Below are 72,089 nucleotides of genomic sequence, written 5' to 3'. Positions count from 1 at the left end.
ACAAAATATCATTTAGGATAAAGGTACTTACCAAAAATCACTTGTTTAGGACGAAAGATTGTCGAGATACAGATCGATTAAAAGAACGTGTCGATCTCGGCCGTTGACTTCAAATAACTGACAATATTTGAAATGTCATACTGACCTTAAACAATGCTATTATACTGCCATCTTTGGATGGTGTGTGTGTATTTACATGTGTAATAGATACCCACAGATGTCACAACTTATATTTAAAACACTAAAAAGTTATTGACTATAGACGCTCTTACCCCGTAGACGCACTTACCCTAACTCACCTTATATTTAAAAAAAACATTGATTTTTATAAAAATATAAATGTGTATAACTTGAAATCCTTTTTATTTATATCAAATTTTATTTTAGGCATGGTCACAATATTGAAGCTCAAGTTGATATAAATAAAAAGGATTTCAAGTTATACACATTTATATTTTTTATAAAAATCAATGTTTTTAAAAATAAATATAAAAAATATTAAAACGATGAATTAGTCAAAAATCTAAACGACAGAAAATCTAAAACTTAATAAACTAAATTTTAATGATAATTATGACCATAAAATATAATGCAATAATAAGATTTGACCCTGCAACGAAGTCACATTTTATTACATTTTGTTACAATTATAAGTTTATCTTTAAGTTTAAAAAAAAATAAAAAATCTTTTTAATGTTTTCGGATACATATTTATTAATTAATACAGTTGAAATTGTAAATATCAAAAAAAAATCTCAAATTGCAAGCTTCATATATTTCCGCTAGGTTCTCTGCTGGCATGCGTCTCCCCCTTAAAGTACACACCTTATATTTATTTTTCAAGAATCCATCTGAAGCTAATTCCAACAATAATTATAGCTCTTCTTCCGCATGTGATAAACTTTCCAGCATAGATGTTGTATTGATGCTTGTTGCACCAGGCGTAGCCAAAGCCCGGTGCAGCACGTACCCTCACCAAACTCATCCCAGGGGTACGCGTTCCACACTTTGGGAAACACTGATCTACATCAGTGTTTTTCAACCGGTGTCGGTCCGCAAGAATATATTACCGGTCCGCAAAAGCCTTCACCATGCTATCAACCGACTATATCGCTTCACAATTAGGGGAATTCACACTAGATGAAATGCTGGGAGAATTTTTGAATGCTGCTGACATTAACCAGAAAGTCATATTCAACATCTTAAGTCAACATTTAAAAGCGTTTAATAAATATTTCACAAAAAATTAAGATCTACATAAAGGCGGACCACTAACCTCTGGATTAATAATCCCTTTTTGGAAGATATTAAATCATGCGCACTTACTCCTCGAGAGAAAGAAAAGCTGATCGAGTTATCTTCAGATGTCTGGCATAAAATGCAATCATTGTATCAATCTTGGATATCTTTTGATAAAGAATATTTACCTCTGAGTTATAAAGATCAGATTATTGGTAATTTTTCGACTTCCTATTTATGTGAAAAGACTTTTTCACCTGTCAGTAATAAAAACCAAACAGAAATCGAATGGATGTTAATGCAGCGCTTCATCTCTCAGAAACAATGCTGCAACCACATATATTAAATTTGCTTACAAGCAGCAGCAGATGTGGCACTATTCAAAAGTTGTAATTTTAAAACATAAGATTTAATAAATAAAATTCTATCTATAATGGTTATTATTTCTGGCTAATACTAATATAATATTACTCATATTATGTTGACCGGGCCGCGGGTGTTAAAAGGTTGAATGTTCTACATCACATGCCTATCATTTCTAAAATAAATGTTTAATTAAATAAATAGCCACAACTATAGTTTTTTTAAATGTGTCAACATTAGTAGTCTTTAATTTAAACACATCACATAGATTTTGTAATATGGTGTAGGTATGTCAGGTAGTTTGTATAATAAATGAATAGGTATGAAATAAAACCAAACAATTTTCTGTAAACGTGTGAATTTCATTTAATTGGAAATAAATAAAAAATACTATTGTGGTGCGGTCATAATTTAGTATTACAGTATTAATTACTTTTACTAAACTTTTATCAAAAAGAACAGAAGAATAATATTTTCATATTTTACAAAATTTATTTTAATCTTACTCTCGTCCGAATTATACTTAAAACTTTTAAAAGAAAGAATACTATAAAATAATCATGCTAAAAGAAGTGTGTACCCAGTATTCAAAATATTGTAATATGTAGTATAAAAGTTTATAATCAATTAAAATATAATGCAATTACAAAACATGATAAAAATGAGCTGAGACAAAAATATTCAACATCAAATTTACATTCAAATCATTTAGTGCTGACACCGCGACTGGCCATTAGATCTAATTAACATATTTAAATATGGTAATTAAATATTAATTAACAGGTCAGCAGTGATTGTGTTAATATTGTAATTACATGGAGTATTGGAATTTTTCATTTAGTTTTCATCATCTTCAATTTTAGGCGCTAAGTAGTATCTAAGATGGCCAATGTCTTGAATGCGGTACTCCACGACCAATGGAACGTCGGCTGACATTGAAAGCTGCACCTGAATAGGAAAAATTAAATATATCAGTAGAAATTCAACTCGGTAATTGAAGACAATTTAGAGAATCATGCAAAATTATATTTAGTCTGCAGTCACAAACCAATTGGCTGTAACGGTTCACGGATCCCAGATTCTGCGCTGCTCCAAGTGAAGACAACTGACAGCGAATATATAAAATTCTAACACACTTCAGGGGCTGCACCCAGACATTCAATATGACACCATCTTAATCCAAACTCAGAGAAGCCAATAACATAACGTTCCTAATCTTTCACACCGATCCGATTCAAAATGTCAAAATGTCAAAAACTCAATGGATAGACATTCAAACACCAACTAAACGTCATTGAATAAAAATATGTCATAACAAATCGGCAGAAATATTCGGTTCATCCACAAATTAAAGATAATATTTCGATCGATGCATGGCAGAAATGGTCTCTTCCAGAAAAGGATATTAATTACCTCATCAGACATTTCCGTAGGAGTTTGTTTCTCAGATGAAATAATTTTTAACGAACCATAGTGTCATATCTATTGACGCTAATGCATAAACAGTTTCACTGCCTATAAAACCTTAACCGCCAGTAATAATTAATATTACATACCTGGGAACTAAGTGATGTAGCTTTGATAAAATAGTTAAGGTATTTGCAGGCAAATGTGAGGGTCACCGGTTCTTCCATTTCAATGATAACCGCCTCCTCTTCTTTATCGGCAGAAGCAGTTTGGGCAAGCTTAACATTGGCTGAACCCGCATCACCAGCTGATGAGAATTTCACTCCTGAAGACAAAGATTAATACAAACTGTTAGTTGAAGTTGTTTTAAATTTTCAAATGACATTATAAAATTACCACATTTCAGGAGTAAAAGTAAGTGAGTTTTGGGCCCCTTTGTATGTAAACTTTTGGCATGAAATTTATGAATTATTCTACTTTTTTGATAATTTTATCTGTCTAAAATCACAACTTTTCAAAAGAGCCAAAAGAGTTTTCAACAATTTTGTTTTGGAACTCTCACATTTCTGTGTGGTATTCAGGCATTAAATTTAAATTCCTTTTCTCATTTATGCATTATGGTTATTTTGGTATATTCAAGGATTTTTCTAATTCTTATAACTTCAAAAAACTAGAACTTAGAACTTGGAAAAACATTTGACACTTTTTTTTACTTAATATGTACTAGATTAAAATCATTAAACAATATACATAGAAGAGTTTCCCAACAGTTGAAATAAAAATGGAAAAGGTAGATATACTTAGACAAACCTTCTTTGGTGCAGGCGATGACCATGGAGTCACCGAACTGAGAGAGATCTCGGCAAATTTTGGCGAACTCAGTGCTGGGCATGCGAATGTTGCAAGAATACTGAGTTTCTGGGATTCCCAAGTGCTCTTGGTCCAGGTTCATAAGTTTCATTTCATAATCGGCGACCCTCTCTTGACTTTGTGACTCGAACATAAACGTTACGGTATCAGCATTATCCTGGGCTTTCATGGTCATGTTATCTTTGTCTCCTGCGCATTTGAATATTTTCGCCATGCTGGAAATACACAATTCAGATTGATTACTTATGCACAATCCATCGGACAGTCAACTTTAAGCCGATGGAGAAATAGCCCGGGGATGAATGGAATCTACTCTAATATAAAAATATAAACTAAAATCTGCAATGTTTTTCCGTCATGCTGTAATTAATTTCTCCTACTTCCTACATGCCCAGATACTGAAAATTCGGTAAACAGGCGCTTATATGGTGGTAACACTTTCTGTTCAAATTCCGAAACAGTCCAGTACTCCAAATACGAGTTCTCCATACAATGTTCTTCAAACTTTTCTCACGCTACAGTTACCAGATACAAAACATGGGTGCTACAATCTACTTTTGAGATAGTGGTATTAAAACATTGCATTAGCGCACATTGTCACTTTGCATATATAGCGAAGGGAGGGTTAGGTGACGGAAGGTGGACCATTAACTTTATATAAAAAAATTATGCATGGCCTAATAATTTCAATTTCCTAATATCAAAAACAAAACAGCTAATGTTCCATAGCGGAAGACTGCATTTTCTACCTACACTAGTATTATAAATCAACATCTAAAACAATAGAAGCCCTGCATGGCACGGTTGCCCAATCACGCGCACATCCCTGTATAAGGTGCAGTGACTTTAGTTCCTGCAGACGCAATCACAAAGCTGGGCATATTACTATATAGTAGACCTCTAACCTTAAAATTTTTAAATCATACATAATAATAGCAGATCAAAGATAATTCAATCTCACATCTTCAATGATGACCCATTAGGCGCAGGACATGAACATATTTTTGAAAATTCCCAGAGGATATAGTTTTATCATCGAGTCATTCAATCAGAGACATACAGGCCAAACTAGAAGAGTTTGCCAGCTAAACTGTCATTATGACCAGTCAATAATTCACTCACATAGTAGTCTGGAGCCAGATCAGTTATCTCTCTTTATCACAAAATGTTTGGAAAGAACAAGTCGTCAGCTGAATGCAAAACTATTCTAACTCACATTTGAAATATTTTGCAGAAGAGATTTTTGAAACAGCCTGCTTCAGTTATTTATTATTTATATGGACAAGTCTTTGCACCATTTTTTTCATCAATAATCCTACTAAAATATGATGCATCCATTAATCCATAAAGATAATAAATAATTTCAGTAAGTTGTTTCAAAAAAACTCGCTCCTCAAAAATTTCAAATGGAAGTTGGAATAGTTCTGCATTCAGCTGACGAAGTGTGTAGGTTATGACTGTCACATTAACCACCATCAGACGGATGGTTCGCTTATGTTCATGTGAAACTTTTCACATTGTTTCAACTGTTGTATGAAGCACCAATTTCAAGATTCACAAACAACCACTGGATAACGGTCATTCGGTCAGTCTTAGTCATATGTAAAAATATATCAGAATACAGATATCACATGTAGATGAAAATAATGTTCAGTACAATACAAAAATTTAAATTATAATGTATAATAATGTCACTCACCTACTAAGATTCATACCCATTGATATATTTCTATCACATCGGTATTTATCGAAGCCGTCTGATCTGAGAGTCATTGAAACAAGAGAAACGTGAGAATTATCCATGGCCTGAAAATAAATACAGAACCTTAGTCAGTATCATTTGCTTTTTCCTTTTATGTATCTACAGGATATACACCATTCCATACAGTATCTGCACAAAAAAACTGAATACTTTTTCCAGAAAAAGTTATCAACATGTGACAAAACCTTATTAGGATCACCCTTATTGCGATGTAGGTAGAGTTCAGCTTTAAGTACATACATATTTACAAGATAAAACGTCTGGCGATACGATGCATTGGCGAATAAAAACCATAATGACATTAATACTCTTTGGAAATTGACTCAATTACAAAAAAGATTTTGGCATCTGTACATTTAATACATCATAGAATAATTGTGTAAAGTTTGCTCCAAATGAATCTACGATGTTAATGACTTGCATTTAATTTGACTAGTCTTTTTTCATGTTCATTTTCATAAAAGTTCAAGCTAACTTTTAAGAGGGTACACGAATGAAACACAAAAATTTAGTTTTTGAAACCGTTGTTTGCATAACAAACATCGACTGTAATGTACAAGAGCTTACCCGTCGCTTACCCAATAAAAACTATCAACCTACACTTTTGACCAGACAACTACGGCAAAATATAAACATCATTTACAATGAATAAAATTCACCATTTTGTATTATCAGTCACTGTAATGAGTGTAATGTAATCAGTGGCGGCTCGTGGATTAGATATTTGGGAGTGCTGCGGTTGATTAAAAATAAAAGTTTATTTGGATTATATTTTACTATTAACATCAAAATTAAATATAAATAATTAAAATAAAGAACTTTGCATAAATTGCTTGCAGAAATAAATTTTAACAATGTTAATAAATCATTATAGCTAATTTCTTTCTTCGGTCTGGCGCGCGTGCTCACGCACGACGCAGAAACGGAGAAATACTGAAAACGGACTACGTTAAAGTGCCCACCACCACCCGTCATATATGCACAACCGTGGATATGCACGGCCGCTTTCTATGACGCTTTAAACGTGTCTGAAAGAAGTGATTTTAAGTGCTCATTCCGTCCCGAGACGGAGCCGCACGGGACTGATGCTGCAACCATGCACCGTAGTGCTTAAAGAAGAAAGTTAAGAAAGAAAATGTTTGTTTTTGGACTGGCTCTGCTGTCCGCTGACGTTAAGCGCTTTGTGTACCCGCATACTGAGTGTCACGAATTGAAATGGATGAGTCTACGGAAGAGTCGGGACTATCCCGCTCCCCATACGACGCTGCAAATTTCTCAAATGCCGCAAAGTTGGCCTCGGTTGCAACCAGATCTCCATGACCAATTGGGCCCGTGTGAGGACGGACCCTGGCAAACAGCTCCGCTCGTTCGAATTCCATAAGCGGGCAATCCCAGAGGATGTGTTCAACATCTTGGTGGTCATGCCCGCAGGTACAACCCGGCCCATCTACTATCAAGCCAAACTCGTGGAGTCTGGCGGCGAAGTTGCCATGGCCGGTGAGGAACTGGCTAATCCAGTGCGAAGGTTGGAGTCTTCTAGTTTGGTGCCTGCAGAATACGTCTGGAAAAAAACGGTAAGTGTGCCGCCCCTTGGGGGAGGCGGTCCACCTCGCCTGCCATGCCGCAAATGCGATCTTGTACACAATGTCACTTACAGTCTTCCTGTAAGGAACGTCCTCGGATCTCTGCGGTGGTGTCAAGATGGACACCGGCGAGTATTGTGCTGATCCCCCTCAAGAGGAGGGTGATCGATCCTCTGACTTGGACGTGCAGATCGAGGGGTAGCACCCCCGCGAGTACGGCAAGCGCGTCAGTAGAAGTTGTGTGGTAGGCTTTGGTAAGCGAGATCAGCGCAAGTCGCTGCCCGCTTAATAGTGCGCGTCTCACGAGAGTTAAGGAGTTTACTCGGGAATGCCAAATGCTGGAGGCGTAACCGGCAATTCCCATGAAAATTGCGCCGTATGCAACCTTAAGGGCTCTAGGCTTAAGTCCCCAATTGCTGCCCGCCATTCGGGCCATTCTCTGATAGGCCGAATTGGCCTTAGAGACGGCCGTCTTGGCGTGGTGAACGAAAGACAGCTTGTCATCAAGAATTACTCCCAGATACGTAACCCTTTCGGAGAAACGCACTGAGGTCTGGCCAAAACGAACCGTGGGCGGCCGTCGAGTTATGTTGACCCGAGAACTACCCCTGAGGAGGACAGCTTCCGTCTTGCTCGGGGCAAAGGTCAGCTTGTTCAGCAACCCCCAATTAAGGATTCTGCCCAAGGCGTCCGTGGCTGCACGCTCAAGTGCCGGTCGGCTCGTCGCCCCAACAAGCAGGAGCAAGTCGTCGGCGTACGCAACGAGCGTGCAGCTCGGAGGCAGTGGCAGGGACAGAACGTCGTCAAACAGAATGTTCCACAGAAGGGGTCCCAGGACGGAGCCCTGGGGACACCCCATGGTGGTCCTCCTGTGAATCAGGCTGAGGCCGGAGTCGTAGGTTATCTCCCTATTGCTGAAGTAGCTTTGAACTAAGGCGAAGAGGTCCCCGGGGATCTGTTTCAGCCTAAGCTTTGCCAGAACCAAGGGCCACCACGCAGTATCAAACGCGCCCGCGATGTCGAGAAAAATCCCGGCAACGAGGTCCTTGCCAGAGCTCTCCACAGAATCGATCACAAAGCGAATCGCATCCTCGGTGGACTTTCCGGGTCTAAACCCAAATTGTCTTTGCGAGATTGGACAGTTTTCCGACAGGTGGGACTCAATCCTGCTATTTATCAATCTACTGAAAACGGACTGTCTGACCGGCAGTACGAAGCTGCGAGCACCCCTCCGTCGCCCACTCGAGAATATTCTATTGAAATCGGTACTATGCCAAATCGAGCACCCACCTCACTGTATGATATTGGATGTATGGATGGGCGGGCGAGCTGATTACACGCTTAATAATATTAATATTTTCATATAATATACATAAATTTATGTATATTATAATATTACACTTGTCTCAATTTGCTTGGGGGTGCTGCAGTACCGCAGTGCATATGGACGAGCCGCCACTGAATGTAATTATATAAACATATTATCTATCTTTATTTTTCAAAATTTCCTCACATTTGGCTAGGTACATAATATTCGATTCGCATGGTAGTAGTTACGTTATGTTACGAGTAGTCTGACAATACAAAGTTAACATTAAAATGAAATGTAGCTTTCTTTGACCATTAATAATTATAATTAGTTTGTGAATTCATGAATGTTTCATTTGGTGAACTCCCTAAGTCAGAAATGTACCCCATTGAAGACGTTATTACGAAGAAAATGGCAGACTTGCTTCCATGCAGTTCAGTTACTAAGCGGAATTACTGGCAATGCTAATTACTTGAACCTGATGATCTCTGTTATGTCACATATAAGTAGGTATTATGCAATTAATTTAATCATTAATAAAGTAAAATACTGTAATTGTGCCGCAGAGGTAGCCAAGAGCTTTTATATTTTTTTTTTACAAAAAACAGTTTATTTCATGTAGAAATACTGTTTTTTGTCGGCGCATCGGCTTTTTGATCCAAAAATCGTTGATTGAAAATTTGAAATTTTCATACATTTTGATACACCACTATACAAACTAAGATTATATGAGGTAATATTAGGTTGGGGTAGGTTAGATTATGTTAGGTTTGGTTTGGTCTAAAAAGAAAGTTGTAAAATCTCATGGCCACCTCTGCCGCACATTTACCTAAAGTACCTAAATTAATTGACTTGGTATTGCAAGGTCATTCGAAAGAATGACATGTTATAGGTATCTGAGGCAAATCTAGAAGTATTCAAATGACCTCGTAGTAGTGTCTTCTTACCATTGTTAGCTTAAATTAAGCAACAGAAGACTTTTTATTTGAAATTAGATGTTAATCACCGTTTTACCAACACAACAATAGATATGCCTGACAACATCTATGATGTCTTATCTCCTTAATAAGTTAATGACAGATACATTTGATGTAGGTACAATCATGACAATACAGAAATATGTAGTCTGGAGCTGTGTTAAGTAAATCGTGATATTTCTTACCTGTAGTTGAATTCCATTGTCTGAACAGTCAAACGTAGCTTCTGTCAGAAGATCCTTGATTGCATCGAGGACCTTTTTGAAGATGGAACCTTGGAGAAGTCGTGCTTCGAACATGATCTGAGTGACGGAAATCAATTATTAGAAATGGTACTTTACGGGATATAACTGTGTATGTTGAGTTTCTGGAGGGAACAAATCAACAGAGGCAAATTGCACCATGCAGTTTTCAGAAATATTGACGTACGAGTAAAGTATCGTGTCAATAGATTTGTAAACTTACCGGTTGAGATGTATAAACTTTTGAAAGAAATAAACCACTGTAGATATCTTCACAGGACCGGCCTTGAGAGATTGTACGACAAAGAAGAGAAGACACAAGACAAGAATCGAGGATACACGGAAGACGGAATGGACGCCGCAACAGCGTTGAGAATTTGGCGCCAACAGATTGACAATGGCGTCATATATAGTATTACATGTGCTAAAAAAACTTGTCTATGCAAATATTTTAAAAAACCTCTAATCCCAGAAAATTACCCAAAAGGTTGAACAGAAAAAAAATAAAAAGAACATTATTTTGATTTTTTCTCCAAGAACTCACATTTGTCTTGAATTAGTTATTTTCCATTTAAAGTATGACAGTTCAGTTTAATACTCTCTGCTCCTAAAATGAAAATGTCTTCTCATCAAGTTGCCTGAAGAATTGAAAACATAAACAGTGAGTGCCGCAATTACATATTGCAAAGTATTCCTATGTTTATGCTTGTAGGCCCGTTTTATCTTCTTAGAGAAATCCACTTTTTTATTCTGTGTTTGATAATATCTGCACTTTCAAGAATAATTTTCTTTTCGACACCTTTTTTTCAAATTTCTCCACTATTTTGTTAAGTATTTGAAAATATTGAACATATTATTATATTGTTCACTATATAAAAATCCTGTTTTGTGCTTGTACATAGCACTGATATTATGAGGATTTTTTATCTCATTGCAGCTCTAGCAAATAAATCTCAGATCACAGTGTGATAATTCCTCCAAATGAACCTACAATGCAAAATGATTTAACCATTAACTATTAAATTTATAGCCAGTAGGTATATTGAACAATGGTCTACAAACTATTGATCACAATCAAAAAGGTTTTCGTGGTCAATCAATAGGTTTGGGATAAAAGATATAATTTTTCTGAATTTATGTAGCAAACATAATTTAACTCATAGTGCCTGTTCACATGTGTGAATTTACTGGCACTAATAGTGTGCAAATTAAACTATCAGGATAATAACTGTTTACACGTTTGTCTGTCCCGCCAATCTCATTCTTCAAGCGTGAGTGAAATGCGTTGTAGTCATTGTATGGTGCTATTTGATAATATGTTGTGAAAATTCGTAAACGTCAAAATGCTCTGTGCGATGTAGTTGGTTTTTTTTTTCCGGCATGTTCGCCATTATTGTTCTAGGACAGTCCTAGAATCTAGGTGCTAGCGCAGGTCCAGTTCTAACTATCGCATGAAAATTCAGAAGCTGCTGAACTTTTTTTATCCATGCATGCAATCTTGCAACTTGCACATTATAACATGAATTTTCTTATTATGGCTGCGATAATACAAACCGTCAGCAGTAAATGTATGCACATGTAGACGGGGTATTATTAATTTTATAAAGTCATAATGGGTAGTACTTACTCCTCTATGGAAATGTTAGAGGTGTGTGTCTTCTTAAGACTCCCATCTCTTGCTCTCACATGATCGTTATTAATGTTATTGCAAAGTGCATTTTATTTGGTTTACCATTCCAATGTGGCATCACTCAAAATTGGGAATAAGACATTTGTTACAAATATGTTGAATTAATGTCATTTCGATACCAGACATCAAAATATATCTTTTTGTTCAACAGCAAATCAAGGAAGGGTACATCTGGATTCCACGTATAAAAATATAAACAATGTTGATTCACAAAAAGTGTTTATTTATAAAAATCTCAAAAAGTTACACTTACATACATAAATTTAACTTAATAACCATAGAAAATATTAATATATACACATGTGCTAATATGAATTATCAGTAAGCAGAAAATCTGTCCCAAGAGGGATAATTTTAGAAAAATTTAGATTTTATTTAGAGCACCAAATTAACTAAGCCATGACTATCATGAGTCTATGCCCTATGGTACAAATTTTTTAGCTCAGAAAGGTGCATCCCCACCCAGTCAACTGCTTGCGTAGACCAATTAGAGAACTATTTCTCTTTTGAATTTTGCTACTGGGGAGAGTGGAGGTACGCTCTGTGAGATAAACTAACCCTTATACATAATATTATATATACATAAATATCACAGAATATCAGTAGGTAGGTAACTAAATTTTGGAAAATCAAACTTATATACTTAGTATAATATGTATTATGCAGAAAATAATTACTTTTAGTACACCCTCGCATGGAAACATATTACTTTAACTCGTTGACTATGGAGCATTTAATTACCACATTTAAATAGGTAACATGCTAATTATAATGAATGGCCAATTAATGAGGGCACAACAGGTGTGCTATCCGCTTTGAAAGGATTAAGTAAAAAAATCAATTACTTTTTATAGCGTTTTTAGAATTCAAATTACTATATTCTGTACACTTCATTAATCCTAAGACTTATGTAATAATAAAAATAGTTGAATAAAGCGGTTTCTTCATTATGAAATTAATAATATGTAAGTATGTGTTTGTTAGAAAATGAGAACAAAATTCTTTGGATCAGTACTGTATACATTTACTCTATACTTATAGTTTCTATCAAACTTAAAAATCAATAAGACACCAGCTTATTCAAGATTCAATTATAAAAACTTGAGAAGTCAGAGATTTTTATGTTTGATAATTCAGACTTTATTTAAAATGAAATCTCAATATTATAGCTAAAAAACCAAATATTCGATCACAGTGGAGTAATATAAATTAAAGACAGTTTACGAACAATGAAACACAGGCAAAACAGTAAGTTATATTTTGATTTCAAGATTTTTTACCATTTCTCTGTTCACCAGTTACTGCATTATTCAGGAATGAATAAAAGAATAATCCACTTATGTAACTCAGGGAAAATCTACCAATTAAAATGCCAGTTTTAGTCGCTATTATACATGGCGTTGTAAGGACTCACTGACACATGACTATGTATGATTGAGGATCAAACTGTTAAACAGGTGTCCTGCTTGATGTCATAATATGTATTTATATAAATTAGTTTTATCTTGGGTGTAACTCATTCAAACTGCTGTAAACTTAAATTAAATAAATAATAATTGTTTGTGATTTTAAATTATTATCTTCAATATCTATGGTACACAAAGGCAGTTTTTTATAAATTTGTGAATCCGTTCATGTGCACAATTATCTGAATACAATAAAGGACAGTAACTATAATAATTATGTACCTAGTATTACGTCATGATGAATGAAATTCAGTCTCCAATATTTTTCTCGTAAATCATTTATTTAAATGCATATCTGAGTTGACAGTTTCGGGACCAACACATTGATTGTATTAGACAGTAAAACTGAAATAATTATATAATTAGAGGTAAAAAATTAAATTATCCAGTACATACTTTTATTCTAGAAAAAAAGGTGGGTGTACTATATTTATAATAGAACTACATTTATAATATACTCTGAGTCTGACCCATGCCTTTAGAAGGTTCAATATCTCAATTTTTCTCTTCTCGATTAAATATTTAAACAAAATCACATATATATATTTTTAATATGGGGAAACAGCCCCCAGAAAAAAGCAATAGTCATATTTAAAAAAAAAAAAACAGAAATATACACAATAGGCACCGTTATTTTAATAATCAAGAAAAAAATTATATTTGGTAATCATATTCACCGCAAAAAAATGTTGTTTAAGGAGATATGCTTCGTTCACATGGCGAGCTTTTTCTAGTAGAATAACAAGTGATAATAATCATGAATTACTACCAAGTTAACACTAAATCTCCTCAAAAGATTAAATTGATGAAGATTCAGGGTTTAAATTTTTATGGACGGCAATTGGCTGTAGAGATTAGAGATTGTGATCGAGATTTCTCGAGAAATAATAAGAAAAGATGATTCTCGAGAATTAATTTTCAGAAATTTTGAGATTCTCATTTCTCGAGAAATTGTTACCCGGAAAAAAATAAGTTTGTGGTGAAAAAAGTTGATTCGAAACAAACGTAATTTATTTAATTCATCGGCAAAAAAGTTTTAAAAAATCTACTAGCATTGATTGTGAAAGAAATTATGGATGGAAAGAAATTGACTATAATGAGAAATTTCTCAAGATCATCATCACTTCAGAGGAAACAATGAACCAATCTAAAATTCTTGAGAAATCACAAACTCTAGCTGTAACTATATATTATTATATGTATGTACCTTCTATGATTATTTTGGCTTAAAGGTATTTGTAAAAATAATTGGTTGGCAGTCTATGGTTGATAATAATTATCACAGTAACATACTCTTTTTAGTGTAGTATAATTCACAAAAGATATGTAAATATATAAAGTAAAAATTGAGATAACTCTAGTTATAAAAAAAATTAACTAAGTAGTTCGAGATAGAAAAGGCACAGATTGGTCAAATCTTGAAGGCGGTGCACTGGGACTTAGATCATTCATTTCATGAGGTCTTTCCAGATAAGATCTATTCGGTGATCTAAAAGACTGCCTAGAAGAAGTGTTCGAACTTCTTCTACGTAACTTATTCCTTGCTGGATAAGTAGGCTGGTAACCATCAACTGGAACTGTCCCCAAGTAAACTGTTCCTTTTTGACTGAGACTTTTGTGAATTCCGGAGGCAACGCAGACAACCTGAGTGAGAGAGAAAGGAATTCTTATGTTACAAGAAAAAAATGAACACCATCAATATTATATAATGTTTGAGGCTTTCACGGTTGTTTTTTATCGTCGAGTATTTTTGAGTTTCCACCGTGTGTCCTTCTTCCTTCTTTACTCGACGTTTCAGGCTCGTTGCAGAGGCCATTATCAAGAGATGATATGTTTTATGATGAAAATGTTGTGTAGGTATATGAATGTAAACGTTGCTCTAAGAATGTCAAAAGGAATCCGATTAGCTAAGAGCAAACGTTGCTCAGAGTAATGTGTCAATCGTTACGACCAGAGATACAGTTGATTCCGCTTAATTGGGAGACATCGAGACTAGGGCATTTTAGGCATTGAAACACAGCTGACAGCTGTCAAATGATAACATTTTGTAAACAGAAGAAATAGTGAATATTATTATAGACAAAGCAGTATTGTATTGACTACCGATTATCTACGCAAACACTGTGATGATGATATACCAACTATTAAATTTATAGTTTTCATACGTTTACCATGGCAATTAAAAAATATAAAAGAATGGAAGGACCGAACAAAACAAACTGATAAAACAGTAACAAGGTGCCAGTGATAGCTATGTACTACATATTATAGCAATAGCGAAGGGTGGAGGTAGGCTGTTAAGATCCGTCATAAATAGTGCATATTAAACTTTGTTAGTCATACGTATTTGTTTTTATTGAACTAAGACTACAATTTACAGATGGTGTTGGTTAGTTTTTAAACATCAATTAAACCCTGCCTAACAAAACCATAATAGTTTTTGTATACTTTGGGCAATACGATAAAATTGTGCATACTTTTACATTCATACTCATTTGTTTTCGTTGGATTAAAGTGTCATATTACACATATTGTTGGTTAATTTTTTTAAATTCATTAAGCCCTGCTTAAACCAAGCTAATTATATCTATAAAACATCCAAAGTTATGTAAGATTTAATTGCATAATTTTAGATATTCTATAGATAGATGAGTATTTTTTGACCATTATCTATTATGGCTTGGTTTTCGCGGGGTTTAATTGAATTTTAAAAACTAAGCAACACCATCTGTAAATTGTAGTCTTATTTCAATGAAAACAAATACGTATGACTGACAAAGTTTAGTGTACACTATTTATGGCGGATGTTAACAGCCTACCTCCACCCTTCACCACTGACATATCAATCGCCTAGTCGCTAAACCCGCTCTGGAGGTTTTTTTGAGTTTCGAGTGAATCACGTTTGTGCATTCACGATGATGTTGATGCTAGTAGTGGTGACATTGGTATAGAGATTTAAGCGTATGCTGAAAATCATGGTTTGAATCGCGATATCTGATTAGTCGGCTATGTAGAGCGGATTTAGTAACCTGTTATTTATCCTAGAGAGGATTTGGTGACTCAGGTCAATATTAATTTAAATTTTTTTACGAAGCAGCAGAATTTAAAATTCGCACCTCGATGGACTGATAGACCTATCGATATAGCACATACGTACATTCAAAACTAATTTTATTGAAAAATCGTCCAGAGCGGGATTGGCGACTAAGCGACTCATATAGACAACATAGAAATTAGCGTCCGCCCACTTGTTGGACGCCTGTGGTAATTGCGTACCCTACACTTAATGTTGAGTTACTACAATGTGGCCACCATTAGTGATAAATGATTTACATAATAGGTATTATAATATAGAATATACAGCATACCTTCACTTCATAGTCCAAATCCATGATATTGCAATTCAATAAGCCTGAAGGTTGTAGCTGTGGAATGTCCATAATTTTTTGAGAATCTTTGGTTGAATTTGAAATAACACGGCCAAATGATGCATCTGATATTGCAACTTTACACAATTTCGTACTGACGTATGGAGTCACCGACTTGTATGTGATTATCTAAAATAGAAAATATTTGATGCCATAATAAGCGATATCGAAGTTAGTCATTGTTTTGCCTTTATATTAGCGACATAATTAAAATAAACGAGTTATTAATGACACCATCTAATAAAACCTTCAAATTACATGCGGAAAAATTAAGCAAACAAACATAATAATGTATGTATATTTATGTTCTTTTAAAAGAGTCTTGAATAGAGCAACATTGCACTGATACTATGCATAATTAAGAAAAGATAAGTCTTTCAATCATAGTGTAGCGAACACATCCATTATACAATCTAAATATTATAACAAATAATGTATTTAGATAGGATCATAATTATGTATGCTGCAGTAAAATGAGATATGTAAGTCTGATTTTTTAAAAGATATGTTGAACAGGTCAAATTACTTATACACATATTTTGCGTAACGGAAGAGTAAATTCAGTTAGTGAATTCCACATTTAATTTAATCATTCTCATATAAAACTGTCCAACATACAATCTGATTTTAACTCTCCTAAAATACAGTTATTTTAGACTTATCTCCCTTTTACTTTCACATATACAGATTTTTTTATGAAAAATGAACGTTAGCCACTTGTTCAAACCTATTAGGTCCGTACTCTGGGTCCAAACACATTGAACAACAATATACTATGAATTTGCCACACTTAGGATTTGAACCTGAGGGCCACGACTTCATACACCGACACGTTACCGCTCGGTCATTGCGGGTGTATATAATAAATACGAAAATAATATTATAATGAATAATATAAACCTTGCGGAAGTATATCTTGATGTTATTTAGGTTAACGTAGCTTCCGTTTTCACAGCTGATATCGAATGGCATTGTCTGAGCTGGGCAGAATCCTGAAACTGGCAGACTAACTTCTACCTTCAACGGAGCCGATTTACAAAATAAGCAGCAAAAATTCTTCTCCAAGTGTAGTTGAAAAGGATTCTGTAGACAAAAACAATGGTTTTCTATAAGATCAAGCCATGTATAAGGCTTCGGCCACATAGGCAGGTGCCTTACTTGGTGGCTACGTGCTAGGTGACATATCATAGTGAAAGAACAAACATTATTCTATCACAATGACCATATTACACGCTTCGCGCCTTGCTATGCGATCATGAGTCACCTCGTGAGTCTCCCGGCAAACAAACGTATATTTTAAGGTTATGAATCATGGGATGAATAATTGACAGTATACACCCAATAAGTGCGAATTTGTGACATTCGAAATTTTAAACTTAAATTCTCTGTGAGAAGTAGCTTTCTGGTTAGTTTTGAGAGTGACATATCGTTGTTGACTTGAGTGCTCCCAAATGTCAAACGAATTTGTACCTAAGCACGTAGCCTGCAGTATGGCAGTAGTGTTTTTAGTAGACAAACATAGCATCTAGCTCAGGACTAGCGAAGCACCTGCCTATGTGTCCGAAGCCTAAGGTTTTAGTTCAAGAATAACTGATAGCCAATGATAACTTACATCATGACCTTTAAATATACATAAGTACCACATTATAAGTAGGGTCAATAATTTCGCCATGAAAAAAAAATCACAGCCCGGCAGATACCGCCATGCTAATTAATACCTCCCAGCATTTTAATGTGTTTGTTTAATTTGAACGATGACGGTGGAAGAGTGTGGTAGACCACACAATAACAAAATTTTTAAGTCTACTTTATTTTAAATTTTATGACAGGTCCTTAAAGAAGAAATGTTTTGGTGACGATAGTGTGAGTACTTTATAGATGACTTCTTATCAAACTTTTATATTCCGCGATTGTTCAAATAATCTGACAATATAATTATTATTACATATTAAAATATGTAATGCTTACTTGATATTTGGAATCCAAATTCAAATCTAAATCTGACACAATCGGCAGAGTCATCGATATTTCTCTGTCCACAGGTTGTGGTTTACTCATATGAAGAGTCACCTTTATTGTGTATCGAATAAATCCATATTTTTCTTCAAATGACGATGGCAAAGTCGTTGGTAGTTTGTAATTAAATCGATAAACATTTTTTCCAGTTGGAATCTCTAAATCAGCCCCTATAGAAAAAAAGGATAGATTATAAAATGTGCAACAATAGCTGCTGTGATTATTCAAATACATTTGCAATATTCTTCACACCAATTTACATCAATAATAAAAGCAAAAAAAATATATGTACATATTATTATAAATTACAGCAAAGCTTTTCTGTGGGCCTTGTTTTTCACTAGTGACGAGGCTCTTTTTCATATCCTGTAATCCATGACATTACACGCTACAATTCAGCCACCGTGGGCATATATAATAAACAAGACATATATGTATTTGAATGAATTAAATTAATAATATACAGTGAAGTATTTACAACCATTTTTAAATCTAAAAGTGTTAAAAAGTATGACCAAAAAACGATTTCTACAGTAGTACCAACTATTAATTAACTGTACTGTGTTTAATGCCGAGTCCAGACTATGTGTAATGTAACATGTAATATGCGAATTGTATGAACGGCACACGATCTCGATGCGAATCCTGTAGTTGTACGGATTATTGAGCTCTGCGAGCGCCTTTGTGTTTCGTGTCAAAAACCGACAGCCGATGGATCAGCGCAAATGTCGCTACGAGCATTACATATAAGGATTGTAGCTATGTATGGACGACAAATTCGCGTTAAATTACACGCGTATGGACGCGGCCTAATAAAAATCAGGGGTTCGGACCATTATTTTTTTTCATTTGGGTTTTCGTTTTGGTTCAAGTAAAAAAATATATATCGGTTCAGTTCTGGTTTTCATTCGGAAAAAAATAACGGTTTTCCCAGTTTTCGGTTTAACTTAAGAGTAGTGAGATGTCCTGGGTTCCAGCGGCTAGCTCAGGTGTCCATCGAACCCTGGATTCACAAAAAAAAAGATATTTTAAATTGAGGAGAAATTAAATGAAACCACGTCTGTCTCGTGTGTAACTTGGTATTATCTTATATTTTAAATTTTCTTTACAGGTTTGCATATTTTGTTTTTACAATAAGTTTCGTAGGTCCGTACATGTTGGAAAAAGGACGCTTACTAACTTTCTTTCTTTTCTTTTTAAATCTCCCGTACCCACGCCGACTAGTAAAAAGGACTCGTGATTGGCCAAATCTGATCGCATGATCTTTGATTTGGCGAATCACGAGCCTGACCCTGGCGCGCGAGGATTTCACCGTTGTGCAATGCGCGGCAAAATTTATTATATTTGAATACTTATATTTAATCTTAAAATTATCTCTTTCATCCATCATCATTTATACTTTAAAATCTATCTTAATTACACCTCCGCCCAGTAAGTGATTTTCACGCACCGGACGAAGGCCTTTACTCATGAATAAAAAAATACGTAGTTGAGCAAGGAATCAGATTAGATGTTTTATGAAGCTGTTTCTAGAGGTCAGGGTTACGTTTCGACTTATGACTACTAAATGATTATTTTACACCGGGAGAAGCCCGCCTGTAACAGGGGTGCATCAGTAGGTACCTAATTAATTTTTAAATGTTTTTATTTGAATTAAAAATTTATTTTGTACCATAATTTAGAACATTTTATGATACTTGTATGATAGCCTGGCGCCACGCTCCGAAACCAATGGCTATGCTGAACCGTACGGCCTTAGTCATAAACTTTTAAAATAATAAATTATAAGCACAGAACAGATTAATAAATAGAAATGAAAAAGCCATCGCCATGGACCCATATTTTGAAGCAAGGTATTTTATGGCAGTCATGCCGTAAAACCCAAATATAACAAAGCATGCCGATGGCATACCAAACCGAAAAAACTGATATTTTGTTTTCGGTTCAGTTCTGGTTCGAAGCCCTGGTAAAAATATCTGAAATAATCAAATAAAATCATTTTTACTTGTAAATGTTAATTTAATTACAGTGGAACCCCGATCTACCTTTCTCGCATAAATCGTTTTCCCGCACGGATCGTTCATTTTTTAAAGTTCCGCCAAACACCCATAATAACAATGTTAAATAATCCCGCATTAATTATTGTTCCCTGATATATTTGTTCTCCTCGATCTAGCGTCTAAATATTATGGTCCCGTCACAAATATTATCCCGATTGACCGTTTTTGTTGAATATTTTTCATTTTGCTTTCATAGGATTGTTTGCACAGGTTGGCCGGCGCTCAGGCTTGCCTCGCATCTCGTATCATGAATTTTTATAAGTCGCAACTAAAATGCCCCCCATGAATAAAACTAGAACTCTAGCTGAGAAACTGAAAATAATTCAAGACGTCAAAAAAAATCCAGGAGAAAAACGAATTTAACACAATGCTTACGGGCCCTTTTAATTAATTTTGTAATTAACGTGTTAATTTGCATTTGAAAAGTAATTAGCAAAAACAAAATTTTGTGCGGCCCGTACTTAAGCATTGGGTTAATATTAAAAAAAAAAAAATTATATATCAGTACCGCATTATGGCTGTCTATCTATCTATCTTCTATCGTCTATCTTTTGTCCAAAAAGTAAAGGTAAGTTTTTATGGCACGAGAAGAGACATGGAAACCAGCTGTTTTCAAATTTTTAGGAAGATTTCTAAATATAAAGTATTTAAGAAACTTACCGTCACCACTGCCAATAAGATAATAAGACAAGTTGAAATATTCCTCCTTTCCAGAATACTCAATTTTCCGCTTTTTTCTTGAAGAATCTGTTATTGTTTCTTTCCAAGATGTTTCAGATTCTCCTTTGAATTCTATTTTAATTCCTGAAATCCAATCAATGAGTATAGTATTAGTATTTTAGTATAATATGATGCCTCTTGAAACTCTTGATTTGTAGTGTTCAATTGGTATTTCATAAGTCAGCAGAAATACTTTAATTAAATTTCAAAACAATACAGAGAAAGAAAAAATCAAATCTTAGATTAAAATTGATAAAATTTAAATAATACCTACACACCTCTTACTTTTTTGGGGACGTTCAACTTGTACTCAAATTGGCCATTGATTATTTCTCCAGGATAAAGCACGTCACGTTGATTTTCAAGAATTATTTGGCAGTCTTTTTTCCCCATTTTCAGTTCTTGTTGGTCACTTTTTGTTTAAGTACCTATATTAAAAAATATATAAAAACCAAATAATCGTCCATCTTTTATCACCGAAAATTTAATGTATTTAACTGCTATTGTGTTTTGTTGTGACTTGTAGAAATGATTCATTAATGACCTCATTCTGACAGCTGTGAATGTTTTTTTTTTCATTTTTGAGTTTTGACATATGAATTGGTGTAGCCAGACGGAGGTACCCTTGTCCATAGATAATGCTTTGTCCACATTCGAAAAGGGAAACAATGTTTGCTTGGTAATAACAAAAATTGCTCCAACTAAAAACTCTAATCCACTTGTGTGTAATGTTAACCTAAGCGCTCCATATAATAATAGATTTAAATAAAACAGTTCATGAAGACGATAAAAATATTTCTAAAAATTCATAAATTTCCTCAAATTTATTGTAGTTTTTTTTAAATGGCCATCATTTAATAATATTGCAAATCTAATAACAAAATTCTTGGTTGTATGCGTATACCCAGCATTTTTAAATGTCTATTGTGTTGTGCCGATTTTAACAGATGAATACTGGCTCTTGTAACCTTTGCAAACCTACCGTTGAGTAAAATCCCTCCCTTTTAAAGAAAACCGCCAAAAATTGAAAATACTAGGTAGGTAAAAATGAACGGCGGATCGCAAGTAAAATACTATTTTTAGACATACATTATTGATTATTATCATGAAAAAGGAATTTCAACATAGAAAAATAAATGATTCTCTGATAGCCAACTATTTAATGAGAAGAATGAAACTGTTTTACATTTTTTTAATTTCAGGTGTTAATTTAATAGTTGAGAGAAACTGCTTGGTAAGTTCATTGGTGATGCTTGATCGTATAGAGTTTTTATTGATATTCATAATTGAAAATGTTTGTTCACATAAATGTCGATTGATCCAAAAATAACCAACATTCTTCGAGCAGAATCTTTAAGTTATTCGAAATTGTCCAAATTGAGTGTTGTAAAATTTGCAGATTTCTTCTCGGCGGTGCAATTCATGTGTATTGAAATTTTATTTTTAAAAGGGCATTAAAATGTAGAAAAAAGTAAACTTTTTTCAGAAATACGATTAAAGCTCGTGGGCCCCACCGGAATACATAGCGGCCCGCTTGCCCAGGCCTGCCCTAAAATGTTAGGATATTTATAGTTTTTCCATATTGACGTCCAATCCGCTCATGGGATATGTCGCTCCTAAGCAAAGAGCGACCTACCTGTAGTGTATAAGTTTCTACCAGTACGGGTCTTTACAGTTATAATATTGACAGACTAACATAGATATTGGGTGTCCATTGAAGAATAAAAGCAACATGAGGGGTCTGATAATAAAAACTGATCTGAACTGTCCACATATGATTAAAATCCGTCCACACTTATGTGTAATTTCACAATGGTCTATAACTTCTAAAACATCCCAAAATCATATGAAAACATGTTTGAAAACCTAACAATCTACAGAAACAGATTATTTAAAGTGACATAAATAGAAGTTGACTTGTCCGATATTATTTTTCATGGATATATTACAAATAATTTTTTGCTTCGTTTTTTTCTTTACTAAGTTGATTTACCTGTACTTTTTATTTGTTGTGCTCAATGTGTCTTTTTTAAACAAATAAATAAATAAGGGTTAATCAACCCTAATATAAATATGCGTGTTGTTCTGGTTTGAAAATAAAATCCCTTAAAAATAGTAACTAACAAATACCTACAAGTTACGTCTGACGCATAAAAACGTAATTTACCACTAATACTGAATTGTGGACATATCACTTTTTGTTATTACGTAGATGCCTCACATGGTTGCATTCATTTGTCTAAAAATATTATTATCAATTTATTTTGTAAGGTAGTGGTCTTGAATATCTTTATTAGAAAGGCATCAATGCCTTTCAATAAAGGGGTACGATTTATGATTGTACTGCTCAAGAACCGCGCATTTAAAATGTTTCACAATCAGATATTTGATTCAAATTTTAAACCAACTTTGCTTACAAATTCTCTTGTAGTTATTGTTTTTTTTCCATGTGGTACTCTGATCCAACCGAGGCCTGATCGGTATCAATCGGTAAAATCACCCCCGATCGCCTAAGACCGGGCCTGCCTGTAAGGACCCGATGGGTTAGATGAATGGCTAACAATCATTCCTCGTAAAATAGTCTGTTAATATAACTTCCACTCTGCAATGTCAAATGGTAATTTACTTAGGTATTTAATAAAGTGCTTGGAATTTGGAAGTGAAAAATAAAATAAATAACACAATTTTCATATGTAGTTTAATTTCACTAAAATTATAATCCCATATATAACAATTCTTAATATGACCATGCAATTCTGGTGTACCCTCAATAGCATAATCAATGTGGTGCATTTTTATTACTAAAAACATAGATGCGACTGCCTGATAAATTTTCAGATGTTAATTGGTTTGGTAGGTCACCCTAATAGACTTTATAATTTATAATGTATATAGGTAAATCAATGCAGTGATTCAAAACAAGAAAAAAATATATAAAACTACATGCATAACGAACATTCCTATATTTTTAAATTATCCACATTTTATTTTATAAGTGTGTTATTATAATTTTTCAAATAGAAAAATCTATTCAAACCAATTGTCATCTGTAAATGTGAAATTAAAAAAAGCATTATACTATAGTGACATCAATGGCAAATAAAAAATAAGAGTATTTTCCAGTACAATTTTACAATTACTGCAAGAGGTATAAGTTATTATACTCAATATCAAAATGAAAGTGACATAAAATAAAGCATGATTATTATTCAATTATTTTTAATTCTGTACAGGTATTTATACAAAGGCAGTAATTTATTTATTCTTCTCTTAACATTATGTATAATATAGACGTTTTCGGCAGCATTCACCGCTCTTCTTGTTTCAAGAAGACCAGGGTTATAAAAATGCTAGGCATAAATATGATTAAATGACGAATCATATTAGGTAACACAAAAAGGCACTATCAGATATATTCAGCACAAATTTTTAGATTCAAAAAAATATATCAACATAAAATGAACCACATATAATAAATTTTAATTGGATATATTATATAAAAAGAAATGTTTAAAATCTTCTAAAGAAAACATTATTGAAGGTACAATCATCAATGCGAAACAATATGTATTACAAAACCATATTAATAGATACATGGTAATGAAAGATTACTTTAAATAATAATAATCATATATAAACATATGTATTTCCTTTTAAAGGTTTATAAAAGCGGTAAGAGAAAAATAGTCACAACATATTAATATTCAATGGTTAAGAGCAAAAGAAGTCTTCGTTCAACTAATAATTAGGTATATGGCCATAATTACAAAACAGCCCTAAAAGAATTTTTACTTGATAAGACTTATTAAAACCTTTGGGGTGATATTGCGATCTAATAAAAATCACAATTTGTGGCAATTCATTATCATATTATCTATATGTATTTACAGTCAAATTATTTCATAGAAGATAATATTATGCCTACAGTACTATAATATATGATTTAGACATTTTTAACATTGATAAACCCTAGCGTACCTACCTAATTGTTATCCGATATCCAAATACTTTATACAAAATTACATAATACTAAGATTTATGTTACGACCGTACCGATTTCAAAATAAAACAAAAAGAATATAATGCCAGCATACAAGTATATAAATTTTTATTTAATATGACGTATTACTTTGACGGCAGGAACTAGATGAAGGATAATAATAAATAATCCAACAGGTCGATATTGTGACCGTTACATCAATTCCGTGAATGTCAAATATATGCTGTTATTTTTTTCCGCTTCAATAATATGATTTCATAAAAATATATTTAAAGGAAATTGTTTTATAGACTACGTTCGTTCAACTAAATTTTTTGGTTGTTTTTCATCATTGGTCAAAAATAAATTACATCACACCAAAAGATGGCATAATAGTGACAATAAATGTAAAATAATTACCGGTTACATATTATATACAAATATTTTTTTAAATATTTATTTTCATGAATTCGTAAGGAAAATACTCGCCACTCTTTAGTAAAATAATATTTTAATAATGTATCTATATAAATATAACAATGTGATAATATAAACTTATAAGTAAATCACTAGGTGAAAAAATATTAATTATCAATCACAGAAATAACTTTATTTAATCTGTGACTTTATGTGTTGAAGGAATTCATAATATGACAGCGCCGACTCCACTCTGTCATCGAGAAGTTTATCTGTAAACAATGTCCTAATGGGAGAGTTATCCCTGGAAAAGAAACATAACTTTTATTACACGATGGAAAATAACAATAGTGAACAAATATCTACACAACCAACTAACAAATAAAATCCTTACTTCTGTTTAGTGCAAATGTTATTATGGCCAGATGCAAAGTCATACTTAAATAGTCTTAGGTAGCCAAAATCGGCAACTTAGCGATGCACCGTTACACTTAATGCCAAAATAGAGAAACCCAAGTAACAGCTATCAAAATAAAGGAGTATATCGTACACAGAAAAAAAGTTTTTAGTTAATTAACTTGCGTTAAACCAAAATTAAATCGATTACCGATTATTCTATAAGTTTCTAAAGCCTTAATTAGGGTCTAGGACGATTCGGTGCTCAGACAAAGGGCGCCACACAATCAAATGAAATTCAAAAATAAATAGACGTTCGTGATTTATGGGTACTTTAAAAATATACATTTAACTTCTTCACCGCGGAGCATTTAATTACTACATTTAAATAACATGCTAATTATATCTAACGGCCCCCTAATGAGGACACAACAGGTGTGCTGTCCGCGAAATTATTAGAAGAGAGTGAGAATTTAAGCATGCACATGTTAATGATTTAATTATGCATATGTTTAAATTTCAACGAGAAGAGAGTTTTTTTATTATTATTTATAAAGCCTCAGACATGATAATTCTCAATCCGCAATAAAAAAATGTTCAGAGCAAAATGAATTAAAACTAATAAGTAGTAGATTGAAACCGATTAATATTCCTCGTCTACTTTCTGTATAAAATCTTAACGAGCATCTATTTATTTCATTCAACAGTGTTGAGCCCAATTGTCCTGGCGCCCAGTTGTCTTATTCCCCTTAATTACACTAGCAAACTCGCAGACCCTACCAGATCCAATGATCCGCACTGAACGTAGTGAGAAATTATCGACTTTAATCCTTTCCACGCGGACGGTACACCTGTTGTACACTAATTAATTGGCCATTCAATATAATTAGCATGTTATTTAAATGCGGTAATTAAATAGTAATTAAATGCTCCGCAGTCAATAAGTTAAATAGCAATTACATGAAACGGTTCAGTTACCAACCCGATCGTGTTGATGCTTGATTTGATTGCTTCATAATATATGCTCAGTTGCTAGTGTTAACAATACTACAAGTAAACCAAAAAATATCTATTCGCCAGTTTGGTAGCAACACTAAACAGTCTTGTCTCAGTAAAGGCAGTTTTGAGGATTCAGAAAAATGTAGTCTTTAAATGGGTCAAAGAGGTACCGAACCTGACTAATTGGAGACAAAATGTGTAAAATAACACGACTTTTCATACACATTTAAATTATTAGTATTATGTTACAACAATGTTTCCGCTGATAGTGTTTTTTGCCTAAATACAATATTTAGTTGGTGAAAGGGAGTGATATGTAATACATAGTAAGATTAATTATTATTTCTTGACATGAAACAATTGATATTAAAAATATTCCGAAGAAGTATGTATGTACTGATGTCTCTTGATTGTTATCATATAAAATAAATGGTATTTGACATTGAGGTTAATAAAATCAAATTCAATATCTTGTTACCCAATAAGCTAACTCGTTGACGACAAATTTACAAGGACATATTGATATACTAAAATTGACATAATTGTTATATACTATGTATCATTCAATTACTCTTCTAGGCCAAATATTTTCTTGGAATTTGTGTAGGTTACGAATTTTTCAATCTATGTTTAAAGTTAAGTATGCGTGTATCAGTAAGAATAAATTGAAAAGTTTTTTTTATAAACCTATGATAGAAATACACACTCAAATTATAGCTAGCTGTAATATTACGTTGCGCAGATGCGATTACTTTCTATGCGCAGGAAGTAGGCTGAGGCTCGGGGTGGATACTGTATTAATTGTCAACGGTTGCTATCGCTGATCGTGTTTAAATTGTGCATGTTGTATTGCCTCGTCTTGCTCAGTACCCCTCCCCCTCTTTCTTCTTTTCTACCCAAACAATCAAACGTTAAGGCAATGTGGTACATTTATATTATATATATATATATTTATATCTTACTCCCCAAACAGCTTATATAGGTACCTACCAAAGCCATTTTGACGATTCAAATAGGAATTGATTTTACTAATAAAATAATTCTTGAAAATGACATTAGAGTCTATATTAGTGGTACATATCATAAAAGCATAGCTACATTGCTTACTGGAAGATTTTAGTTAACAATTTTTTTTATTATATACGAATAAGTAGATTATTTATACATATCATGTACTTACAAATCTAACGCTGTGGCATGAAACTGGCGGCAGTTGTCACCAATACATTAAGAGTAATAAAGAATAAGGAAAAATAACTTACGCAATGACATGTATTGCAGCGCGATGCGATCTTTCATTGTTGAGATCGTCAATAAAGGCGTGCAGCAGAGTATTTTGTTCAGTCTTCAAAACGGGTATCGAATGACAATTGTCCCCGATAAATGTATTGCTGGCGATGCCTAATGTGTCCATTATCCAATTGGGGTCGACCTTATGGCCAATATATAAATACATTGTAAATTCATGGTCCAATAAATATGCTCCTGTCGAATTTATTCTGAAAATAAAAATAATTAATGATTTTTTATATTCAACGAATAATTCAAAAGGTATGAGAATGTAACATTATTTTTTGAATATACACGGCTAAAACATGAATCCGATGGATGCAGGTTCGAGTCCTGTCCAGAGCTATATTTTTTCAAGATTTTTTCTAATAATATGTATATTTCTGAGGTCTTTTCAAATGTGAAAACAATCAATTTAACATAATTTTGTATTACAAAACATAAAATATTTTAAGAAAATACTTAAGAAGAATTAATTAATAACAATTAAAGAATTGCACTGTATGTATGTACAGGTGACCCTCGACTTTCGTACGTACAGTAGGCGCTCGGTAATCAGGCACCCATATTTTTTCACCTATGCCGGATTGTCGGAAATGCCGGATTATTGGATTCCTATATGAAATAATTCTATCACAGATTTGTCGGGCACCAAACTGCCAAGCAAACGGCTCTCCGCTCTGTAATCTGGCAGTTTAATGTGAAACCTGCCGGATTATAGAGCAGGAGAGCTGAGTTGCAGAATGCCGAACTATTGGACGTGCCGAATTGGTGAACGCCGGATTACCGAGCGCCTACTGTAATTGGTTCCTGGAAATGTGTACGAATGTTGAATGTAGGAAAGTAGAGTTATGTAAAAAAAACATCAAAAAGTGTACCTACTTTAAAATATTTATTTATCAATGGGTATTATAATAGCAAACTGGTGTTTTCTTTATAAACTTGTCAAGAGAAAGTTGAATACCACCTTTTTTTGTGGAGAGAGGAGTGACTGCTGGAAGCACACAGTTTTTACATTATCACCAAAAATCTATATTTTAAGAAATACAGTCGAACTTGGTTATTACGAGGAAGATGGGAGCGACTGAATTTGCTCGTTATAACCATTACTCGTTATATCGTTATATAACATTTTTCGCGCCACGCTCTATTTAAGCAGAGAACATAAAAAATCTGAAAACCATCGTAAAAATCCCCGAAGTCCACAAAAGAAGTTGTTTATTGTACCTACTGACTTCACAAAGCCTGGATTTTTTACATGCAATTTCAACAATATGCATGGATACTTTTTCAATGTTGTCGGCGAAAACACCAATTAGGTACTTAGACACTTAATTAGTGTCATAAACGTAATCCGATCCCGGCGGTATCGGTCTAGTTAACGTCTGGTCGGATTTTATTGCTTAGGGTCGAAAATGTTGTTTTTAAACGATCGACACATTAAGAGTTTTACTCGGTATACTCGAGAAGTAGCTCGTTATAAAAGTGAATAAACGTATGGAGAAAATCATAAACTAAAATGTCAACGAATGTTTCCTCATTACATCCGAGATCTCACTATTTCCATGATCGTAATAACCAAGTTCGACTATATATGAAATAACGAATTATACAAAAATAGAACGTACAAAAGTCGAGGGCCGCCTGTACATGATATTTGGATTGTTTGGTAAGAATAGTTACATATCATAAAGATTCATAGTCTGACAAAATCTAACAAAAATCCTATCGAAATGTACATTTACAACATTAATATGATAAGCTGGTATAATTTAGGCCTCCGTTTCCTGAACTTACAACATGCTAGTACCCTTTTAGAGACAGATTCTGCCGGCATACCCCACTTTTATATTATGTTCCGAGCAGCTAATTTAAAAATTTCCTCTGAGAACAGAGTTATGACATCTATGCACAATATCATCATATTATTATTGTACACAGTGTGCAGATTAAAATTACAGTGCAAATATGTAGTATAATTATACAAGTCAAATATATTTTATGAAAAAAATGTTCAACACATTCAAATCTTTCATATATGTACCATTATTTGAGAAACACTGACAGGCATAGCAGTTATTTTTTACATATAGGAGCCATTTGATGGCCAGATTGAGTCAGCGATGATTAGATGCTCAATCGGAGGTAAGTGAGCAGTTTACCTGCCAGAACTCTAATAGTAATTAAATTTCGGCAAAAATTTCTTCATTAAAAAAATTTTATGTCATTATTATTTTCATATTATACCGAAACAATGTTGTCCCTTGTGGCAATGACCATTTATGGCCATTTAAACGATTAATAATTTTTTCATAAAAGGATATAAACGAGGATATGCTGTAAGAATTATAAGGATGCTGAAGTGTGCTGTGGAAGGGGAAACATCACAGAACATCCATTTAAGAAGCACCATGCTGTACTAGAAAAAGTATCATGGGGAAAGAGTTTCAGACCCTGTGTTTATATAAAGCCTAAGTGTACGTCCTGAGTGGCAGCATTCGGCGCAGCGTTGAGCGTTTTGCGCAACTCAAACGTATAACCGTGTGTGAAAATGTTCGTAGACAATGTCTTTTTTTTGGTTATACATTTATACGTTTGAGTTGCGCACAACGCTCAACGCTAGCACTGAGGCCTCACACTAAGTATTGGATAATCTCAAATTGAATTCCGTCTCAAAGTCACACAATTGCCATAATACAGTAAATAGTCTGAAGATTAGCCCCAGATCATGCCTTACCTTTCTGCGCTCAAGTGTAATCGTGGCGGACACGGAACGGCAATCTCTTCATTTTCATTTTCACTGTCTTGTGAAGCGACAAGATGGATGAAATCTGATAGATTATGGATCGGGTAGAGATCAGGGTAGACAGTACGCATCAAATTTGCTAAAGGCAGGCTCTTCATATTACACATGGCGAATACGCGATCGTCCAACCGAGTGGATGTCCCAGTACGAAAAGCAGGCTAAAAATAATCATAAAATACAATAAAATTATAATTGTACTACATTACAATAATATGATAGTTTGGGCAGGAAAAAAGAGTGGGTGAGGCTTCAATTGAGACAAGGCATAATAACAAACAGGTTCTAGACACTGTCGACGACAGCGACCATCGACATAAATTACATTACCCCACCACAAGTATTTTTGTACATCTTACTAATTTGTTAAGGGGCAGTGGCACTACTATATCTAAAAAGCAAGCCCACGGCCTCTCATGCCATTTATTGTGGCGCACTGATTAAATGGATATGAAAAAAAATCGTAACATTATATTATTATTAATTAATTACCTATAATAGGTTTTCAGTGAAATATGATAAAATATTTTCATTCATTAATTATGTATCACTTTTCAAGTTTATTAAAAAATTGGTCCTATTGATAAGAAGGTTGTGTATCACTGCATCAGTATGCAATAGTAATCAAAAACATAATAATCATATCACACTAAAAGAATTCAATGCTTTTGACAAGGTCCTGTCGCCAATAACTAAGTTTTATTTATGTACATGTTACACCGAATGTGCGAAATTGACTATTACATGAAATGGGCAAAATTTTGGCTAATTCATGTAATAGTCAAGCCTGTTGCCTTATTCATGAATTAGGTAAATTTTCTGCTGAGTACATGAATTCGCCAGGGTATGGAATTCTTGAACTGTCAACATGACAGAAGAAAAAGTAAATTTAATACGGATGGTTTTATTAGTTATAATTGGACATAATATAATATTATTATTATTAGGTTAGGTTAGGTTTTGTAATTCTGAATTAAAGTATTCAACTGAATGTCCATTTTGAGGTTAGCTATCAAGTGTCAACAAACTATCACAAACATTCAATCGACCAAGCACGAATCAAATCACGAAAATACTTTTCAATAAAATTCTTCCGTTATTATATTATAGTTCTAGATTTTTTTTGCGCATAGTAAATGGATATGAACGTCATTGCAGTTATTGATTGGTATATTTTTATATTATAATCAATGACATTATTTGACACATTTGTTTAGTTTGATTAGTTGCAAAAAATACCACCGGAGCGCGATCATCTATTTTGACCATAGATAATATATGTACATTTTGACCAATGCATGAGCATTTTGATACATTTAGTTTAGTTGCAAAAAATACCACCGTAGCGCTACTATCTAATTTGTCCAATACATGAACTAGACAGAAAAATTACTGCCAAATTCACGCACTCTCCCGATATTTTGTCTAATTCATGAATAAGGTAACGGGCTTGCATTTTTCATGATTTAGGCAAAATTTTGCCCATTTCATGTAATATTCAATTTCGCACATTCGGCGTAACATACACACCAATAACAATAAAACCAATCAATTATTTGTTATAACTGACTACCAAAGAAAAGTTTCATTTTTGTGATATAAATTTTCTGTTTAATCAAACAAACAACGCATAATAAGAAAATATAGTAACTCCCAATAGGTATCTCTTTGAATGTTTTAAAGGTAGAGGAAGGACATATTCTTCTGCCATTGCGGTCACGACAAAATCACTTTGGAACAGTGTTAGTGTCATTTGAAAGTAACGACACCAACACCTAAACGAGTCACCTGCACTGCCAGAAGATTTTGACACTATACTACCTAGTAATAAAAAATAAATAATAATGAAGAATAACTGAACTTTTTTACATTAAAATATAGGCTACAAGGGAACAGTCACACAAGTGAAACACATCAAAGATACGATACACCCAGGCTTGATAAAATCAAATAGATATGTTGTGACCTGAGTATGATTAACCAACGCCTTGCCGGTTGGACTACAGGCCAAGAGCAATATTATAATGGTGGTGATGAGCAAAAATAGATGTGGTACTTACATTTTTCAGTAGCGCATGTAAATAAAGAGGAAGCAATCTGATAGATACAGGCGCCATGAGACCCGGAGAGTGTCCACTGGCGAGTTTATGCGCTCCGAGAGCATCTACCGCTGCATTGATAAGAGCTTCTCGAGCGTCCGATAGAGATGAAGACTGAGACCGGTCGACGGCTAAAAACCACATACAATTATCCAACTTGCGAGTTTATGTGACAGAAATAGAAAATTATTTCTGTGTCCAACCTTCATTAAAATTGTTATTGCTAATTATTGATACTATATCATAGTATAAACACTAACCCATTTTTGATAGGAGACCAATAATGCATTGTTGATCAGCAGAATGAATAACATCATTGAGGGTCGATACAACTGGAAGGCACAGTGTGTGAACTCTAATTCTTCTTTCACCTAAAACAAAACAGGAGTAATTCAACGTGTGTCTTCAAAATCCTAATGCTTAAATCAGCTGCAAGTCATACAAGATTGGAGATTCATGTCTAGTATACTTCACACCTGGTGTCCGGTGTCTGGTGGACCGCATCGAGACATAAACGCATATAATCATAACTAACAAACAGTACATATTATATAAGTGACTTTTGTTACCAAGCGACAATTCAATTTTTTGTTTACAAATAATGTAGCCAACAAAGGGAATATTGTTTTTTCTAAACTTACCGAAAAATGACTAAAAAAACATTCTGATATTTTGACCCCATCGGGAATCGAACCTGGAGGCCTCGGATGAGAAACCAGTGTCTTAGGCAGTGGACTACGAGGGCTAATAACGGTTCTGGACACGTTTCACTAAAAAACTAACCTAGGTAATACCAGATTTTTCTACCGACTATCTCATTTAGTCGTCGTATACACAGTGTAATGTACATTCCTCATTTAAACATAAAGTAATGCAACCAAATAAATTTATATATCAGACGTCAACACTAATCAAAGTATAATACCTTTACTACTGGTGTAAAGCAACGCAGCTTGAAAACAAACGTGTTGCACGTCTGAGAGATTCTCTTCAATGGCGAGTTGCATACCGAAACCCGAGTCCGGGCTCACATTCGGCAGGGACAACAGATCCGTGGACCGCACAAAGAAGCTACCGTGGAATGTGTGTATTGCTAGGCCTCTGTAAACAAATTAATAAATACAATAAATTAGGGATTGAAATCACACACAGAAATTTCAATCCACATTATTTAGTCACATACAGTAAAACCTCGTTAATACAAATTCCATGGGACCGAAAATCGAAAAAAAATTCGAATTACGAAATATGAAATGTATGAAATTATTAAAATTTTGAAAAAAAAATTTTTTTTTTGACTTTCATTAATTTTGTTTCCGATCATAGATGTGCCTACCGAATTTCCGATACAATTCTTTCAAATTAGAGTCTGTGCAAATACCATGTACCATTAATCCATAAATTGAAGTTACCAAGTAGCTAGAATTATAGAAAAATAGGAAATATTTTTTATTTTTCCAATTTGTCAACACAGTTTATTGTTTGGCATTGGTTCTATAGTAAAACTATGTGAAAATCCAATAAACAATCAACAATTAAATACCTACAGCCCTGAAATATGTGAGTTATCCTTTGTGTGGAGTGCAGTTGTGCCTTTGATGACATACCGCTGTGTGTCAATGGGTCATAAAATGTCAGGATTATTTTTATTAACTTCATAAAACAAGTCATTTTTGATGTTTTAAGAAAAGTCTGACACAATTTTCAATGACAGACTCATGAAATAGTGTACTTTATTACGATTTATCGAATATTTTTATTTTTATATGCCAGGACTGAAATCATTTCGAATTAGGAAATTCGAATTAAAGGTTTGGTTTTATATGAAAATAAGTAATGTTCAAGGGACTATTTTTCGCGAAAATTTCGAATTACGACAAATTTCGAATTCTCAGTGTTCTTAGTAACGAGGTTTTACTGTAGTACTATGTACCAGATTTTTTTATATTCCTAAATCATTTACTGACATCATTTTAACAAAGATGAGCTAATTTTAGTCCACAGGTCTTAAAAAAGGGATCTTTAGTTGATGACAGTAAAAAGCAGATTAAAATCGTTTTTGTTAATTTTACATAATCGAGTTTCACTAAAAATAATTGACGGATAACAGCTTGACAGTATTTACATATACTAACTGAAGACAAATAATTCTTACCGTGTACAGCGAACTCTCATAACTGCCTCGAAGCCAATTTTTCTCGTTAAGTATCGAGTGAAGATGCGCTGCAGTTCGCTCGCCTGCTTTTCTCTATTCCCTTTGAACAATGGCTGGTGGTAAACAGAACCCCCACTAAATCGACTGATTCCACCTGGAAATAATATATTCTAATATCAGACACAGGGGATATTTTAATAATTATTATTATTCTCGCTATATTTAGTATATTTACATTTTGGCTTTGACATGCGGGTTGGTAGTTAATGCAGAAAAATCAATGTATATTTTCTATACTCACTGATTGTACTTAGATCCGCGTACTGCGAATTGAGCAAAAATAGATCCACTGCGACTTGTACTCCACTACAATCTAAAGCGAGACGTTTGTAGAAGTCAGTAGCCGGATTTAAATGAGCCACATCCTTCGAAGAACGATTATTTGGGTCCTCTCTGAAAACGATATTAAAGAATAAGCAATGAATTACCAATTCTTGACAAATACCCATATATCAGTGGCGAAGGGTGGAGGTAGGCGGTTAAGATCCACCATAAATAGTGCACACTAAACTTTGTCAGTCATAGGTATTTGTTTTCATTTAAATAAGACTACAATTTACAGGTTAGTTTAAAATTCAATTAAACGCTGCGAAAACGAAGGCATAATAGAAAATAGCCAAAAAATATTCGTCTACCTATTAAATATCTGAATTTATGCAATTCAATCATACATAAACGTTGGATATTTTATAGATAGAATAATATTTTTTATGTTATAGTTTGGTTTCAACAGGGCTTAATGAATTTAAAAAAATCAACCAATAATATGTGAAATAAGTTTAAACAAGTATTAAACAAATAAGTATGAATGAAATAGTGTGCACAATTTTGTCATATCGCCCAAAATATGCCAAAACTATTATGGTTTGGTTAGGCAGGGTTTAATTGATTTTTAAAAACTAACCAACACCATCAGCTGTAAATTGTGTTCAATAAAAACAAATACCTACGTATGACCAACAAAGTTTAATGAGCATTATTTATGGCGGATCTTAACAGCCTACCTCCAACCTTCGCTACTGCCATATATAATATAAATTCTTGGAAAATGAGACAAAAAAACGGACACTGGAAAAACAGAAGATCATTTTATTATTCCTTCTTCTTTAAGTGCTTTGTCTGGCCTTACTAACATTGGTAATCACCTTCCATCTCGGTGTTGTGTTAACCAAGACAGCTCCTCGGCACCTTGTATTCCAGTCTAATCTTGGATATCTTTTTTAACTATAATTTTTTTTAATTCCATGTAAATTAATTCTTCTTTTGTAATCAGTGTATTATAACCGTGGTTACAATTCACCGATAATTGATTTAGTTATCACTTTTACAACTCAGAAGAAAAAAATATAAATTACCTAGCCGTTAGAGCTCCAGGTCCTATGTTCGGCAGACAAGTCTGAAAGACAGTGATGCGTCCGCCAGTTGGACCCTGGAAAATGAATTATTTTTCTGAAGAAATTGAAATTAAATAAAACTAGTTTTTTGTATACAACATGTTGTTACATTTTTATTTATTTGGCTTATCATAATATATTGTCACTTGTATATTACATAGTTATAGTGCACAATGAAGATCTTAAAGGGGTTTCTATAAGGTGAATTTGTGAAAAAGGGTGGGGATAAAACGTAATCCAGCGTATCACCAGATAAAAAAGGACTGCATAAAACCCTATTGAAATCGATTGAACTAGATTAAATACTTTAATTTATTTTCAGAAGTGTGCACGGTTTATTAAAGATGAATTGGTTAAAAATTTTCTTTACTAAAATTGAGGAAACAATATCAATTGGTAATTGATACTTTAAAATGCTGTAGTACACATTTTCACCAAGCAAAACATGATCATTATATCATATTATGTTTAGGTAGAATAATATACGTATTATCCCGCCCACACAATCCGTGAAAATGGTCAAATTCTAATTCAATGATTATTTGTTTGTCGGATAAATACTTTGGACAGCGGGGAAAAGTAGTTTTGTACATTTCTTCAGAATTAAGTCTAATTGTTAGCAAGTAATTGGCCACAAATTTATATACCATGCTAACATGATATTATTATAGTAATTAATCATTTTACGTAGATAATTTTAATTAATTACCATAAGTTTGTGTGCAGCCTGTAGAGCAGCTCCTAGCGCACTCTGCGTAGAAGACGGTGATGGAGATCCGTGTCTCACCGGTAGAGCCGCCAAGAGTTCTAATATCGCAGTGCGTCTCTCAACCAAGTTTACCAGAAGGTCTTCGGGACTCGGCAAGAATATATCTGAGAAAAAAATGTAAAACTCAGTCAAAAACTTCAATGACAATATTTTACTTAAGGACGGTGGCGAATTAATAGTGGGTACAACAGGGGCCAGTGTGATTCATATTTCAGTCGAAGAGAGTCCACAGAGCGAGTACCACGTCATTTTAAATCAAATTTACAACAAAATCCCTGGTCATCAAAGATTTCATTTTAAAAACATAATAATTATTGTCGGTAAAGCAATTCATTGCAATGATTTATTAGGTTCCGTCACCGCTGTTCGCCGGCCGGCCGAATGTAATTTAATGTGAAAAATAATAAAAGTATATAGGGTGCCTGCACGATACCTAATATTTATTTTTAGGCGTTATAAATTATTTCGTGCATTGGCTTTACTCAACCAACAAAATACAATAACGGTACCTATCTATTGTTTCACTAGTACATATTATAAAAAAGTTGCGTTACTAGTTTGTAAAAGTGTCAGACTAAACTTAAACTAATCGGGTACATCACTAAATATATTCTACGTTTTTTTAAAATATGCATTACAATTAAATAATACTTACCTATTTTTTTTAATAATGATGTAGGTCTTACACATTAAAAATAAATACTATTCTTTAATAATGTTTTTTGGATAGCACATGAAATAAAAATGTATGTAGATAATATGTGTTTCAACATCCTTCGTATGTTTAGTTCTTGTACAATTTCAGGTTAAAAAGTTATTAATCTATTTCTAAGTTTCTAAACTAATAAACTAAACTCTAAGTTTAAAAACGTTACAATATCCACCATATTGGTTGCAATATTTAACACCAAACAGCTGATTAACATATTGAATTTAGTAACATTTAAGTATATTAGAAGTACTATTTTTTGGTCACCCCATACTCGCTTAGTTGTGAGTGAGTTTGTTTGTTTTAAATTTAATTTAGTGACCATTGCTTTTGAGGCACGCATCGGCGGCGAATTTTTAATATTACTAGTAGACCAACTATTTCGGGCCACATATAAAAATATCATATTTTCAATTCTCAAGGGCATTTCTGTAGAGCGTCCCCTTAAGTGATCTGATATAAATATATATTAGATATTTCTAATTAATTTTACGAAAAAAGTTTACAATGGATGCGTAGATAACTGGAACTATCAACATAGTGTAAGACAGGTGAAGATGGACTTAATGAACGCCACTACATTCTATCATGTATTTATAATATTTTCGTACCTTCAATGTCGATGACTGTCATTTCTCGCGGCCTACTCGCACCTTCTCCTAGGAAATAAAAGTGCACCGCACTATCGAAACAAATGAAAGCTAGCTGCGTTCTAGTGTCTCCCGGCAATGAGTCAATCTGCTCCGTAATTGTCTGGCAAACAATCTGGAGGTAGCCGCTCTCCGCCGCCGCCGCGGACACGTCGAACAAGAATAGATATGCGGCAGGCTGCGGTGGTCGTAACATGTATTCACTGGGAGCAATGTATTCAATCGTCGCCGATTGGATCTCGGGACGTCTGGTGGGATCGCCGTATGACTTTGTCACAGGATCATATTGGAATTCTTCCGGCACTGCAATAAAAAATATTTTGTAGGGTGTGCCATGAGTTAAGTATCTATCTAATTATCCAAGGGAGAAGTTTTTAAACTCTTTCATTTCACAGTACCCTTAGTATAAAGGTTCTTTCACAGCACATTGCAAAAGATATGCTTTGAGCAGCCGATTGAAAATTTTCCCTTCATAATCATATTCGAAATTTTTTAGTTTTTCTCGAAGGTGTTGATCGCTTTTTCAGGTTTGAAAGTGACTTTAAGTTTTGCCGTAAAGTGTATGATAATGGAAGAGCAGTTAGAATCTTGATTTACATACAAATAATATATTAAGAGATAATACTTACAATCATTTACCCTGTAGCAAAGATTACACTTCCATCTTTTCAAATCAATAAAATAAACAAAAGGGTTGATGTAGGTGCGGCAAGCCCGACACCGCACAATCGAACTGCATTGGATTACAGGGAGATGCTGGAAACAAACAATATTTCTTAGAAGTACTTTATAATCATAGATCGCACATTAAAACAGAATTTCAACCTAGAATAATTGATGTTGATGTACTTACCTATTTTCGATGTACGAGGGTGGGTCAATAATTCCTTAGAAAAAAGCATTAAAACACTTTTTATTTTTGTATTTTTTTTTTATTTCTCAACATAATCTCCTTGGAGCTCAATACACTTGGTTAGACGTTTCTCAATTTTTTTTAAGCCGTCAGAAAAATAAGTTTTTGGAAGGTCCTCAAAATAAGCATTTGTCCGATCGATGACTTCTTCATTTGAAAAAAAACGTTGTCCACTTAGCCATTTTTTTAAGTTTGGGAAAAGGAAAAAGTCACTGGGGGCTAAATCTGGCGAATACGGTGGGTGGTCGACCAATTCGAACTTCAATTCTTCAATTTTAGCCATTGATCGTAAACATGTGTGAACACGGGCATTGTCCTGATGAAAGAGGATTTTTTTCCTGTTTAAATGAGGCCGTTTTTCTTCAATTTTGTTTTTTAGCTGGTCCAATAAAGATGCATAATAATCCCCTGTTATTGTTTTTCCTTTTTCCAAATAGTCAACGAAAATAATTTCACGTGCATCCCAAAATACAGTAGCCATAACCTTACCAGCTGATTTTACGGTTTTCGCCTTCTTTGGACATGGTTTGCCTTCGCAATCCACTGCTTTGACTGTTCTTTCGTCTCGGGAGTATAGTGGTGTATCCATGTTTCATCTACAGTCACAAAGCGACGAAAAAATTCATCCGGATTGCGTTGCATGAGCGACAACAGGGCTTTAGAGGCCACCACCCTATTGCGTTTATTGTCGACTGTGAGCAAACGCGGCACCCATCTTGCAGAAATATTTTTCATGCCCAATTTGTCATGTAAAATAGAAATGACGCTACCTTTTGAGATCCCTGTAACCTCAATTATCTCACTCAACTTTAATCTTCGGTCAGTTAACACCATATCGTGGATTTTATTGATCATTTCTGGTGTAGTCACCTCTACAGGACGTCCTGAGCGTGGTTCATCCTTTGTTGATGTACGACCACGTTTAAATTCATTTAACCAGTTATAAATAGTTGCAAGTGAAGGAGCAGATATGCCGTGAACTAAATCCAACTCATTTTTTATTTCCTTTGCTGTTAACCCTTTTATATTAAAATGTTTAATAACAGCTCGAAACTCAATTTTCTCCATTTTCCATTTTTCCATTTTCCACAAGCAAATTTTTTTTTTAAATGTACGAGAAACACACAACAACCCGACCGATCTGATTGAAACTTCGCAGCATACTGAATCGGTAGTGCCGCTTCATGAAAACAAACCGCTTACAGTACAATTCGCGCCACCTGTCGGCTTTTCTAAGGACTTATTGACCCACCCTCGTAAATCGAAAAACAAATTAGCTATATCAATAATTACAAATTGATATGATATAATAGATATTAAAAAAAACAGACGATTATCACTTTTATTTCTTTGATATCTCAATGCAAATTTTGGTTATTTTGTTTGCGGTGGGTTATAAAATATCTTCTGAAGATGGGATAAATAAACAAATATGCCTATATAAAAAACATACTTTACATTCACATAAATAATACATATATTTTTCGAAAGAATAATATTTTTATTCATAAGATGTTTATGATAATAAATGTCTTGAAACATTTTTCAGATAGATTTTCTATAAACATGATTACACGAAACACATACACGATTTTGTGTGTTTCACTTATTCAAACAAATAATTTAGTTTTTATCAGTGGTTTATTTGGATAAATGCACTGTCCCTAGCATTTGGACAATACTACATCAGTTGACGAGTGCCTACAAATAAATGATAAACTGGTTTCAATTAGTTGAACATTTATTACATTTTTCATACTGCTAGTCTTTTGTGTTTGCGTAGATTATAGGTACTTAATCCATACAATTTTGCATTGATGGAAATAAGTAAATGACATTCAATATCATATTTACTCGACATCTATTTACAATACATAATATTTATATGCCACCTGTCACATCTGCGTCATTATTGTAAATAAAAAAACCAAAGATATCTATCTGTTTGGATTTGCATTTGACAATGAATTTTGGGACAATCTGAATTTGGTTTAGAATGTTTTAATACTTTTTGCTTGACTGATTTATGAGTTTTGCTACAAAAAGTTGTCCATATTATGCCAATTCTTCATCAATAGAAGCGCTGCCCACATCCAAAAACTTTAAATATGCGCAGCACCAGTTGGATTTATAAACACCATCCACTCCACTACCACTGCTTTGCTTATTAACATGGATCTTTTTCAATTCATTCTGCTATTAAGACCTTAAGTTATGTAATTTTCTAGTGACTTCTCCAGGGCCAGTTGAAAATTCCGTTGCGATGTTAGTAAATAGGGTGCTTTCTTGTTCTTTATTCTGTTTTTGAAATCTTCATTTTAACAATCCCATAAAGAAGAATTGCCTGAATAAAGTTCTATTAACGTCATAACATCACCAAATGACTATAATAATACTCCGGCCTGCCATTATTAATACAAAATATAATAAAATTTACCATAAAATAAACAAAAAACTGTCCCTGTCAAGGCCTGAACAAAAACGATGCATGAGTGCGAGTGAGAAAGTATTCGGCACCCTTATAATCTCTGCGACACGCGCTAGATAAAGATAAAAGGTCTACATATGTTTTAGGTAGTTTCCAAAAGTATCGCTGACAAATCGCGGTGAATCGCTTCACGTAGCGTCGTAGCTCGTGTTGCTAAATTGCTATTTTTTGTGTTAAACATAAAGTCAGTGGTAAATATTTTTAGTTAATTAAGTAGGAAACATGGTTTTGTGTGTTGTATTAAAATATGGTAGTCGTACTGATAAGCAAGAAGATGGTATTACGTTTCATAGGTAAGTTGATACATGTTCGTGATAATTTATTTGTATATTATTATATATTTTAATATCAGTGACCTAGTGTTTCTTTAAAATAACTTAAATTATGGATATCTTTACCTAATGGTTGCATTTTGACCGCTTAAAAATACTGTATAACGTAAAAAAATAGGAAATTATATTTTAATTCTGAGCGTCTAGTGCGAGCACTTTGGGCGAGCACTACCGAAATGGTCTATGGTCTCGAACATTTGTAGACGAATGCGTTCGCTCGCTCACAAACCAAACGCATGGCACGCAGCTTCATTTAGCAATGCAACGGGTGGCGCGGCGTCTAGATGTATCTATAGTCTATGGTCCCTGTGATTTCGAGATATTCGAAACTAGTCATATTACATGCGGAACCCATTGGAAGTTGTTTAACTTGCTCTTTATTAGAACACGGAGCAAGGACTGTCTGCTGTCTGACAGCTTGTTAGATTTCTCGCAGAAGTTTTCTCACAATGGAAATACAGCCAAAGTTAGGGCTCTAACACAACTGCACCAAGTTTGGTGATCTTATAGGAAAACGGAGATATTTACAGTCTAGGATTGTTTTTCTACATTTGTTAAGAGTTTGTAATGTAATGTAAAATCACTACTTCTCAGGAGAACCAAACAAAGATCGAATTTTGAATAACTCTGAAAGGGAACTCCAATGTTTCTATGCGGAATTTAGTAATTCAGAGGGGTTAATTTGGCTTTGTCCTTTTTCTCACACATGCATTAAAGTTAATTTGGTATATTCCAATCATTTTAAAATTTTCAAGATTTACCTACGACATACGTCTGAAATCACAACTTTTCGGAATAGTTTCATTACTTCAGAAGAGAACTTCCCTGTTTCCTATTGAAATCTACTAGTTTAGCTAAGTCAATCATCCCTTTTCTCCTTTATTATGATTAATTATTTATTAATTTTGGTATACCTATATATCTACTTTTCCAGTTATCTCCCTTTTGTTCCTTTCCTCCACATATCCTGTACTAAGTAAAATAAATAAAAATCTGTAATACTTACATTTAAGTCTTTGAAAGGGTGAATCAATATTCCCAAAGGCAATCTAGATTTTTGTAACAGGCTGTGAGTTTCCGGTATTTTACTGACAGTGCATCTGAATATTCTGTAATGGTACGAAAATAGTTAGGATTCAATATTAAATTGAGCATATATTATCGTAATATTGAATTGATACGTCAAAGGCACTCACTCAGAACTACAATTGATGGACTGTACAAATTGTTGATTCAATTTAATAATGGGGGGCTCCAGTTTCTGTTCGGGAAGTACATTCCTACATTGCATGAGGTCTACCGATTCGTGGCCCCACATTTTGCTAAAGCTATTTTGGGTGACACTCATTCCCCCCATCTGGCGGGCGAGGCCTTGCTGTCCATTGTACTGGTCGGGGGCGTACTGTAAACCGGGCGCTGGCTGAGGTGGATACTGCGGCTGGGCGGTGGGAGGTGGAGGAATATTTTGCTGAGGATGGTTCTGTACGGCAGGGGGTAAATTCTGTGGAGGTTGACTAGGAGGATAAGACTGGTAGGAGGGAGGATATGTATTATTCGTTACGGGAGGCGGGGGAACAGGCTGCTGAAACACGTTGGGAGCGTTCACGGGAGGCCGTATCGAAGGCTGCATATTTGAATTCGGAGGTAAACTATTGGTTGCAGGTGGGCCATGGGCCGGGAAATTTCTCACATTCTGAAGAGGCTGCTGCATTGCAGCGGGGCCTAGGCCGGATGCCAGAGGTGGCATGTTAGAATTGATCTGCCGACCAGGGAAGGGTAACGAAGATGGGCCGGTCATCCCAACAGATCCCGCCATTGGCGGGCGGTGCCCTGCATTCGACTGGCCTGGCTGGTTATGAGCGGGATAGCCACTCGGCATTGAGTTTGTAACGACATTGGGAGGAAAATTTTGGGCGCCGAGCGGAGCCTGCGGACGAGGGAATAAATTGTATGCCTGCGGAGGATAAACATTCGGAGCGGTCGGTTGTGTCTGAGAATTGGAAACATTTGTTGCGGGCCGCAGCGATGAATTCGGGGGTTGAGAAGCAAGCATGTTATTTTGGGGAGCCAATGTCGAATTGACATCGGCGACCGGGGGTCGAGGAAAGTTTGAAGTGGGAAGAGGCGGTTGCTGCGGAAAGCTCTGAGGTGCCCGGTTGGGAGTGGAATTGGGCACTCCAGATGAAGGCTGCGTGAAAGACGGCCGCATAACATTACTCTGGGGGGGATACTGCGATGGGGGAACGGGACTGTGGGAAACACCTGAATGGTTCATGGCGGGGGAGTTATTTCTGGACGAGTGCAGGCTTGAGTTATTATTATATGTGGAGGTGTGCATTGGCGGCCGCAAGGCGGGTGAGGAAGCATACGGCAGAGGCGTGGTTCCGGGCGAATCAGCGAGACCGTTGGGATTGTTATAGACATTGCTGTGGCCAGGCCCCTGGTATTGATTGGGCGGCCTCGCGGGCTGGGCATTATTCAACATCATGTTTGGCATGCTGCTAAAAGACTGAGCCCCCATCGGTGGCATCTGTTTTGCGGCCGGATTGCCGATGTTTTGTACCGCCGGCGGGACCGCCGCGTTCGGGTTTTGTGACATTTTATTAGATTCTGAAACAAATCACAGTAAAATAAAATTAAAAAACGAATCTGAAATTTTTCTCTAAAATAGTCAAGTAACTACAATATATAAATACTCTGCTTAGCAAATCACCTGCATCACCTGCATCACCGATTCTCATTCTTTACTACCACGGTATAAACTGTAAATGTAGCTTATCAGGTCCCTACGCAAGAAACAAAGGTTAAAAGTAATGAGTAGATAAGTAAGAATCTCGATTTGGGATCCTGTAAGCAAATTTTTAGTATTTACGATACGTATTCATGTTTATTTATTAATAATAGTTATTTTAGAATTAATTCTACTGTCCAGTTTATGCGGAATAAATGAAATCAATCATAATAATGTATGTTCTGCGAATATCTATTCACAACTTTCCAGACATTGATGTCATCATACGTCATATTATTTTCGGGAAATTTGGTTAAATCGGCAAGGAGGTAATTTATAAAAGCAGGCGATTTGTCGAAATGTTTCCTATATTTTAATTTATAAGATTACACTAGTAAAACATGCAAAATCATGCCCTTACGTAAAAATTGACGGATGAGAAATACAAATTGACATTAGATGAGAAAATGTTTATTGAAACTTCATTATTTTTTACCTTCAATTAAGAAGTTTGGTCAATAAATTGTGAGTTTGTTATTAAGTGTACAATTCATTTGCTATTCACTACACCATTTTAAAAGAACTTTTGGGGAATCAAGCCTTCAAATTTTATAAATTTAGCAAAAACACACGAGCCCTGACTTACGTGGCCGCGCTCACTTGAAGGCTATCTAGCGGTATAATTATAAATTACGCGGCCATGACCTGAAAAGTATAATTTTTATTTTATTATATCAAATTTTGTCATTTATTATGTTAAAATTTTGTGTCGGAATATGTTTATCTTAACGTTAAATTAAATATCTTTTTCAAATCTACTGAAAAATAATAATTACAACTCAAAAATATTTATATTTATTCTCTGTTGGCAACATTATTGTCCATCTGACACAGTACCAACTGTACTATAATTATAGTACAATACTATAATTTTGATTCTGCAAAAAATGTAAAATACTATAATTTTACGCAAAATATGCCAAAATACTATAATTTTAAACGATTCGAACCGAAAAATGTTCCTGTACTATATTTTTTACAGAAATACTATAATTTTTACGCCTTCGTACTATAATCAGCATAGAAAAATATGGCAACACTGATCTGACAGTGCCACGATCTCGTCCATAGATAATAATCTCGTCCTCTTCAATCTGTCAAAAATGTCGGCCAAGGAAAATAATCTTGCTTCCGCTTTTTCTGAATTGAATAGGTTTGGACAAAGTGGTGATTATGACAGAGCCCTAAAAACTTCTAACAAAAGTAAGTCATATATTACTGTATCTGGAATTGTATAATATATCTAACGTATACCTTTGTGTGTACATTCACATTAAATTTCGTTATTATATTTGTAGTTCTCCAGCTGGTCCCTGATGATTCGAAAGCATTACACTGTAAAATTGTTTGCTTAATTCAACTGTCAAATTTTAAAGAAGCTTGGAATATATTTAGCAATTCTAAGTATTCATCTATTGTGTCTGATCTATTCTTTGAAAAGGCATACATTCAGTACAGACTAAATTTGCCCAATGACGCCCTGAAAACTGTCGATTCAGCTCCAGAACTAACTAATGCTTTGAAGGAACTTAGGTGAGGAAATATATTTATCTCATTTATAGTCTATATAATTTTTGTGGTTGTGTTCTTTTGTGACCAAAGCTTAGTCCAAACCAAGAACAAGTTTGAACAACATTATCCATCCCTCAGTCAACAATAATACCTACATGGACAATTATATCAAAACATGTTAAATGTTCGGAAACAATTATAAACAACTTTCGAGCAGTTTGTTACCGATTTTTCTTTGTCTGGACCAGGCATAAAATCTAACATAACCTACCATAACCCAATAATAAGAAGGTGTTTTCTCTTAATTATGTACTTATGTATTTTTATTTAGGGCGCAGATTCTATACCGCTTGGAAAAATACCAAGAATGCTTTGCATTGTATCGTAATATTGTCAAAAATACCAATGATGAATATGAAGATGAAAGGCAAACAAATATGGCAGCAGTTTCTGCATACCTCACTGGAAAAGAAGCGGTTTGTGAACATTATTGATACCCTTAAGATAAAAATAATCAAAATTCAATAAGTATAGCATCCATACACAGTATGTATGTTTAGACCTGTTGTTTGCAAACTTTTCAGACAGAGGACTTTTTTTTTTAATTAGGTTTCGACTGCTTTACTTAATTCTTGTGAATTTTTTTAGAAGAAAAAATGGTACAAGTCTGTTTACTGGAAGTCAGGCGGGAACAGCGGCAATTTTCATAGTCGATTTCTGCAAAATTCAAGAATGATAACCTGACCTAACCTAACAAATGATCCAGTATATTGGCTATTTTCTAAATTTGTTTGCCTCGGGCTGCCACTAAACAGACAAGTCCCAAAAAATCAAGTTGTATTGATTAATTTTTTTTTTTTTCCGACCATGTCCGATCCTGATAGGATCATATGGGCCTCCACAGAGTGGAGGTTTGTATTGACAGATTTTGTTTTTTACGAGAAATGGATGTCAGCCACTTGCTCAACCTATCAGGTCCATACTCTGACACACACAAATTGAAAAACAATATTATGTGTACTTGCCAGACCCAGGATTCGAACCTGGGACCCACGGCTTTATAGTCCCAATGACAAAAGACCCCAAGACCCTTAGATCCCAATGACAAAAGACATGACTATTTTTTTTTCTGGTGGTATTGAATTTCATGTAATATTTTAATGATTGGGTTTCTAATCGGTTACAGACGGTTCTCCGAGTTGTCATATTCTCTCGATCTGTGTTTATACATAAATGTCGTATTTAAAACGATCCTACATCCCATGCGATTGACAGTTTCCTGACCACGCTGGATTTAGCAATCCATTCAATCCACCTTATATTTTGTCATAATAAATTTATGAGTGGGTAGTTAATATTTAATAAATTTTAAATACAGCCCAGCTCCCAACCGTGGTCTGATCTCAAACGATATGAAGTGATCTATAATGTGGCTTGCGGTGAGGCGCTGGTCGGCCATACAAATGAAGCAACGCAACTTTTGCAAAGAGCGGAGAATGCTGCTGCTGAGTCCGTTGCTGATGATGGTGGTGGAGATGAAGAACTCATTGAGGAGACGGCTATAATCAAGTAATTTTATATTTTTATACTCTTCTATTCACCCCAGGTCTCTCAAATCTCACTTTTCCCTCAGTGTATATTAAGATGCGCACATAGAGAAATGGTTTAGAGGGTCCATTTCGAAAAAGTATCCATAATAATTTATTACTGATTTTTAAGGACTTTAGGGGGCAGGGTTAATAAAATCTAACTAGTTCCACTTACTTCCACATTTACCCCACCTACTACTTATAGGTTCGCGTTAGTTCAACCGCAGATCCATGCACTTTTGTGAATAGATTCCGCATACCCAGACACTCCACTTTTCTAAGTATAGACTAGTATAAATATAGACACCTGGCCTGCAGATATAACTAAGGGTGCTCACGTACACGTTACTGCAAGCTGTCTCATCCACAAGTGATTATCGAATACGTGAGACCTAACGGTCACAATTATTAGAATCATTAGCGTTCATTTGTGTCGTCTGCACTGTTTAATCTTTTAGACATGCCGCATCAGAACATTCTAGCAAATATTGGATTCCCAGATGATTATAGCAATTCTTGAGTACTACAGGTCTTCTAGTGGACGCAGGTCTTGCAGGTCATAAAATGTCGAGAGGAGTGTGGCCAACCTGTCGAGTAAACACCGTCTACAGCCAAGCAGGTCATAAAATGTCGAGAGGAGTGTGGCCAACCTGTCGAGTAAACACCGTCTACAGCCAAATCATTCGGGTCACGATCGCCCTGACGAAGAGGAAGAAGGAATAATATTCCATTCCCTTATATAATTTGAGTTTGGACCCGAAAACCCCACCTTGTGTGCACATTTGAAAGAACCATTTGGGAAGTAGGGTGTCTTGAATCCTTGAGACAGGTTGCCCAACTTTTACATCTGAAGTGATAAAGAGATCTCTGTATGTACAATGCAAAGTGTTTTATAGTAATTTGAAAGATTGTCAATATGATTTTCCACCCACACATATATACACTAATAATATTCAAAAAATAACCCTCGCCTGTCACATTTCATTAAAAAATCTCTTACTCCTATGTCTAGATTACGTCACATTTTTACACACCTCCATTAATCAAAAAATAAATTCATTGAATTCTCAATTGAAAATTCTCAGGGAAAAATGAGTGAACATGTCGATTTTTCATTTCATATGAAACCTACCTATCAGACCTACTCCCATAAGTGTGTGATGTTGTTTGGACCATTAACTTATACATATTGTTACAATGTATATAATTTTAATGCCTGTAATATTTTTTTGCAGAGTCCAACTTGCTTATTGTTTACAAATGCAAGGAAAAGAAAAAGAAGCCGCGGCAATTTATCAAGCAGTTCTTAAAAATAAACCTTCTGATCAGGCATTAGTTGCTATAGCCAGCAATAATCTGGTGGTTATAAATAAGTAAGTGCCATATTATTTTATATTATATAACATTATTAGACTGGGATTTTTCATTGATGTTTGAGAGAGTTGAGTTAGGGGTGTTCAAATCCCACAAAATCCAAAATTTTTAAACATGACAAATTTACCTATTTTATAATTATTGTTCGTGGGTCGCACAGGGTACCTGCAAGGGTACCTGGGTGCTAGCTGCAAGTTTTCTTTTTCATCCGTTTAGTTTCATCACGAAAAGTGCTTGTCTGCAAATGTAAACACTTCCAAAAATACATGCGCACAACACAGGTTTCTTGTACACATTAGGAAACTGCTCTTCAGGAAGACTCATGTAAAAAGTTATAATTAACAGGTGAAAGCATTGTATCGAAAACCCAGTCTATGACGATGACGAGTCTATGATGCTAGGGAAAAAATGAAACACTAATACCCCGCTTTACGATAGATATGTTTATGGAATGTTGGCCTTTAAGTGAAATGTCATATAAATCACTACTTCCATTGAATCAGTTCAAATTTTTATCACATTTCCATTACAAAAATGAGTTCTTCATCGGGGTTAATTTGAAATAGGATGTTCCTTCCTTGTATGAAATGTGAAAGCACTTTTGACAAATACTTCTGAGGTGAACTGTTGGCCAAGTGTCATTTGTCGAATTTTATGATGTTGGTGTTCATGACTTGCAAGTTCTGCATCCGTCCCAAATATTTCATTATTGTTTGCTTGCCCAATTTTTTTGTCATATACATTTTGATACCTCTTTGTCCCGGCACTTGTAAGAGCTCTCCCAGACCACACAATTTCACTTGCACGCTATCAAGGTACTGGTTACCTCATTGAGCCCGTCCACGCGCACTCGCGGTGTATCACCTCTCATGTGCAAAACGTAATACACATATATTAAATATGTGAATTTTTGGACAACTTTTCATGAACTAAATTTCTTTTGAAGGATTGTTAGGTTTATTTATAAGTTCCTTTTTATGATTTTAGGGAAGTAAATGTTTTTGATTCTCGAAAACGTATCAAGGCAGCTACTCAAGAAGGTCTTGAGCATAAACTCACTACTCGCCAGAGAAAATCTATACTCTACAATCAAGCATTACTTACAGTCTATTCTAACCAGGTAACGATTTCTCCGCTCAACTTAATTAACAGATTATTCTCGCTAAACATTTAAATAACCTTATCAATCTTTGCAGGTAGATCATTGCAAACAGCTGTGCACCAAGCTAACGAAAGAGTTTAACATGGAAAAGGAAGCTCTTTTAGTGGAAGCGTCTCGCCTCTCCCGAGATGGAAAACTTTCACAGGCATCGAATATGCTGTCGAAGCACAGTGATCTCAAATTGGCTGCAGTTCATGTGCTTTTATGTCAGGTAATTGATGTCTTTGTTATATTATAACTACATAATATTACTTCAATGAAGAGAAGAATTAAATTTATATTATTTTAATAATTATTTTTCAACTGCGTTAATAAAAGATATAATTTTATTATTAACATTGACCAATTTATTACAACAGGGTGACCGTAAGGCTGCTATAAAACTATTAGAAAGCCCAGACTTGAAATCCAAACCCGGCATCATCAGCGCACTAGTGACTCTTTATAATGGTGAGAATAATCGTGATGCTGTCACAAAATTATTTGAAGAATCTTCCAAAAGCTTAAAGGGAACCAAGGTAATAAAAATATCGATTAAGTATGACTACTAACCATAAAAGTAAATTATTTACCATAATTGAAGTTTTATGATGCTAAGTAAAGTAGGTGCCAAACGACACTTTCTTCATTAGATAATTTTGCAAAGGTGTTGTAGAAAATATCTACTAGAGCTTAAATATATGACAGTGAAGCTTTAAACCAGGCTTCATTGACTAGGGGCGAAGGGTGGAGGTAGGCTGTTAAGATCTGACATAAATAGTGCACAATAAACTTTGTCAAACGTATTTGTTTTCATTGAACTAAGCTACAACGTGTGGATAGTGTTTGTTAGTTTTTCAAATCCAATTAAACCCTGCCTAATCCAAGTCAAGCCATAGTAGATTGTTATGACCAATCCACGAACTTGGCAAATCTGTTTTTTTATTTAAATTTTTTAAACTATGACATAATAATATGATCACATGTACGCTGCTAAATAAGCGAAAATGTGGGACAGGCTATCCTGAAATGATGTGTAAAACACAATAGATAGTGCTAATTCCACTTATTTTAATACAGCCCTTGTAGTCCAGTGCGTAAGGCGCTAGCTTTCCAACCGGGGGCCCCGAGTTTAATTTTCGGTGAAGTCACAATGTATTTATATAATTTTCTCAAAGCCTGAGTGTTTGTGATTGTTTCACTACAATACATACTGTCATTGGCCCACATGGCCCGTTGTAGTGTTAAAAAAAATATATAGGACTAATATTAAAATAAGTGGAACTAGTACTTCATATTGTGTTTTATTTTAATTAATACAATGCATTTCCACCCACCAGTTGACAGTTAAGAATATAAAATAAATTGATGTGTAATTAACTATTGTTCATATATTCACATATACAAGTTTAAGGATTCAGCGGTGGTCAGCAGCAGGAGAGAGTCCAAAAGAAATTTTTGAGACTCCTTTACTTTCGGCTGTATGGATATTATCCGTGGCTCTATCCGACTGATTTTCTCTTAGGGATGCTTACATACTGTAGTTTAAAATTTAAAAGGGATCTTTATTTAGCTACATATTTTTTCAGACTTATACGCGGCGCGTAAATGTGAACTCTGCCATTCTTGGTGGTGTTGGATTGTGTGTCTCTGATAATTACCTTAGGAATCGAGGGCATCCGTTGTTTGTTCTCTCACGGTGCAGAACTAACCTGCCATTAGTAATGCCAATTGGGAGGGCAATAACCATGTTTAATGAAATCGCTTCGGATATTGATATATTCCACTTACGTGAGGGTGAATTTAGGTGGACGTTGTTTTTTAATTTCTTAAAATAGGGTCTGCTTAACTCATTCGGTGTACTTCCTTGTACCTATATACTTAATATTTTTTGTATTTACACATTGTGTTATGTACATAAAACTGTTATAATAATATTTCTTTGTTTCTAAATGTCATGTTGTGAACGTCTTAAACTTATAATTTGTAATGTCCACAATATGTAAAATAAATAAATTGAAATTGAAATTTGCAGATATTGCCAAGATACTTAGTGATTTAACTCCATCGTTACATAATGCTTCCATCTTTATTAATTTAATGTTTTGTTTTGTGTCATTATTCCATTGCACCCACCATGAGTGGAATGTATCATGCCAGGATTATTGAATTATTATTGCTTTGGTTATTCTAGACCCAGAGTAACCAAGGTAATAATAATTTGATAACCTGTGCGTGATACATTCCACTCTCGGTGGGTACATTAGAATAGCTACTACTTCATCCTGTCACGCCCCTGCGTTGGGACATAGGGCAAACACAAATTCGCGCCACTTCCCTTGGTCCATCGCTAATTCTCGCGCCTCCCGCCATGTCAGTGCGTATAGGCCAAGGCGACGCAACCCTTGAGTCTGTGCCACAAGGCTACGAAGTGTCCTGGGGGCATCCGGAACACATGTCCCAGCTTTGTAAAGTGTTTCTTCATGATTACCTCAGTCGCCGGGGGCTGCGGTGTTTGCTCACAAACTTGAGTGTTTGTAACGCGGTCATACCAGTGTACCTCAAGATTCGGCGGAGACATAGATTCTCAAAGTTCAAATGCCGAGACATTTAAAGTCATGAATTTTATCACTCCCATTAGAATAAAGGGGCAGATAAACATATTCAAGTTTTTCCTCTCAAATCGATTTTCTTTCGTTACCTAATTTTACATATTTGTACAGAACTAAACAATGTGTTTTTAAAGTAAATAATGTTGCAGGAATGGGTCAGTGTAGAAGAAGCATGGCGCTCTAAACATGGAGGTCCAGGTGGGCCAGAGGGTGGTCGTGCTTTGGCCCGTTTGATTGTCGCCAGCGCTACTACTGATCCTAAAAAAGCTGCTGAGCTAGCTGTTAAACTTCCTCCCATGAAACAAACTGAAGTAAGAGAAGATGATATTTTGGCTAAACCACTAGCTAATGTTAGTGCTACTTTTTCAATATACTTATTATACTATTTATGCTTCGTTAATGCAATGTAATCAATTTCAGGGGAAGGTGGATGTTGTTACTTTGGAAGCATCCAATTGGATGATGGGTGCGAAGGTTGTCAAAAAATCCACTCAAAGTCGACAGGATCAGTCTCCTGGGTAATATCTCACACAATTTTCTTACTATAATATTTATTGTCAACCATTTTGCCATCAATGTCAACTATCATATTTTTAATTAACTATTTCTTTTATTCAAACGAATAATTCACAAGATTTAAGAATATATCATTCTGATTATTGAACATTATATAATTTAGAAAAACAAAAGAGCGCCTATGAGTAGGTATTAAAATGACCAATAGCTAAAATTTGTCGCTATTAGTATGTCACACCGTAGCATATTGGATAAATGCGACGATTGGGGCGTTTACCCGTGGAGATGCAGGGTTCGATTCCCAGCCGGTTGGCTTACTTTTTTCAAAAAAAAAGATTTTTTCTATTGGTTATAATATACTCTCTCAGAAAGTGTTTTTCTAAATTATATAATATCATATTTTTGTCCTAACCCTGAGGGTCGCATGTTTGATCCCGTGGCTGGAAAAAAGGCATGTTGTTTTGTCATTGTGTTTGATCATGAACTCAATTAATTGGATGAACGGCTAGTAACCACTCCTTATGAAGTCGCTATGCTCCACTTATGAGTAAAATCGCAATTTACTTAATTTAATCGTTGCGCCCTTCTCTGAAGCCGTAGGTTCGACCCCATGGCTAGCAAAAAAATGTATCCTACAATGGGTTAAACGGATCACTAGCCAATGTTCCCTGTAAGGTGTGCGCGCGCACACCTTACAAAATGTGTCCGCACCCATGTTTTCATCCCCCGCATAGTCCTCACACAAAAATATTATAAAAGAAAGTTTCCTTTGCTAGATTTTAGTTTTACTCGAATGCACGAAACCATCACATGCACAATTCTTCGACTTATTTCTCGGAAGAAAAGTATCTTAACTATTTTTTTTATTTATTTCAAAAATTATCGTTGTTATAATATAATTGTGTCATTATAATATAAAATCACTTAAATTAATAAATACCTTAAAAATATAAGTTTTAATGAAAAATTGTATGTGTGTTTGTGGTGGGGGGGGTTACATTTTCCGCACCGGTTGATACCAACCCTAGTTACACCACTGCTCAGATGCGTTGATGATCCGCACACACAATTGAAAAATTAGAGGGAACATTGCTGCTAACCCATTCTTCATAAACAATGTTTATGAGCGAAAATAGTTATCATTTTTTTTATTATACTTACAGTACTCCCGGCACTGACAAGTCCAAGAAGAAGTTGTCTCAGCGTAAACGGAAGACAAAATTACCTGCCAATGTTGATCTGTCCATTCCACCTAATCCAGAAAGGTAAAACAATTTTGGTCTTTCACGTTAGTCTAGTTTCACTTTCACGGTTTCAATGAGTTCTTGATTTGACTAATAATGACTTTGTTTACAGGTGGCTACCTCGATATGAGAGAGCTGCATTTAGGAAAAGACGTCAGCGAGGTCCTCGCGGTGATGTGATCAAAGGAAGTCAAGGCATGACAACAAGCGCTACTGATCAATAGTAAGTTAATGATTAAGGAAAGAATTAAATTATTTTTCTGATTCTTATCTCACTGGGTATTGAAACTATACTACATGATACTAGCAAGCAATTGAGAGTTGTGAGTCTACTCTCCGACAACAAGATCTTGTCGATAACCGAAAGTCACTGTAGTTGCATATAAAAGACTTCTCAGTGACGTACCTGTCATGGCGGCAACGCGTGTTTAAATAATGTATCGGCTCTTTTTTAGACGTGACTCTTTTTCTTCTTCGCAGTAAACCTAAAATTTTGTAATAATAATTCTAACGTCACTCATAATGGTTTTAGCCATATTTTTGTTATAAAAATACGTAAATTGATCGATCCGTTCACCATGGAAGCGTAAAATGAAATGATGAATTTGGGGGCATTCCTCATTTGAAAACGGTAGTGTGATTGATTGCATAGGAGGGGCTTGTTAGTTCACAGTTTTAAGTTTAGTAGTTGGACAAGAAGTTCTTGTTCGACAATAGTGAATGTTGTTTCTTTAATTTTACCTTTTATTAAAACAACTGTTTAAGATAATTCCAAAAATTATAAATAGTGCAACGTGACGTGAAAGCAAGGCCTAGGATACGGCATTCCTGCTAGAGAGTGGAAGGAGTGCTTGTTTTACCATAGTTTTTAATGTGTTGCAAATTATATATTATTGATTTACAGTTGCTTGTAATTTTGTAACATAAAATTTATGTTGTTTTTGAGTCATTAATATACAGCAGCTGTTATATTTTCATGTGTAAATATTTTTATTTTCAGTGACATGTCGAAACAACAGTTGAACCCAGGCAAGAGTCCGAGAGTGGCCGAAAAGCAAACCACCCCCAGTGAACCTGGCTGGCAAAAGAATAGGCAGCAGCAAAAGAAAAAACGCAAAGGAGGAAAATGGTAGACAATATGGTTAAAATAAGTTTTTTTTACATTTTGAATTGATAGCATTCATGAAAATATTGATCAAAAATGGTCGTTTTGAGATATACTGTATCTATCATAATAAAGTTTTTTGAATTTATAATAATTTGTTTTCTATGTTGTTGATAAAAGATTAACTGTCACAAATATTAACAACACTGATGACCCTAATTGATGGAGCTATCACTTTTCTGACACCATGGGTCGCAGGTTTTGACACTGCGCTAGGTAAAAAGATGTCTTTTGATGCAGTACTATGAACCAATGGGTTAGGCCAGTGGTCGGCAAACCGCAGCTCGCGAGCCACATGTGGCTCTTTGGGTATTGGCATGCGGCTCTTTTTTTGCCAAACTCCCAATTCACAATTTTTATTTTTTGCCATTGATATGTACATTTATTATATTATATAATGACATTATCGCGAGCCTAATTATTCCTCAGTGATGCTGTATGCAAAAAGGTATGATTGTTTGTTTACTTTATGTCTCGTTTTTTTAATGCAAAAAAGTCACGTACAACACATCCAGTGCAAAATATACATAATTTTTTAACATTTTAACTATTTACAAATATTTTTTAACAAATAGAACAGAAAAATATAAATAGAGTTTGAAAATACTATTAATAACTCTGATAATAATAATGGCTTTATTAGCACTGATTATTTTAGGACAGATATCTCCTACATATTATTATCCTAAAAGATTTTGGAAAATTCACTAACAGCTCATTTAAGCGACATTTTATTGTTATTTTTACATCTTCACTTCAAAATGTGCGCTACCGATTCATCTACCGTTTGAATTGACCACATTTCAGAAATTTTCAATGATTTTACAGGTACGTGACATTTATATCCGATATTTTCTTACATACCGTATACGATTCACCATATTTCATTTAACGTACAGCAGAATGACGTCTTCGTCGCTTAACACCTTCTAATCCTTTATTTGACAAACAAATTCGATTATTTTTATTCAAATATCGTAATGTAGGCATTGGCGCACTTTTTTCCGGTGAAAAAACCATAATATTGGTACAATTCACTACGTAAATAAAATTATGACAGGCGCGCCCGCCTCTGTCCGCCATTTCATAGATAACGTGATATTCCAAATTTGATTTTTTAAATACTTATTTGTGGCTGTTCACACACTATTTTTTATTGAATAATTACCTAGGCTACTAATTTCCATAGATCACAATATAGTCATATTAAACTAACAAAGTTGCCATTGCAAACAATGAAAGAAATTAATACGAATTGTTATAGTTATCAAAATGTGTGATATTGTATAATATCTACCTATTTTTATCGTCCCTATCATCATCAATCTTGACCTATCCACTGCTGGATGAAGGCCTCCTCAGCCTTATTCTACTCCTTACTTACACATGAATTGTTATATTTATCAAAATCAGTGATATAATATTATTATCTACGTATCTATATATAATGCCATTATTATCACGAGCCTCAATAAATCCACTGCTGGATGAAGGCCTCTCTACGTTGATTGTATTCTTGACAGTATTGAATTTCTAATGTTATTTATCTACATATTCATATCGTCATCGTAATCATCATCATCAACCAGGATCAATCCACTGCTGGATGAAGGGTGCCGCTACCTGATTCTACTACTATCGGTTTAACGAATTTGTGATATTATACCTATTTCTATCATTCTTATATCATCGACCTGAACCAATCCACTGCTGGATAGTGGGCTCCCTAGCCCGGTTCTACTTCTTTCTGTCATATGAATTGCTGTATTTATCAAAATCGGTGATATTATATTTATCTAAATATTCATATTGTCATCATCATCATCATCAACCAAGATCAATCCACTGCTTAATAAAGACCTCCATAGACATATTCTACTCCTTTTTGTCATATGAATTTCTGTATTTATCAAAATCTGTGATATTATATCTATCTACATATTCATATCGTCATCATCATCATCATCACATCGACCTGAACCAATGCACTGCTTAATAAAGATCTCCCCAGCCTGATTTTACTCCGTTCTGTCATATGAATCCCTGTATTTATAAAAATCGGTGATATTATATTTATCTGCATATTCATATCATCATCATCATCAACCAGGATTAATCCACTGCTTAATAAAGACCTCCCTAGCCTGATTCAACTCCTTCCTGTCATATGAATTGCTGTATTTATCAAAATCGTTGATATTATAATTATCTACATATTCATATCGTCATCATCATCATCGACCTGAACCAATCCACTGCTTAATAAAGACCTCCCTAGCCTGATTCTACTCCGTTCTGTCATATGAATTGCTGTATTTATCAAAATCGGTGATATTATAATTATCTGCATATTCATATCGTCATCATCATCATCGACCTGAACCAATCCACTGCTTAATAAAGACCTCCCTAGCCTGATTCTACTCCTTTCTGTCATATGAATTGCTGTATTTATCAAAATCGGTGACATATTTATTTACATATTAATATCGTCATCATCATCGACTTGAACCAATCCACTGCTTAATAAAGACCTCCTTAGCTTGATTCTACTCCTTTCTGTGATATGAATTTCTGTATTTACCAAAATCAGTGATATTACATTTATCTACATATTCATATCGTCATCATCATCAACCAGGATCAATCCACTGCTGGACGAAGGGTTCCGCAACCTGATTCTACTATTTACCTACCTACCTACTATCTACCTATTTCTATCGTCCTTATCATCATTGACCTGAACCCATCTACTGCTGGATAAAGGCCTCCCATGCCTGATTCTACTCATTTCTGTCATTTGAATAGCTGTATTTTTCAAAATCGGTGATATTATATTATATATATTTCCATTATCATTATGAGCCTGAATCAATCCACCGGTGGATGAAGGCCTCTCTAAGTTGTTTGAATTTCTGTCGGTCATATGAATTGCTATATTATCAAAATTGTTGATATTATATTTACTTATTCATAATATCGTCATTATCATCATCAACCAAGATTAATCCACTGCTGGATGAAGGTTATCCCAACCTAATTCTACTCTTCTTGGTCATATAAACTGCTATATTTTTTTTAATTCGTGATTTTATATACCTACCCATTTATATCGTCATTATCGTCATCAACCTGTATCAATCCACTGCTGGATGAAGGCCTCTTTAAGCTGATTCCACATCTTTAGGTCTTATAAATTCCTATTCTTATCAGATATGATATGTATTGCTTCATTATTTATCAATATTTGTCTCGATATGAATGTCCCGCACCGGGAAACTATGTTGTTAAAGGTTAATTTTTAATTCAAATTTTGATTTTTTAAATATTATTCTAAGACTGCAAGCATTTATTTTTTATAGACAATGAAACAAAATAATGTTTAAATTCATTTTTTACACTGCTAACCTTCTTCTATTATCTCAATGGGACCCGAAGGAGATTAATATCACGTTATATTGGATCGCTATTTATGATAATCACATAATATATTGCTTTATATTCGAATGATTGAGATGTATAATTATTTATCATATTTAACTGCACATACTTACACATATATTATATTAAAATGTCAGTGGTAGCCCATCCCGAAGGAAAAAATATGGCGCCATCTATGCATACTTCACAATTATATTGAAATCCAACACAGCCAAGCCGTCTGCAAGACCTAGCGAGACAGACTGGCGAGAGCCAGCTGGCTCAGCTAGTATTATTAAATAGGTATGAGGGAATATTATTATTATTATTATGCAGATTCCAAGAATTTAAAAATAGTAAACAAACCCTAGCATTTGTTTTAAATCAGCCCATTGCAAAAGTCGACAAATTAAATTTTTCTCCATTTGATATTGACTAGATCTAGTATATTAGTCTATGACTAGATCACTTTTGAAATACAATTTTATTGGTGGATTTAACAAGCAAAGAGTTATGGAGCTCCAAATTTGTATGTCTTGCCACCAAAATTGAAGATTTGGAGAGGGAAAATGCAATTTAATTTCACAACACAATTGGTGTGATCTAAAAAATCTACACAAGGTAGATACTGTTATTTTTAATACATGGAATAGCCTTCCGATCTAATATGACCAGTTAAAACAAATTGCATTTGCTATTTTTACTATATTCGAGTCTACATAATAATGTGTATGTGAACAATCATTTTCAAACATGAACAATATAAAGAGCATTTAGAGAAGCCAAATAACCGATGAGAATTTGGAGCCGTGCTTGAAATTAAAAACTACAAGTTACATACCAAACATACAGAAACTGCCCAAATAAATGGAAGTTTGCACGTTCGTTTTAAGGAATGCGTAAAAAATTATGTAATTCTTATTCTGTAAAAGTTATATTTATAGTTTCAACAATAAAAAACATATATTTACGTTAGTTTTACTCGGGATATCTTCTTCATTTAACAGTTTCACTGCCTAGTATATACTATAGAATTGACGCCATGTGCCAATCCACGAAAACGTAAAAATTAGGTCAAGGTAGATGAAAACAAGTGATGACTATATTAATAATATTTTTTTCGTAGATAAACATGTCAATACGGCAGTAAATGTTATTACAAGTCGTAAATTATAAAATTTTTCACAGTACTTAACATTGAAAACATTCAAGGGGGTTTTGTGAATGAAGGCACTTGTAAAATGCTCGAAAATATTATTATGTTACACAATTTATTTTATGGATTTTTTTATGGCCTGAGATAACAAAATTTATCATAATTGATTTTATGAGATTTGGTGTTCACCATGTTATGAAAAGTATCAAATTTCAAAGCAATCCACTTGAGTAACACTAATGTGAATACCAATTAATATTTTCTTTTCACAGTGGCGTGCTTGGCTAAAAAACTTTTTATCTTTATAAAATCATACTGAAAAATATTCTAAATAACCTAATGCTGCCACTGCCGAACATGTGATAAGTGATAATGATAAGTGGTATGTAGGTAGGACCTTATAAAACACAGTGCCAAAAAATGTCTATAAAAAAAACAAATTAAAAACCAACTAACGAAAAATATCGGTAACGTATTCATCTACGATGCCAGCTAAGAAATAAATCACTCAATGGTAGTGCCAGTGAAATAATGACAATTTCGTGATTACTATACAGGCGGCTACGATCGGAGCCGAAGGCAGCGAAGTTGTTAAGGCTATACCTCAGTTGAGGCATGGTCTAAAAAGATCGTGGCTAGGCGATGCGCGAATTGCGGATGCAAATGAGGCATGCCGACCGAAATATAATTTGTCATATAAATCCAACATGCGTCCATTTAATTTTCTGTTTAATATTCTATTAGTAACAATAATAATATATTCATTGACATGTTTTCTTTTTCAAGTAAATGGGTAATGTTTTTAGTCATCTTTACACGATTTAAGAATTAATACCCCCGTCGCCATCACGGAACAAAATGATGGGTACTGTTCGGTTATACCGGAGGCAGCGGAAAACGCATTTTGAAAATAGCCGATAAACTGGATTATTTGTTAGGTTAACCTAACCAAACCTAACCTAACCTAACCCAACCTAACAAATAATCCAGTTTATCGACTATTTTCAAAATGCGTTTTCCGCTGCCTCCGGTATAACCGAACAGTACCTGATGTAGTGACACCTCGACGTTCGCTCTCAGACTGCCAGCGAGTCCAAAATTTCGTCACCCCTATAGTTGAAAATTATTTGCCGTTTCACTGAAGTATCGCCTTAATAAATAAATAATTATAGCATATAATTAATTCACTTAAAATCATAATTATAAAAATATACAGTATAACCTCGTTTTTACGTGCCCGGTATTCACGTTTTCCCGGCAATTGCGTGTAATTTTTTCGGTCCCGTTGTATTTCAGTACATTTAATACCCGCATTTACGTTTTTCTTTCCCGCGATTTACGTCGGAAATATTCAAAATATGCAAGTTACGCGCGCTTCTGAAGAACTGTCTGATGAAGACGAGGTTGATATTCCAACAAAAGAAGCAGCAATGAGGTTCACCGAGGGTTTAAAAACCTACTTTACAAACTTTGCTGATATCCAAGATGACACTTTTAAATGTTTATATAGTCTTGAAAGAGAATTACATAACAAAAAAACAAAAATGCAACAAACTAATATACATATGTACATGATTTTTTCAATAAAAATTTAAATTGAATGTTGTTTTTTAATAAAACGTTATTTTTTTAGAAACATAAAATTTTAATGTTCTTTTTTTCAATACCCCCCTTTTACATTTTCCCTCCAATTAGGTTTTTTTTTCCAGTCCCTTAAAAAACGTAAAATAGGGGTTATACTGTATATGGCTCTCGAATTTTTTTCAACTGTTGTCGCTACTCATATTTGGCTCTTTTGGTCCAAGAGTTTGCCGACCCCTGGGTTAGGCAAATGGCTAATGACAATTCCTCATGAAGTCTCTTGATACAACCTCCTTCCGGTGGAGTCCCATATTTTCCACTTAGGAGCCAACATGGTTTAAAAAAATATATATGTTAGCTATATTCTAGAACTATGTCTTGGCTGTGATTTAATAGTGCTGTATACAGTGTGAAGGACTTGAGCTGGGGTCAGAGGCGTACAAATATAGCTGAAAGTGAGAAGGGATCTGTAATGACGTCCATACCCATGATGTAATGGTAAGGCTACCCACATTGTATCATTGAAGGTGTGAATCCAGGGTATTAGAGAAAAGTTCACCCATTCCTCCTCTAAATACAAATTGATCAGATGGTAATAATTATTGAATCAATCTTTATAAAATCCAGAGCATGAAAATATTCCTGTCTTTGAACTGAGGTGGCAATGATTTAATGTAACGTGTCAGCCTATTTCGTGGGTCTGGTAAAAAATTTTCACGCTGTTTTTCAATGTGTGTACCTAACCGGTTGAGCAAGCGACCAACATCCATTTCTCGTAAAAAGAAACATCTGTTAATGCATTGTTAAGGCCCATATTATCTTAGGATCGATCATGGTAAAAAATAACCCAACCGAGTGTGGAGCATCAGGAAATTTTGAATGAATGAACAGAAAAGGAAAGTATAAAGTGCAGCATAAATTTTATTATTTCAACCAAATTGAGATCCATAGAAAGTTTCTCTTGGATATCTTCAGTTTATTCTATTCTCTATTGGATATTCATTCTCTTAACTGATCTAACGCTGCACCATTTAATACGAAATCGTGCTATTCAATGTATCTGGTCACGGCATCCAAATGCATGTTATATAGCACGATTTCGTAATAATAAACATTGCAAACCATACCAATTCTGGATGTGCGGGTAGCTAATACGAGTGGTGATTTTGGAGGAACCTCCATAGGCCAGAAAATTTCAAAGAATAGCCACATATTCTTTACAATTTGAAGTAGGTATACAAAATAATTTTTTATAATTGTATTTTTAACGCTCAATGACTTATAAAATAGGCGGTATTTGAAAGGTGGCTTCAAACCAGTGGCGGCTGGTCTAACATCATACAACTACACTGCATGGATTGTTTTGAAACATCGTTTAACATCATGAATTATATTTTTTAAATATTATTACTCACTTATTGTAATGCACACCATAAACTGATATTGCCAATAGGTACCATATACGTGATGTTCACTCAAATCATATTTTGCGCCCCGACAATGTTTTTAGTTTTTCTTAAAATGAACCCAAAACTTGGTATGAATTAAAGCCATTATAAAACAACTGAAACCGTGTCAATCGTTTTCACCATGCGTAGGTTGCCGACAGACTAGAGAAATTACAGATATGAATTATCGTTTTACTCTTCACGCATCGAAATCGTGTTTAGTATTAGGTAATCAATCGCATGTAAAACTAAAAACAATAAAATTAATTATTTTCCAATTTAAAAATGGGTAAGAAATAAAATGAAATGTCGGTATGTTAGGATATTTTGATTCATGTTAGTCCAATTTAACTCAGTATACTTTTCAACCTAGTGTAGGGAAGTAAAAACAATTTTGCTACAGCATTTCGGGAAAATTAACTTTTCATTATCCTGTGTTGATGTCGGTTAATTATAATTTTGAAAATAATTAATTCATGGCTAGTGATAAGCTAATAATGTTACAATAATAGTGATCATATTGATAGTGTACCATACCAAATTGCTAAAGATACTGCATATTATTATACCTACCATATTTAATGAAATCGCTTCAGAGATTGATATATTCCACTTAGGTGAGGTGAATTTAGGTGAACATTGTTTTATGAGTTTTTAATAACTCACATTGCTCTGTATTTATATTTCAAAAATTGTTACTCATTTTGTCATGTCATGAACGCTTTAAATTTGTTATGTTCATTACATTATGTAAAATAAATAAAATTTAATTTTAAAATGGCTTTCGTTAAAAGTAAGGTGTTTTTCTACTAAAAAGAGAATCTTTTTTAAAACAGAATCTTGAAAACTTAATTCGCAACATGTTTTAATTATAAAATATCCAGGTAATTTCCCAAGCGTCAATAAGACAGTGGTTATAAATAAATAAAGTTTTGTCTAATCAAAAACATCGCTGAATTGATCTCATTAAGTTTCCAGCGCACCCTCAAATACGGCAATCCAAAAAATCACCAGCCGCCACTACTTCAAGCCTGTCATAAATATTAACAAATTGGTCACGAAACAATAATGTTTGCCGACTCGTTTGTGCAAAATAATTGAATGAAATAAACCAACTTTAAAAATTTTATATAGCAAGCTAAATTTTTATCATACGTGGCCTTGAAAAGCATTAGGCCCCAAGTAAAAAAGTCGCCAATGAATACAACCAAGAATCACTACAATATTAACACAATGCTTACGGGCCCTTTTAATTAATTTTGTAATTAACGTGTTAATTTGCATTTGAAAAGTAATTAGCAAAAACACTATTTTGTGCGGCCCGTAAGCTATAGGTTAATGTATTCATAATATGGAGAAAGTATCAATTTTTGTAAAGATACAGTACTTATTCCTGTATTGCGATCAGTCTTACGAATCCAAAAAAATAATATCACCTACTTAGCTTTGGACAAGAGTAGCTTGTATGAGTTGTTGGTCTCACACAAATACAATTTAAGTAATCTATGTTGACCCCTTAATTGTATACCAACTATCCTCACGTTATAAATAGAGAATATTCTTCGCAAACATTATATTAAAAGAAGCTCAGTTTTCAATAATTGATCTCTACGACCTTGTCACTGGTATGAGCCTTTTAGTTTGTAGCATAAAATATACTTCCGTCATTCACTTGCCAAATGACCAATAGAAAAAATACACATCTCGCAAAATCTACACTTTACTCACAGAACAGACAGTTCCTAACTTTACTGAATCAGAAGACAATTTAAAATATATTTTTATTCTTTTAACCAAAACAAAATGGGAAGGTGGGTCTGTAGTTTGTAAAATAATAAAACAGAGGTGAGCTTAAAAGAATTTATTCAGGTTAACAAAATCACTTTTTCTCCTTCTTGGGTTTTGCACTACCCGCCTTCATTACTTTAAGCACAATCTTTTGCTCTTCAATAAGAAAAGCTCGCACGATCCTTTCCTTAACACACTTGTGGCAGAGGACACCACCATACGCTCTGGTGACGGTCTTCTTCCTTCTTGACATTCTGGATCGCTCCATAGGTCGGGCTGGGGTGATTCCTCTAAGTTTCTCTTTGCATTGTCCACACTTGGGCACCCTCTTGGGTTTCTTGAGGTATTGGTAAACAAGTTTTCCACCAGGAGTGCGTACCCTGCAACATAAAATCATACACATGTACTCCTGTCAAAAATATAGGTTAGAATTTCTAACAATACATGATAGTATATAAAGTCGCCATGTCCTAAAACGTGATATAAAAAGTATAGAATCATGTAAACAATCCATTCAAACAATCAGCAATAATTAGAAAGATGTGGATCTTATAAAATAAATTACTTACACACGTCTCCTGTTTGACTTGGAATTGTACGACAATCGTCGCCGGAAAGTGAGACGCTGAACCATCTTTCAGTCTGAAAATAATATGTATAATAATTAGATTTTCGTATTACTTTTCGTCACATATCACCAAAAAATATTAATCACAACACGTAAACACGATGATTTCCGATTATAAATTAATAAACGAAAAGAAACATACTCGTCTGAGAGATGGCGCACGGAAAAGGATGTAAATAAAAATCCAGAATAATGACGTCACAACATGAATGTTGCTGCTGGACAAAATGATAAAAAGTATATTAGTCTATGATGATAATTTCAATAGATTTGTAATTGGAAAGCTCGCTTCAATTTTTCGAGTAGGTACCTATGTGAAATCCTTTGCTCGAATGAACCTATGAACGAAAAAAAGGTAGTCATGAAACAATAAAATCTTGTGCTATTTTTACTATACAATCAAGTCGCTCAAATTCGATGGTTTCAAAGGAATAATCATTAGAATCGTATAGGTAGGTATATATTTTTAAAGTGAAATTAAATATAATTTCGATCGATAGCTCTTCTAAACTAGGAATCTTACCTAGGTACCTACCTACCTCGTTTTACGGCACACTTAAAAAACTGAAAGTTCAAGTAAGGCTACTTCGTCTCTATGGTCTAATCTATCGTCTATGCCAGACTAATATATTGTCTATGTTTTGTTAATGTTTACATTTTCATCGTCAAATTGGTTAAATTTTTAAAAATTGTCAAAGAATCTGAAAATACTTTCGTTAATCAGCATTTTATTAACCCGTTCAAAATCTTAACACAAGTATTAATGAGAAGATTTCGTAAGTAGTGTTTAAATTAAAATATTAAGATAGTATTAACATACTTGACATCCCGCTTGATCCGGGTGTTCGTTTGTTTGTAATTTGACAGCACTTATTTAGCATAATTATTATTTAATCGGCAGTTTTCGAACTGAAAATTGTAGTACACACAATTGCATTATTTTACTGTTATGCGGTCTATATGAAATTGTTTAGTATATTTTGGCGACTTCATATTTTATCAAGAAATTGCCCAACACTTAACCACTGACAACTCTGTCAGCATCTCTTAATAAAAATAATTATTCTGATTAAGGCTATACCTCAGTTGAGGCATAGTCTAAAAAGATCGTGGCTAGGCGATACGCGGATTGCGAGTTGCCGTTTTTTTTTTTCACATTTTTAGTCATCTTTACACGATTTAAGAATTAATACCTCTGTCGCCATCACGAAACAAATTGACGTATTCACACCTCGACGTTCGCTCTCCGATTGCCAGCGAGTCCAAAATTTCGTCGCGCCTATAGTTGAAAATTATTTGCCGTTTCACTTAAGTATTGTCTTAATATGTTTTATCATCATAATATATCGTCTCTGTTCTGGCAGAACACACTAACTGAAGAATAATAGTTTTGAGTAAATTGACTTTTAAGTTGTTAAAATGTTTGAAATAATGATCTATCATGTGAGTATATTAAGTAATCATAAAAAAGATGACTTTAAAATAAAGACTGTTTATTTATTAAGAAGGTTTCCAGACGGTAAAGTTTGAAATAAGGAACATTTTGGTACTAACTCAATATGTCATTTTTTCGAATTAGTGTCTTCTGCCAGAACAGTGACGATATGTATTGTTGTATTACTGTAAGTATACAGTACATACCTACTTCGCACTCTACCTTTGCCTAGAACTCTGATCATGCGAAAACATAACGTGGATTGAAAATCATCATGCCTGTTTTCTCAGTTCAACTGTGAGAATAGATCCATTAGGTACATCTCTCAGAAGTAGTTGGATAACCAACTATTAAATCAGCACACATTATGCATATACAGTGGAGTACACGTTAGAACATTCGCCAATTGTTCTTTAGGTCATGAGTTTGAATTCCACAACTGGTTCAATTTCATAACAAACGTATTTAAATTCTGTATGGCATGGTCTCCATGGCCTGACCAAAATCTGAGAATATTGACTATATTGAACAGTGGCGTAGGTAGGTAGGTAGGCTGTTAAGATGCGACATAAACTGTGCATGCCAAACTTTGTCAGTCAAGTGTATTCGTTTTCATTGAACTCATATTACAATGTGTAGATAGTGTTTGTTAGTTTTCAATTCAATTAAACCCTGCCTAATCCAAGCCATAGTAGATAATTTTTCTTTCGACCATGTCCGATCCTAATAAGATCATATGGGCCTCCAAAGGTGGAGATTTGATTTTGTTTTTACGAGAAATGGATGTCAGCCACTTGCTCAACCTATTAGGCCCATACTCTGACTCATACACAAATTGAAAAACAGTATGTCTACTCGTCAGACCCAGGATTCGAACCTAGGACCAACGATGCTATAGGCCGACGCTTAAGCCGCACGGCCATCGTGGGTAGTAGATAATAGTAAAAAAATATTCATATATTTATAAAATATCTAAAATTATGCCATGAACACAATCACTGCTGACCTTTTAATTACCACATTTAAATAACATGTTAATTATATCTAATGGCAAAGTACTCCAAACGCGCCAGTCGCGGTGTTAGCACTAAATGAGTTAAACCGTACATCAGTTTAGATATTTTATAGATGGAAGAATATATTTTTTATCGATCTGTACCGTCTGTAAATATTATGTGTTCTTAAAGTATGTTCCAGTATTTCAAATCAAACTAATCCAACTGAATGGTCCAAAACTTGCAGAAACACGGGCAGACAACTCATTAATGTTGCCAGTACATAATTTCAATTATTCAGTTCAATAATTTATTCGTCTCTAAAACATGATGTGAATTATTATTAGACGACAATGGAATATAACAGTGCTCCGCAACCGGTGTGCCGCGAGACGATGCTAGGTGTGCCGCGGCGCATTGTGTCAAAAAATGCAAATAATTTTGTATATTATACAATACTTACTTAATGGCCAAATTTGCGTTCATGGCTGGTAATATATTTGAGCACCTAAATAAAATTAATAAAAAAAATGCAAGGTCAGAATGAATATATATTGATATGCTTCACTACCATAGGGATATTAAATAAATTCACTACCATTGAAAACAAGCAATGAATTTTTGGTCCGGCCACTTTGGTGCAAAAGAAATTTCATCATTACTTTCATACAATCAATACGACTGGATTCGAAACCCTTTTGCAACCAATGCCGGAAATTCTATAGAAGCACTATAATAATTATATTCCTGAGGAATTTTGAATTGAGGAACGACGTGACGCTAAAAATGAATTTCGCCGATGTTCCATTGGGTATTTTCTAGGTTTCGGTTAATAAAGAATATCCTCGGATTTCAGACAAGGCTATCGCAGTTCAGCTCTCATTTTATACGACATATACCTATGTGAGCAACTTTTTTCAACTCAAGCTATAATTAAAATTGATAAGCAGTCATACTTGACGGGTGATGAGAACTTCGGGTTTCTCTTTCGTCAGAGCTCTAGTCTGGGGGGCCAGGCTCAGGGGGGGCGTGGCATATCAACCAGATAAGTGAGATAAACACAAATTACAAATTTTCTCTAATGGTTAAAAAAAAGTCGCCTGCGGCGCTATATTACTACGCTGATACTATTATTTTAAATATGCGATTGGGGAGTGTTTGTATTAATAAATACAAAAAATAACTAAACATACAATGAATACCATTAATTTTACCTCGAACACCATTTGAAAAACACTACCTACTTATCACACTGTCTTTAACCTTAGCGATAGGTAGGGGCCCGTTTCAGTATGTGGGGTCCATATTTTGATGTATAAATTGTTTTACCCATGGTGTGCCGCGGAATTCTGGGAATACCTTTGGTGTGCCATGGGTGAGAAAAGGTTGCGGAGCACTGGAATATAATACCTGATCATTTCCGGTTGATTTAACATATAGTTTGTGGTTTTGAATCCATTACAAGATGAGAATAAAATGAAGATAAATAATTGTTAGTAGATGATGATATTAAATCGAACTCTTTGCATAGATAATGATATAAGTAGCTGGAATTATGGGACAGTAAGAACAAAAGCAGTTTCTTGTTCGCATACGGTTACTTATGAATAATAGGTATTGATTACTAAGTTATAATATACCTAATTCAACTAAACCGAATGTCTAAAATATTAATATTATGAACATCTCATGATATATAAATGCCGAAGAATGCTGTATTATCATCTCGATTTTTCTTAATCCTAAAAGTATTATATTGTTCATAGGTAACACAATATGTCGAGAAAATGACGGACACGAAATACCCGTACTACGTAAATGAATATTATTTTTAGGTTGGGTCCTGTCTGGAGAGATATTACTTTGACGGATCATCAGAAATGATTTGACGTTTCAGATCATACAGCTTCTGACGGTCCAGAATGGTCAGATTGGTTGCTGGAACAGAGAACCATACGTCAAATCTCAAACTGTTTCCGGTTTACTTACTAGACTGCTGCAAGTTTAACGTGAAGCGTGGCCGTTTCGAGAACTACAATACTGACAATCCTTTCATAATATATTGCAGCGTCACGACGGCGGGCATGACACTTCAACTTATAATTTTCGCACTCTACGCATGCGCATTGCATCAATTTTGAGCTGTCAAACCATTCCAAATGTTTGCTAGAACGCACCTTTTATTTAACAGAAACAAATAAGTATGATTGAAAAAGTTTGCTCTATTTTTGTCGGATCGCCCACAGCATACTTAAACTCTTATGGTTCGGTTAGGCAGGGTTTAATTGAAGTTAACCAGCACCATTTGCAAATTGTATTCTTAGTTCAATGAAAACATATAAGTATGACTGACAAAGTATGTTGAATCTTAACAGCCTACCTCCACCCTTCGCCACCGATATAGAGAAGTCTTATACACAGAGTTTTTTGTATAATGACATTTAAATGCATTTACCAAACAAATGAAACATAGTTAAGTTGGTAAACTAAACAGATTGGTATTTCCAATTTCCTAACTCAGGCAACGGTTGCCACATTTTGATATTCATTGTGTTTACGCACTTTACTTACTGGAGTGCAGTTATAAACTATTTTTCAACTAAATAATGTTATTCAAACATGTGGCCTGACAACTAAGCAATAAGTGGCATACCTAATTGTGACGAAGTTAACTAAGTGCCCATACGCACTTGTGGCAGGCCGCCTCGCGGCTAGCCGCGGCGGCCTGCCGCCTATCGTTTTTTGTATGCCGGCTAACCGCAGCGGCCTGCCGCATATCGCACTTTGCATACAAAAAACGATAGGCGGCCTGCCGCAAGTGCGTATGGGCACTAATAGTTTTTACAATACTCTCTAAAGCACTTATGTCAATCGGCTTTTGTATTTTAAATCAAAGTATTAATTACTAATAGGCGTCAGGATCATTCCAAGATTTTCTTATAACGTACATGTACTTGTTCATAATTTAATAAACTATTTTCTTTATTCAACAAATAATTCACAAGATTTAAGAATGTAACATTCTTTTTTTTATTATTTAATATACATAATTTGGAAACACTTCTGAGAAATATAGAACCACTGGAAGGACTCTTTAAAAAAAATACAA

At 34.4% G+C, this 72,089-nt stretch overlaps 6 protein-coding genes and 1 long non-coding RNA gene across 7 annotated transcripts in view; 2 read left to right on the top strand and 5 right to left on the bottom strand.

The window, feature by feature from the left end:
* Nucleotides 1-1,825: 1,825 nt before the first annotated feature.
* PCNA (Proliferating cell nuclear antigen) lies at nucleotides 1,826-10,140 on the bottom strand. The gene is made up of 6 exons (XM_085953326.1): nucleotides 9,976-10,140; nucleotides 9,696-9,812; nucleotides 5,579-5,685; nucleotides 3,820-4,094; nucleotides 3,159-3,334; nucleotides 1,826-2,550 (listed from the first exon to the last, which is right to left on the bottom strand). Exons 2-6 carry the CDS (start codon nucleotides 9,807-9,809, stop codon nucleotides 2,440-2,442), a joined length of 783 nt encoding a protein of 260 aa, XP_085809452.1. The 5' UTR covers nucleotides 9,810-9,812; nucleotides 9,976-10,140; the 3' UTR covers nucleotides 1,826-2,439.
* A 3,035-nt stretch (nucleotides 10,141-13,175) lies between these two features.
* Nucleotides 13,176-21,765, bottom strand: LOC147068415 (arrestin domain-containing protein 3-like). Its single transcript, XM_085952795.1, has 6 exons — nucleotides 21,411-21,765; nucleotides 21,073-21,216; nucleotides 18,305-18,522; nucleotides 17,237-17,419; nucleotides 16,277-16,465; nucleotides 13,176-14,552 (listed from the first exon to the last, which is right to left on the bottom strand). Exons 1-6 carry the CDS (start codon nucleotides 21,523-21,525, stop codon nucleotides 14,286-14,288), a joined length of 1,116 nt encoding a protein of 371 aa, XP_085808921.1. The 5' UTR covers nucleotides 21,526-21,765; the 3' UTR covers nucleotides 13,176-14,285.
* Nucleotides 21,766-25,572: 3,807 nt separating this feature from the next.
* Sec24AB (Protein transport protein Sec24AB) lies at nucleotides 25,573-45,989 on the bottom strand. Its single transcript, XM_085952352.1, has 15 exons — nucleotides 45,813-45,989; nucleotides 43,782-45,195; nucleotides 43,592-43,694; nucleotides 39,482-39,608; nucleotides 38,814-39,155; nucleotides 37,434-37,597; nucleotides 36,686-36,759; nucleotides 35,572-35,723; nucleotides 35,271-35,424; nucleotides 34,041-34,216; nucleotides 33,376-33,486; nucleotides 33,077-33,246; nucleotides 30,951-31,177; nucleotides 28,186-28,422; nucleotides 25,573-25,832 (listed from the first exon to the last, which is right to left on the bottom strand). Exons 2-15 carry the CDS (start codon nucleotides 45,182-45,184, stop codon nucleotides 25,721-25,723), a joined length of 3,552 nt encoding a protein of 1,183 aa, XP_085808478.1. The 5' UTR covers nucleotides 45,185-45,195; nucleotides 45,813-45,989; the 3' UTR covers nucleotides 25,573-25,720.
* A 454-nt stretch (nucleotides 45,990-46,443) lies between these two features.
* On the bottom strand, nucleotides 46,444-49,735 carry LOC147068413 (uncharacterized). The gene is made up of 3 exons (XR_015071379.1): nucleotides 49,143-49,735; nucleotides 47,963-49,082; nucleotides 46,444-47,765 (listed from the first exon to the last, which is right to left on the bottom strand). It is a non-coding gene; the product is annotated as an uncharacterized LOC147068413 (long non-coding RNA).
* Nucleotides 46,462-56,623, top strand: Srp72 (signal recognition particle 72). Its single transcript, XM_085952942.1, has 13 exons — nucleotides 46,462-46,579; nucleotides 46,675-46,909; nucleotides 47,220-47,364; nucleotides 48,267-48,457; nucleotides 49,713-49,850; nucleotides 50,839-50,971; nucleotides 51,048-51,224; nucleotides 51,373-51,531; nucleotides 53,754-53,915; nucleotides 54,025-54,122; nucleotides 55,284-55,385; nucleotides 55,477-55,587; nucleotides 56,365-56,623. The coding sequence occupies exons 1-13, from the start codon at nucleotides 46,480-46,482 to the stop codon at nucleotides 56,495-56,497; spliced, it is 1,884 nt and encodes a 627-aa protein (XP_085809068.1). The 5' UTR covers nucleotides 46,462-46,479; the 3' UTR covers nucleotides 56,498-56,623.
* Nucleotides 56,624-65,980: 9,357 nt separating this feature from the next.
* Nucleotides 65,981-66,741, bottom strand: LOC147068411 (large ribosomal subunit protein eL34-like). The gene is made up of 3 exons (XM_085953437.1): nucleotides 66,693-66,741; nucleotides 66,492-66,564; nucleotides 65,981-66,302 (listed from the first exon to the last, which is right to left on the bottom strand). The coding sequence occupies exons 2-3, from the start codon at nucleotides 66,554-66,556 to the stop codon at nucleotides 66,014-66,016; spliced, it is 354 nt and encodes a 117-aa protein (XP_085809563.1). The 5' UTR covers nucleotides 66,557-66,564; nucleotides 66,693-66,741; the 3' UTR covers nucleotides 65,981-66,013.
* A 428-nt stretch (nucleotides 66,742-67,169) lies between these two features.
* Nucleotides 67,170-72,089, top strand: part of Rbbp5 (retinoblastoma binding protein 5) — a 6,683-nt gene continuing 1,763 nt past the window's right edge. Inside the window, exon 1 of the mRNA XM_085952014.1 lies at nucleotides 67,170-67,326. The gene's annotated coding sequence lies outside the window, so the exon portion shown is untranslated. The remainder of the gene's footprint in view (nucleotides 67,327-72,089) is intronic.

Source organism: Rhyacophila brunnea, unplaced genomic scaffold (genome assembly GCF_057557595.1).
Source record: "Rhyacophila brunnea isolate RB1 unplaced genomic scaffold, BYU_Rbru_1.0 scaffold_3, whole genome shotgun sequence".
NCBI lineage: Eukaryota > Metazoa > Arthropoda > Insecta > Trichoptera > Rhyacophilidae > Rhyacophila > Rhyacophila brunnea.
This window is presented reverse-complemented; position numbering and strand designations above follow the sequence as displayed.

Excerpts from the sequence above, each read along its gene's own strand:
- Sec24AB (XM_085952352.1), bottom strand. The coding sequence starts at position 45,184 with ATGTCACAAAACCCGAACGCGGCGGTCCCGCCGGCGGTACAAAACATC. Across the intron at positions 28,423-30,950 it reads TTACACTTGAGCGCAGAAAG|AATAAATTCGACAGGAGCAT; the intron begins GTAAGGCATGAT and ends TTTTATTTTCAG. Across the intron at positions 25,833-28,185 it reads GCTGCAATACATGTCATTGC|GGATAACTCTCCCATTAGGA; the intron begins GTAAGTTATTTT and ends TTTCTTTTCCAG.
- LOC147068411 (XM_085953437.1), bottom strand. The coding sequence starts at position 66,556 with ATGGTTCAGCGTCTCACTTTCCGGCGACGATTGTCGTACAATTCCAAG. Across the intron at positions 66,303-66,491 it reads AAGTCAAACAGGAGACGTGT|GGTACGCACTCCTGGTGGAA; the intron begins GTAAGTAATTTA and ends TTTATGTTGCAG.
- PCNA (XM_085953326.1), bottom strand. The coding sequence starts at position 9,809 with ATGTTCGAAGCACGACTTCTCCAAGGTTCCATCTTCAAAAAGGTCCTC. Across the intron at positions 5,686-9,695 it reads ACAATGGAATTCAACTACAG|GCCATGGATAATTCTCACGT; the intron begins GTAAGAAATATC and ends ATTTATTTTCAG. Across the intron at positions 2,551-3,158 it reads CTACATCACTTAGTTCCCAG|GTGCAGCTTTCAATGTCAGC; the intron begins GTATGTAATATT and ends TTTCCTATTCAG.
- Srp72 (XM_085952942.1), top strand. The coding sequence starts at position 46,480 with ATGTCGGCCAAGGAAAATAATCTTGCTTCCGCTTTTTCTGAATTGAAT. Across the intron at positions 46,580-46,674 it reads CCTAAAAACTTCTAACAAAA|TTCTCCAGCTGGTCCCTGAT; the intron begins GTAAGTCATATA and ends TTATATTTGTAG. Across the intron at positions 53,916-54,024 it reads CTCCCATGAAACAAACTGAA|GGGAAGGTGGATGTTGTTAC; the intron begins GTAAGAGAAGAT and ends AATCAATTTCAG.
- LOC147068415 (XM_085952795.1), bottom strand. The coding sequence starts at position 21,525 with ATGGGGAAAAAAGACTGCCAAATAATTCTTGAAAATCAACGTGACGTG. Across the intron at positions 21,217-21,410 it reads CGTCCCCAAAAAAGTAAGAG|GAATTAAAATAGAATTCAAA; the intron begins GTGTGTAGGTAT and ends ATTGGATTTCAG. Across the intron at positions 17,420-18,304 it reads ATTTGGATTCCAAATATCAA|AATCCTTTTCAACTACACTT; the intron begins GTAAGCATTACA and ends TTTTGTCTACAG.